Raw genomic sequence first — 71,817 nt, forward strand, 5'->3', positions numbered from 1 at the left:
TTAACTGAATTTTTTTGCATATACTGCTACCTTTTTGCAGGTGCTGCATAGTGAGAACCTGTATCAAGACGCCAACCTGCTGGACTTGGAGAAACTGAAGAAATTGTTTAGCCACTGTGTGGCACCCATCATGAGGGATGTGGCATTAATAAAGCCAGTTAAGGTGACCTTATCTATGTCCTTTTGCAAGCATGCTACACACATGAGAGCCATCCCACGAAGCACCATTTCTGCAAAGCTTGTTATCTCACAACAGGCATGCTGAATGAGGCAATGACAGCCAGATGAGGAGGCCTTAAGGCAGGCATTAGCGTAACGTGTTGAGCAGTGATGTAGGAACCTTGCAGCCATGCAAGGTATTATCGGTATCATGATGGTAACTCCATTAGACACTGTCCTGTGCTCTGTGAGCCAGACTCGGCTCTTGCACATTCTGGGACTCACCCTTGGCTCTGGGACATTCTGGAAGCCTCACCCGGCTTGCGCATATTACGCAAGGAGGTCTCGTGTTGTGCGAGCCTTGGGTGGCTTGCGCACTTTATGTGAGGATGTGTCGCGTTTGCGAGCCTTGCTCGGCTTAGGCAAATTATCTGAGGATGCCTTGCGTTCTGAGACCTCGCTCAATCGTCGCATTTTGCGTGGCAATAAACACGCAAAGATAGCTACGCAGAATCCACGCTCAATATTTTCAATAGGGTAATGGAACTTAACCCTCATAAGTTCAAGCTTTTATGTGTCCACCACCGCCGTAATCCTCTTTTTCGTTCCTACGTAATCTCTGATGTGTCCATAGAACCAGTTCAGTCCTACAAGTATTTAGGCATAACGTTTTTCACTGATCTTGCCTGGAGTTTGCATGTCAATAACACAATATCATTTGCCAATAGAACGCTAGGATTCCTAAAACGTCATCTTCATCACGCTTGTCAACATGTTAAGTTACTAGCCTATAAATCTTTCGTTAGGTCAAAGTTGGAATTCTTATCAGCAATGTGAATCCTCATCAACCTTATCTCATTAATTCTCTTGAGTCCGTCCAAAATCGCGTGGCCAAGTTTATTCATGCATCCTAAGCTTTTAACATTAGCGTTTCTGCCTTAAAAACGCCATCCGTTTACCGTCCTTATCACTCCTTTGTCGTACTTCCAGCTTATCTTTATTTCATCAAACCTTCAAAAGCCCCATGCTCCCCGCTCCTTAAATTCTTCCTCCCCCAGCACGCATATCAATCCGCACCAGTCATCATTTTTATGTGGACCAACCACTCTCGCGCACTGGCACCATCGCCAATTACTTTTTTCCCCGAACAGCCGCAGACTGGAACGGCCTTCCAAGCGACATTGCCACAATCACCTGCTCATCCAACTTCAATGAAAATGTAACAAATTATGTACAGTTTAAAGAACGTTTTCTTTATTAGTCACCACCCCATATGTTATACCCCAAGCATGGGCTTTTAAGGAAATGAAATGAAATGAAATTGAGCAGCATTGATTTCAAGCTACAACGAGTAACAGAGAGCCGCACATTGCTTTGAGTAGAGGCTGCGGGCCATGCGCATCGAGCTATGCAAGGTACCTATCTGGGTTGACGACGGTTCCTTCCCCCACAGATGAAAATCTGTTCGCGCGAGTTAGTCGTCATCATAGAAACCACCACTGCATGCTGCAAAACACACCAGAAAAAAAAATTAATTCTATCAAGGTATACACGTGCTCAAAAAGATTGCAAGCCCAGTTTTTTTTCTTTCATTTCAGAAACTGATTGGGGATTATAAAGTTGAGAGTTTTAAAAAAGGCAATTTACCTTTTCAGTCTCCACGATATCTATCGTGGTTTCAGGCTCGTTACGATAAGGATCCGCTGATGGTGGTGGTGAAAACACTTTTTAGGAAGGGACAGGAGGTATGTTTTGATCAGCCCGTACGGGACCGAGTTAAGTTTTTCGTAAACGTCGGATGATGGCCAGTTTGGGTTGGTCGGATGCTCGTCGCAAGCGAGGATAAGGATGGTATGTTGGTCGATGGTCCTATACACGGCGGTTAGCAGTACGAAAAGCGTTTCGCATCTTCGTGCACTCCTCCGGTGACACGTTGCCGGTTGGGGCAGCAACTCCAACTTCTTGACAATAAACACTGATTTATTAAAGTCAGGACCAAAATACAAGCAGTAAGAGAAAAAGGCGGTTTAAAAGAAAGGCTGTTTAAAACCGCCAGTGATTAAGAATCGGTGCGCTCCTCCCAACTCTTTGTTTGCGGTTGGTTTTAAATTCTTCAATAATTGGGTGGAGATTCACTAAATCTGCTCTGCGCAATGGCACTATACATACAAGTAGGCGAAGCCCAGGGCTCGCCAGAGTCCGACTCAGAGGACCCGGCACTTCCGGCAACATGCAGGCTGCGCAGTTCCGCATATACATCTCGCTACACCTGCAACCTGTCTAGGCATCCCCGCATCGGCTTTACTGTCCCTGCTGCAAGTCAACAAAATCTCATAGCTTAGTGGACAGTCGGGTGGTTTGAGAGCTCGCCGACCCTAATCACCCCCCCCCCCCTACCTGAGAATTCATTTCTCCTCAACGGAAAAAGGTCGCCGGCCCTTTGCGACCCTAACAAGGTCGTTCGCAGTGTCACTCCCCATTTCCCACGGCCTTGGACACCCTACGAGGCGCGCGATGCGCTGTCATTATTCTTGACCCCTCTAGACTTCCCAGGGACATGGCAGTTAGCGGCGAAAGGGGCAAAGGAGCCGCCGGTGCCGTAGGCTTCTAGCTTAACGCCTCGCCGACGAGAATGTGGGAGGGACACGCCTGTCGCACACGCAACATGCCAAAGCGCGCAAAAGCACAAGGGACCCGGCCCTCAACAAAATAAAAAAAGCGCAAAAACACAAGGAACCCGGACCATGACTGGGAGCGGCACCAATTACTGAAAAAGGAGCGCTTCTGGGTCCAAGCAGCAATTGCAAAAAAAATTCCCAGGAAGAAACCTTCAGGTATGCAGATACAAGCGCAATCCTTAGCTTGCACATTTCAGTCAGAGGCACACAAGCAAATGGAATCCTCTGGTAAGCTCATTATAAAAACCACAGGTGCATGCAACAGCACTGCAATAAATACGGAATGACGAAAACATATGACGGCACAGTTTTCATGAAGTTGCATATACATAGCAACATGATCCCGACGAGGGCAAGACCGACATTATAACACGGTGCTTTTCGTCAGACGCGAATGATATGTCATCACAATATAAAACAGATCACACAAGACAAAATCAGCACATCAGCATGGCTCTGTCCATTCATTTTCAGACTCTTAGCTGTAAACTGTTCTCGTTCCCCCACTCTCACCCACCGCCCCATCGCGTGTTCTAGCCTCACTGTATTTTTACGCTTATCGCGATCTGGCAGTGGCAGAGTGGGTTAAGGCGGTGGCCATTAGGCGTTTGTCGCTATCAGCCAGGATCGAACACGCCGTCTGGTCGCGTAAATTTGAACTCTCCGTGTTGCGGCGAGCGCAGTTCTCTCATTCGTCCTGCTTTCCGGTTGTGTCGCCCCTCTTCTGCCTCGGTGAAGGCGCCGACCGTGTGCGCATATGGGTCGCAAGCCTCCGCCAAAGGCTCTCAGCTCTCGTTCCCAGAGGGCCCCTTGGAATGTGACATGGCCAGCTGAACGGTCCCTGATCAGCGACATCTAGGATCGCGGTCCACCAGCTGGGAGTACCCGTAAGGAGATCGTGGTTCGCCCCTATCAGCGCCAGTGTAACTTACCCTCTCTGAGCGCACCGGGCGAATTCGCCATCGCCACTGCTCAGGTTATGCTCATTTACCACTAAGCTTATCGCGGCGTTGCACGAGTCTGGAGTTTCCAGCTCAAAACGCCCTCGCTTACCATGCTGTGATGCTGGCTTCTGTAATTCCGCTGTGAGTGCTGAGCATGCTGCATTAAAGTACGCGCCGCTTTCACCAAACTCTACCTGGCAATCCGACGCATCACTTTGCAACAAAAGATCGCACTGGGCATCTCGGCCAGACGAGAATTTCATGTCGTTGCACTGATCAGTGAAATTAGAATCTCTAATAACATGGTGGCATGCCTCGCAGCAGTGGACCTGCACAGTCTGATTATAGGTCGAATTTTTAGCACTCAAATCCGTGGAGCTCTCCTCCACCATGGGAATTAAAGACTGCTGGTATGTGTGAACATTATTGGCTGACTGCACAACTTGCGGCTCCTCGACGCTAACGATAGCTGGACTGTTTGCAGGAACCTGTGATGCCTCTTGTCAGTTCTCAATAGGAACCGAATGAATTCTGCAGCTTTTATCCTCTTAATTTGCCACCTCGATCAGCATTTGACCAGCGTCCTTCGCGCTATTAACGTATGGCTTTGTCTGTGCCGGCTCCGGCAGTACACACGCAGCTCTCCTTGAGTGTTACTCCACCTCAGTTCTCTTCCTCTCCTGCCGCAGGTTCGGCTATCGATATCTGGGGATTCAAGTCTCGGATATACGCGTCACTTCTCTCATTTTGTCTGGCCCGCTTGGCCTCCGCCATTGCGCTCGCTACTGGCTATGCCGATACCCATAGCCATATCCACTCCGCCAAGTGAATGTAGCCACATGCCTTGTTTTTTTCTAACCTTGCGGCACATCATGGCACCTGCTGTGCAGCAGCGGTAGATTGCGTCCATAGACGCAGATGTCTGGTCGGCATCCAGGCCTCGCCGCAGGCCCATTGCGCAGACGAAGTCGCCAACCACAGGTGCCGCCGAAGTCGCAGCGCTTCGGATCGCCGGTCTAGTTCCGATCACTCCTCGCCGCTGTCCTGGATTCTTGGCTCCGAGGCCTCTGACAAAGATATCGCCTCAGTTGGACCTTGGACACCGGGGCTTCTCACCAAAATGCTACCCCGTCAATCTTCGGGAAGTACTGCCTCCAACCGCTTTGCAGAAAGCTGCTCAGATGATCCTGGTCACGTCACCAGTTAAGTTTTTCTTAAACGTCGGATGGCCAGTTTGGGCTGGTCGGATGCTCGTCCCGAGTGACGAATAACGACGGCACGTTGGATACACGGCAGTTAGCAGTCAGAAGAGCACTTCGAGTCTTCTTCCACTCGTCCGGCGACACGTTGCCGGTTGGGGCAGCAACCCCAACATCTTCGCAAACAAAACTGATTTATTAAAGACGGGACCAAAATAAAGCAGTAAGAGAAAGAGACGGTTTAAAAGAAAGGCCATTTAAAAGCCGACGAGATTGAGACACGGCGTGCTCCTCTCAGCTCTTTTTTTTGCAGCTAGTTTTAAACATTTCATTAATTGGGCGGAATTTTGCTAAATCTGCTCTCGCCTAATTTCGACCGATAACAGCGGTATGGCACGATACATAAAAGTCGGATGAGCCCAGGGCTCGGCAGAGCCCGACTCAGCGGACCCGGCACTTCCTGGAACATGCATGGTGCCCGGTTTTTCGCATGCATCTCGCTACACCTGCAACACGTCGAGGCGCGCTGGCATCGGATTTACTGCCACTCCTGCTAATAAACAGAAACCCACTGCTAGCTGGACAGTCGGGTGGTTTGAGAAGTCGCCAACGCTAATAACTCCCCCACTTGAGAGCTCCTCCTTCCTCAACAGAAAAAGGGAGACGGCCTTTTGCGACAGTGCCAAGGTCGTACGCGGTCCCACTCCCCATTTCCCATAGCCTTGGACAGGGTCCAAGCGCGCGCGCGCTGCCATCATAACTAACCCCTCTAGACTTCCCATGGACGCGGCAGCTACCGGCCAAAGATGGAAAAGAGCGACCGACGCCGTAGGCCTCTAGCTTAAAAGACCGATCCTTACAAGCACCAGGTGGAGAACCATAGTTTGGGACGCAGTGGCGGTGGCCGCCACCCGGGCACGCCCGACTAAGGCTTGTTGGGCCTGTAAGTCGTCGCAGCCGAGCAGGTTCACCTCCCAGTCCCCGGGTTGGGTTGGGGATTGGAGGGAATAGCGCGGTTGGAGGGGCAGGTCCACGGCAAGTGATACGTGTCCGAAGAAACTGCTCTACAGTGCGGGCAGCTGCCGTTAAAGCAGGGGTCAAAATTTTGTAGTGCTGCCGGGCACAGCAATGCATTGGTGCGAAGGCGGAGAAGGAGCCGCTCATCCGCCTTCTTGAGGCCTTTACATCGGCGAAGGTAAAGGCTATGACTATCTTGACTGTGGCATCATTGAAGGTATAGACCGTATTAAAATCGGGTTCCTGATCGGGTCGGGTGGAGAAAACAGCTCTGTAAGAGAGCCCGCGGGCGGCTGTATCTGCTGCCTAGTTTCCTGCCAGCTACGCTTTCGTCGTCATCAACCACGACGAAACCTTCCCGGTTTCCATGCAAAACCTCCTACCTAAAATTCAAGGTGACATAATATTCGTAGGCAAGCTTTTGTGATATGTTGACAATAATAATTAGGCTTTTTACTGTAGAACAGATTATTCTCTAAACATTACACTCGTTCATATGTGATACATATAACTATGCACTTAACCCATGAGGTACCGTCTCTGTCAAAGGTAACCAGGCTGCATGGTTTCCTTCTAGCTTGTATAGTGGAGCCCCTGTGACTTTCCTAAGGATGAAAAGGTGTTGGAAGGTAAAAAGACCCCATGTCCTTACCTTTAACGACCATTTCAGCTTGAGAGAAGGTGTAAGGGCTCCGCTGTACGAACTAGAAGCAAACAATGCAGCCTGGTTACATTTGGCTCACCTTGCAAGAAATGTTTCTGCGTGCTTAAATATGCTCTAAATTTTTCCAACGACCATGGCAGAATGAAACCGACCTTCCTGCTCATATATTGGCAAACTAAAAAAGCAATTGCCCTCTAATACGTCCTACACATAGATTACACCGCTGCAGGGTCGCATGCGTAATTTGTCTCGTTCTGTTGTCATGTGTGCATAGTCAGTAGAGCTAAACAAACCTTTATACACTCGTCTGGTCACTCCAGTACCAAAGACTCAGATGTAACAAACGGCGACCTAGTGGTTTCTTCACGCCGACTTAAAGCCCACGCTTGTTCTCGGCGCTACCGTTGGTGTATATTTTGATTTTCTTTCCGCTGTTGTAACGTGCGCCTTTATGAGGGGCTATAAGGAAAGAAACCGCAGCTTTGGCGCAAGCACCGATAGTTTAATGCACGCGGCACATTATAGAGGTTTTGCACCATCACGCGCCTCCTCGAGACAGCGACACTGTAATGCGGCTACGCTTAACAGGCGCCTGGATTGGACGCGGAGCCCGCCACGCGCCCTATCTAGGCGGCCATGCTGCGGTTTTCCTGTGGCGCTTTTTCTAAGAACAAAGAGGGGCAAGAAAGTCTGGTTAGGTCCAGTTTTAAATACTTCAGCACACCTGGCGACTGGACGTGAACAAATGCTTAAAATTGAATGATTCCATCCCACGCTCAAAGCGTGGTAAGGCTCCGGCTGTGGTCGAATTGTCTGTGTGACCGGGATACGGATAAGTTTGTTTCTGCTGGATACCGCTGTCATGACGACGATACGACGGCCTAGTTCGCTTCCCTCCGGCCGTTATGGGAGGATGGTTCCTAGCCTTGGCCAAACCCCGCTGAAAGAGCTTCAAAGCGTTTGGCGGCGAAGTGTGTTGGCGGGGGCACTCAGCCATTACGCCGTGATTGCAGAATCGGCAGTCCGGATATACTTCTGCTCTTTGGAAGTGGCACGTCCGATTTTTCGCACAGGTCCTTCGTATATTCGTCAAGTAAATAACGTACCTGTGCTTATGTTCTCTGGGAGGTTTGAATGCGAAAGGGTTTCTGCATTCCCAGTGGCAGTTTTCGCAACAACCCAGACAGATTTCCAAGCAGAAAAAACGCCGGTAATGTCCCCAAACAGTAATCAATGCATCTCGCGTAAAGCCTTCTCCTCACAAGGACATCAAGAGGGCATTTGAAAATATCGTCCACACAACCATCCTTAACGGCCTTATTCCTATCAATTGTGCACCAGCATCTATAAGCACACCATCTCCTTCCTCTTCAATCGCACCGCCACAATCGGCATGGGCACCATGCGATCACAGCCCTTCTACATTCCTAATATGGACACTGCGAAAAGATCTGTCCTCTCCACGCTCCTTTTGAATATCGCTATGGCCCCATTGGCGCACGGACTAGCTGCTGAAGAGGACATCGGCTATACCTTGTATGCAGGTGATATTACCTTAAGGTCTACTCGTGGCTCCCTCGCGGTTAAGGAAATGCTCTTCAATAAGCCATTCTAACCGTCGAGGATTTCGTCACTGAAGCGGGCCCCGGAGAAAAAAACCGAAGTCATTTGAATCCATTCATCGTATTCTTACAACATCAGTGTATCAGTGTTGAAAGCTGAATCCGACTTACTGCCCTTATCGCTTCGTCGCCGCATTTCCAACCTTTGCTTGTTCCATAAATTTTTCCATAATTCACTTGGCCACGCACCCTACATCGTCCCTCCAGCCCGCATATCTCATCGCACTCGTCATCCTTTTCAAGTTTCCAGACCTCGTGCCCGTACTACCACCTTTGCCGCATCATTTTTTTCCCGTACTGCAGCAGACTGGAACGACCTACCCAACGAAATCGCTGCCATCATGTGCTCATCCAACTTTCCTAATAATGTTACCAGTCATGTTTCTTTGTGTTAACACTTGCTCACCAAAATATATGTACCCACCTCTTATGTAATACCCCTCGTGGGTCTTTAAGGTAATAAACTGAAATGAAATGAATACATGGAACCCGCAGCAACTCACCTGGCATTATCTACCTTCGAATCCATGACCGGATTACAGTGGAACGCCCGCTTATCCGAGTCCTCGGCCCCTGTGTTCAACGCGACGGCAAACCCATCCACATTCTTCAGACCCTCCACACCTCGGCTGTTAACATCACCCGCTTGATCCGCGGCAAAGCGGGGCACTGAAGGGCACGCACGAAAAGGGCACACTCCGACTCGTCAGAGGTCTGGCTATCAGCCGCATTGAGTGCATCCTTCCCGACCTCCACCTCACTAGGACTAAGCAATACAAGGCTGAAGTCTTAATTCGTACTCCTTTTCAAAACCGCTCTTGGATTCCCCATGTGCGCGTTAACATCTCGGTTAGTGACTAACACCTTCAATGAAATCGGAGATGTGGTCCTCTCTTGCCCAGACACGCGGTTACTACCTCCGCGTGACGGGCTCGTGGTCATTAAATAATCTCCTGTCAATCGTTCAACGCACCTAATTGTTCGGATGGCTGCCAAGTAACATTTGGTGCGGGTTCCTGGTGCGGGTTCAGCTGCGGGTTCCTGGTGCGCGTTTTCCAGCTGTGCTTTAGCCTGTCAGACCCAAACCGGCCTCGCTGTTTCCCCCCATCACGTCCCCTCCTTCCACCACCCGACAGGACGAGCTCGAAGTGACGCCTTGACCGACCCGACATACCGAGCCTCCCGATGTGAAATGCTGCTCATATGTCAAACCACCGTCCCACTGCGCATGCCGTTTGGCGCGTTCAAGGGCCTAGGTCGTCAGCTCCTGGCTAACAGTGGCTAGGAAGCTATGTGGACCAAGACACAATTGCTCAACATTCATCGCGGTGGACAGCCCAACACCACCTTGTGATCTCTGTTTCACCGTCATTGATTGGTTGGCCTTAAATAAAATGGCACATACCCATACGCAGGAGTGGCCAAGACACAGGCGGTGAACTGCTGGAAAGAGGAGCATTTTTAGAGGAAAAGGAGTAGTAATAGGGTATAGGCTGCCAAATTGGACGACGCAATGATAGGGGTCCTGTTAGCTGGGAGATCGAAGACGGGACGATGGCTTTATGTTCAGATTCCATTACAACACATGGAATGGTTCAATTTTTCACTGACTGAGAGAGAGAAAAAATAAAATAAGAAAATAAATGCTTGAAAAAAAATTAAAATAAATAGTAAAAAATAAAATCAATAAAACTAAAATCAGCAGTGGAGTCGCTGTGTTTCTGGAAGAAAATTTTGAACAGCACAGCGCGCACTCTTGTTGCTTCGTCCAAGCGAACAAGCGCCAAACGGAAAAACAGCCGCAGTGGACACAGCCAGACCCAGTTGGTGAAACGGAATTTCTAATAGGCGCCTCCTCAAAGAAGAAAAGCAGCGGCATAACAGCAGGTAGTGATCCACTGTCTCAGGCTAGGTACAAGGCACAGTAGAGAAACCGTCAGACCAGATGTGTGAAGGTAGAAATTTAGCAGAGGAACTCGGCATCACAAATTCGTGAAAATGACCTCCAGTCTGCGCGAGCGCCAATATTGCCTACTTCAAGAATGCAGAAGATGCTGATATTCGGGAGATGATGCGAGCGCCTTGGCTGAAAATTCCTGAAATAATTTGTAACTGCGAAACCTCACCGCAGCTGTATATGCGCAGGTTGGCAGGACAGCAATTACTGGTATGCACCGAGAAGCCCTTGTTAGGGAATCGGCAACTTCATTTAACTGGATGCCCATATGCCCCGGTACCCAGAGCAACCGTACTGAATTTAGATGGAGCGGGATCAGCTGCTAAAATTGGCGTAATACCCGAAACTCAGTGGGTGATGATAATGTAGAGCAAATAGATAGAGAGTCCGTCATAACCATGACTTGGGAAACGGTAAGATCTACTTTACGTAAGGCTAGAATTACTTCCAATATTTCGGCCAGATAAATTCGAGTGAAGTCAGGAAGACGGAGAGAAAAGGACCATCAAAATGTAGGGGAAAAAATGCCCACACCAGTCTTATCATGATCCTGCGAGGCATCGGTAGCAAAAAGAATATGGAACAGAAAGGTCCTGAGGTGGTCCAGCAACAAACCATGAAGGGGAGGGAAGGCTGAAGCTTTGCATTCGATGGGAAAATTTCATAAAGTGCAATCTTGACTGAAGGAGAGATGTTATACATTGGATGAATACCTGTGAAATGAACGTTTGAGGGATAAAGGAGAGACTGCACGAAACACATCTGCGGAGTATGCAAACGAGACCACGTGGCATTTAAAAAGACTGCAGGTAGACAAAGAAATATTGCGCTTGAGGTGTGAAAAGGAGAGTCACACAAGTTTAAAAAGGTTTGGACTGTTAAAAGGCAAAACCTAGTTACTAAAGATGGAATTCGCGCCTCTAGATGCAGGGCAACATTAGCTACATATTTTGGAAGTGCGAAACAGAGGCGCAACGCCTGACGCTCCAAGAGCACAAGAGGGCGAAGTTCATAGGCAGGAGCTCCTCAGAATGACACACAGCCGGACCCCTAAATTAGGCGGACATACAATTTACAGATCAGCAGGAGTGTGTGCCTTCTCATGCCTGACCTAGCGCTGCAAAGCCTACGCAGGATGTTAATGGCCCGAACTCCTTTTGCAGAAGCTTGCTCAATGTGTGCCCACCAGTAGAGAGTAGAGTCGTATATCACTCCAAGATACTTTACAGTTTGAATTTGAGGAACTATATGGTTTTTATAAGCAACGCAGATATTTACGGGATGACAAACAAGGATCATTTGATCACATTGAGGGAGAGATGAATACTTCCTAGCCAGTTGCCAAGAACATTGAGGTAATTCCGAAAGGTTTCATAAAGAGAGTGAACATCACTTGCAGAAGCAAAAAATGCGATGCCATCAGTGTACACGTAAGTTGTCACATTATTGATGCATGGAATTGAGCTTCGAAAGATGTTAAACAGAACACGAGAAAGAACTGAGCCTTGCGGTACACCTCTTGTCTGTCGAAATTCCCTACAAGAAACACCATTTCGGGAGCAATAAAATTCTCTCTTTAACAAGAAAGCATAGGTCCAGGCTACGAAATAGTTTGGCAAATTAAGGTCCTGTAATGTGTGTAACAGCGTCGAGTACCCGGCGCTGTCGTAGGCTTTACTCATATCCAGAGTGACCAGTGCGGCAAACTGTTTAGTGCTCCGAGCTAATTTAATACGGCTCTCAAGGTCAGTATGAGCACACCAAATCGAACAGCCCGGCCTGAAACCAATTTGACAAGGATTGAAGAGATCATTTGCAGAAATAAAATACAACGAAGCAGGACACGTTCCACCAATTTCATTGAATTAAATGTTAATGAAATCGGGCGTATGTTGTCTGAAGTGAAACCCTCCTCTTGTTTTTTAAGTAGCGGAACTATTTCCAGAACACGCCACTCATGGGGTATCCAAGGACCCTTAACGGAATGGTTAACCAGAGCCAATAGGTCTTCAGGAGTTCATACTGAAATCTGCGCAAAAAACGAAGACACAGAACGAGAAGGTACGACACGGGCGCAGACCATCAACTGAATTTTTATTCACATGAAGAGGCCTATATAAGTATCTTCTGCCCACAGTGAGACAAGCACAAAAATACAACAACCGCGAAAATCAACCCAAAACACAATCACTCACTATCCCTTCGCGTGCACCGTGATGCAACCGTCAATTACTCTTCCAAAAAACTGCGCACAAACAAGAGCACGACAACCTTAACGGTCGCGCTGATATCACGCCAAAGACCCATATCGCCTGCTCGCCTTAAGAAAACTGGCCAAAAAGGCTATCTCCCTATCAAGCAAGGCCACAGATGGTGATGCCACACAGGAATCTGAGTCTTTCTTGGTTAGGTAAGCCTCCACCATCTCCCTGCATACCTGATCGCTATGTTTGAACAAGACGCTGGTCCTGTTCAAATGAATGTAGGATTTTTCGCAACCCTTGCAATGCACGGCGAGATTGGAGGAAGCCGCGCCCTTCAACGACCTGCGATGCTCCGCCATCCGCTCGTTCACACAACGACCCGTCTGGCCGATGTACTTTTTTCCGCACGAGAACGGCACTTCGTAAAGAACACCAGTGTTACACTCTGTGCACCTAGAGTCTGAGGGCAGTCGTGCTGGAACCCGTTGTTCGGTAGCGCACAGGAAGAAAACTAGGTTCACAGACTGTAACACTGGAGTTGTTTACGAAGTGCCGCTTTCGTGCGGAAAAAAGTACATCGGCCAGACGGGTCGTTGTGTGAACGAGCGGATGGCGGAGCATCGCAGGTCGTTGAAGGGCGCGGCTTCCTACAATCTCGCCGTGCATTGCAAGGGTTGCGAAAAATGCTTCCCTCATTTGAACAGGACCAGCGTCTTGTTCAAACATAGCGATCAGGTATGCAGGGAGATGGTGGAGGCTTACCTAATCAAGAAAGACTCAGATTCCTGTGTGGCATCACCATCTGTGGTCTTGCTTGATAGCGAGATAGCCTTTTTGGCCAGTTTTCTTAAGGCGAGCAGGCGATATGGGTCTTTGGCGTGATATCAGCGCGACCGTTAAGGTTGTCGTGGTTTTGTTTGTGCGCAGTTTTTTGGAAGAGTAATTGACGGTTGCATCACGGTGCACGCGAAGGGATAGTGGGTGATTGTGTTTTGGGTAAATTTTAGCGGTTGCTGTATTTTTGTACTTGTCTCACTGTGGGCAGAAGATAATTATATAGGCCTCTTCATGTGAATAAAAATTCAGTTGATGGTCTGCGCCCGTGTCGTGCCTTCTCGTTCTGTGTCTTCGTTTTTTGCGCAGATTTCAGTATGAACTCCTGAAGACCTATTGGCTCTAGGAGCCGCTGGGGTTAGGCGCAGAACAATTTTCGGAAGCTCAGACATAGTGACCACAATGCAATCACTTGAGATGCATGTTAATGTAGCTAGAGAACAAAGTGCAGATGTAAATCATCGTTCTAGGCCGCACGTAATTCCCTCTAAGGCCTTAGCGATATCAGCAGAGGACTGAACGAGGGATTCAATGGTGACAGCCGGTGGAATCCCTTTCGTTCTCCTCAAAAAATTAAACAAAGCCCGTTGTTTCCTTACTGAGAAAGAAAATCATAATGACGTAATATACTCCAACTTCGCGCGGAAGACTCTGCGCTTAAATATTGCTGGGACGTACTTATAACCCAACCAATTTTTGAGCATTGATTTATAACAAATTTCTTCCAGGCTGCTTTCCGCCGTCTATAGGCACGCGTGCACTAAGCATTCCAAAAATTATTGGTGACTGCATCCTTGGTTCCTGTGACAATGAATTCAGACTTTTGGCTTGCGCGTTCCAAAACTGAGCTTAGATGTGTAGGTTTTTTATTCGGAACATGTCGCGGGGTTTCGGTCTAAATTAATTGTGAGCTGAATTGAGGGTGTCTTTAAAACGACTGTAGTTTATGAAGGAGCGCTATTGTCGTTCAGAAAGAGTTAATTTACCCGCAAGCTTCAAACTAATCGGTAGATGATCACTGTTTGCGGCGCAGTCCACAGGCGCCCAAGATGTGACAGAGACTCCTGGGGAGGAAAAAGTTAAATCTAACGCAGAGCGCATTGACCACGTACAAGTGTAGAGATCCCTCAATTGTTGCAGACTCTGTTCTCACAAACCGAATAAAATAGTTTAGAGCCGAAGCAATCTGTTTGAAAACCCACGTCACGTGGTGAAAATTGAAATCCCCAACTAATAAATTATGAGATCGGCTACTAGACGTGAGTGAGTCAAGAGGCCGAGTGTCATGCACACCTGAAGGGAAATATGCATTAGGTACAGTAAAGGGCTGTTGACCTAGGATATTAAGATCAACCGCAAGTATTGATTGTCCGAATACTGAAAAGAAAAGGAGGCCCTGCGACAAAACGTTGAAGAAATCAGCACTAACAACCGCTCCCCTCCTCGTGAGGACTGGTCAAGTTGGAACGAGCGGTAATGTTTGACACGATAGTAAAAATCTGTAGTAAGCCATGTCTCCTGTAATGCAATCAAATCCGGTAGAAGTTGGTTGCATAGACATTTCAAATGTATTGAAGCTGAGAATATAGATCGGCAATTCCATTGGAGTGCACTTATCGACCCTATCTTAGCGGGAGTGCCGCAACAGAACTGCCGCTTCTAAAATATTCGTCCTGGAATTTTGACTAGCGTGATTTTTCTTTCACTTGGACTCAATACTCAAAGAAGACCGACTTCGTTTTCGGGCGCGGATATCAAATCCTATCTCAACACATTCATCAGAGGATGGATCCATAACGCTGTTAGCTAGGGATATTTCAGAAGACGTTTGTCGCTCGTGCTGACTTTGGCCCTGCGGAGTGCTATTGATGACCACAGATAGTGGAGGAGCATCCCAAACCACACAGGGCAACAGCGGAGCGGTGGGTAGCTGCGGCAGATTGGTAGTCTGCGCAGCTATGACCTGGGAATTGCAAGTGGATACGACTTCCATAATGCGTTCTATTGCATTTGACATTGCTTTTTGAACTCCCGCTGTGATTGCCTGTGGCCAAGAGGCGTCCATTACGGATGGACATTTGGAAGACACACTAGAATAACCATGAAGCTGCCTGTTTGACTGTCGCAAAGGCTTCTCGTCGCGTGCATCGGCGTTTATCTATTACCTCTAGAACTTCAACATTTTGAGTTCGTGCAGGACAGTCAAGTTAGCTGAGTGGGAACCACCACACAGATGTTTTCCTTGCTGTTCAGGACATTTCTCTCTAGCATGACTTTCGCCGCATGCACAGCAACGTAAGCCCGATTTGCAGGCTTTGCTGCTGTGGCCAAACCCCTAGCAGTTCTCACACTGAAGGGCACGAGAGTTAAATGCATCTACTCTAAACACCAGCGGCCACACTTTGATCTCTGACGTGCACACTATACCTGCAAATGTGGCTGTGACGGACTCTGTAGGAATGTGTTTACCCCCACTACCAGTATGCTGCAACGATGGACAGCAAGGACGCGTGCAGACGAGAGGTTCTCAAGCGTTTCTGAAGAGCTCAATCGAGAGTCGAAACCTCGATCTAAGCACTTGGAGCACGAGAGATGAGGTGGAATGAATGCGCTCACCGGGTGCTTTTCGAAAGAGGTACAGTCTTTGTCAAAAGTTTAGAGCCCAGGGGGTTTGCTTCTAAGCCTCGCAGTGGGACTCCTGTAACATTGGTGGTAGTCCTACCCATTGGAGGAGGCAGGACCAGAAATATTATTACCTTCAGCAAATTTGGAGCGCTGGAGATGCATTACGAACCAGACAGTGTGCTTCAGAAGCAAACCCCCTGGGCTCCAAACTTTTGACAAAGGCTGTACACTTCAAAACGTTTGGCGACTCAATCCTTGACCGGAGACCTGCACAATATCCTACCCCTGCAGAACTGCCGCACATCTGAGATCCGCATGTAGTGAGGCGATGTAGTCTGAAGGGCCACCTGTACCACTTCCGGGTTGTTCAAAAGGGTCGCGCCTCCATCAGAAGGAACTAAAACCACAGGAATGCTGGTTACTCCACTGCGAAAAAAGGACATATATTAGGAGCTGGTCCTGATGAAGAGAGGCCGACCAAGAGGAAAACCTCTGGCCGGGAGAAAAAGTAGACATTAAGCCTTCGTCCTGCGCCCAATAACTCTTTAACTGGAGCAGGCACACAGAAAAAAAGTGGGCAAGCTAACACAACACCGCCAGGTACTTAGCTACTACCCCGCAGCAGGACAAACAACGCGGCCAGGCCACTATTCTCCGTCACCGTGATCTCAAGCTCATCATTTCACGCGCATTTTGATCATTGTCTTCCTTTTACGATCGCGGCGCTTGCACTAGGCCAGCGGCCATTAATCTCTTTTCCATCGTTCATCAACTCTCATTTTTCGGCTTGCCGCTGCACAACAATATTAAGGTGAAAGCCTTTTATGGCTAATGAGTGGCATGGACAGGATGTGTCACACTTTCACCAACCCATGGCCAATCCACAATCCAATCTATAGTAATCCAACAAGCAAATCTATAATCCAATCCAACAAGCCAATCCATATTCCACAATCAATATACACAGTAGCATAACCTTTTGGTATTCAGTTACAACAGCACAACATGCAATCAAAAAAGCAACAATTCTCCGCGCTTCTCTCAACACTATCAACATGACCACATCAAGCCTGGGTCCTATGTCACTATAGCTGTCATCACATAAGTAGCGGCATCTTGGACAGTTGGAGGTTACAAAAAAAAAACACTTCCCCGTCGCTGTCATTCCTATTCCAATTAGAACGCACACAGATCATATTTTAGGCTTTGTTAAGCAACCTCCGATGCAGCACTACTAGGCGCCGCTTGAGACGTGACTGCATGAAGAGCTCGCCAACGAAAGCGCCACATGACAGCGCGCAGCCCAGGAGGTACACTGCACAGTACAAGACAAGGGGCTCCTTCTGACTCCCGTCGTGGCTCGCACGCGCGTTTCCCGCTGGTCGTCGGTGACGGACGGCGAGCCCTGCTTCCGCAACGGCCAGAACGAGGCGACGATGCTGGTACCTGCGGAAAAATGCGTCCGCGAATCCACATTGACATGGCGGCAGCAGAACGAGGTAGTTTGACAGGCTTTCATACCAAACTGAAATGTTTTGCACGAATACACCGGCTTTTTTCTTCTACAAATTTTCGCCCCTGTTTGCTAAGAATGAATAACGTCTACAGCAATCACGCAATCTAGAAACACAATATGTTTTCTTTGAGCTGCAGGCAAGTCTTGTTTCTTTACAATGCACAAAATCTATACCTCTGGCGTAAGCCAAGAAGGAAAAATGATCGCCTAGTTGAGACAACAATCCACCAGTTTGGGCGACCTTTTAAAGGCTTCGAAAAACAACTGTTCAGTCGTTTCAATTGCGCCCGCAAAGTTACGAAAAACTCAGCTACGGTGATAGCATCAAACATTCTTGACAGTTGTCGAAAAACAATCTCCACGGCTCTCGGCCACGCTGATTTCTGAAAGATGCTTCGAAATAAGTCGCAAAAGTCACAAGGACATTCCCGAACAAACTAAAAGCCCTTGCGCGTGGCTTTGATCATAGTCAAATCTGGTCGCTTCTCGCATAAAAAACAAAGTGTAAAAGCAGCCTGCCCGTCGGATTTTAGCAAAACAAACAATAAAACCCTTCGTCGCCATACTCCCCTCTCTAACAAGCATCGACACGAAGCTTTGCAATGAAAGGAAAAGTGGACACAAATAAACTTTGTAAATACGAGAGCAAAACAAACGTTAAACGACCCTAAAATGGCTTTTGATGCACGACATCTAGCACTTCTTGTGGCCAGCGTCACAGGGATGCTTTCACTTCATTAAAATAACTTCGTAGTCTAGTCGATAGCCTGCGAATGATGTTATATAGGCCGAATTGGCGGCTTGAAAGTTTCACGCTCAGACAACAGCGGTGAACAGGTATCGACACCAAACCTAGCCAGTCCCCTGGCTTGCATTCTCCGTGGAATCGACGCAGACTGTAGCTTCGGGCATTGGTGTGCTGTGCTGGGGCAGGTGGTTACCTCCAGGTTTTCCTCGTCGGCGACGACCGGCAACATTGCATGGAGCGTTGTCGTGCCCTTTCCTTCTCACTAAAGCAAGCGATTGCTCCCAGAGGCTCTCCGACACCTGGATCATGTTTTAGATGGTGCAATTCTTCCGCTTGATCTCCGACGGCTTGGCTTTCTGGCGGCGACACGCGGTAGGGGCTACGGCGCAGAGTTCGACAGTGTTCGTCAGCTACATTGCGATGTTTGTTAATTGGCGCTTGTGGGACCATTGTCCAAGACGGAAAACTTTCGCTGTAACTTTGATTAAGACTTCGTTCTTGGTATTGTCTGTTACGGCGCAGGGCCGGGATGGTGCCAAAGGCGGGCCAGTTCTCTTGGTTGGGCGAATCTCCGGCAGATTCCCCGGACATGGCGAAGGCATCTTGTAAGTCAGATAGCTGCTCTAATAAACCGATATTCGTGCCTGAGGACATGTCGGTATTCTTCACCTTTTTGTCAACACCGCCTCAGATTGTACATTTCACAAACAGGCGATGTCTCTAGCGATGGCCAGTCTGATCTAAGACCAATTGCGTATTTCCATCAAAGAATCCCTCCGTTTTCTCTGCAATCACGGTACCTGCCAGAAAAGTGATATTTCACCAGCCTGGAACATTCACTTCTTATTAAGCACACTCAATATGACCCAATGCTTTGTTCTTGTCTTCGAAGTAAGGGATTCATCCGTCGAAAACGTGACAGACTTTGATTGAATGCCGATGGCTGCTTGGTGCACAGTCCAAACCTATATGCCAAAGACGCCGTCTCGGGAACAGTGCTAGAGGAATATATTGTTACATTGCATAGTTGCTAGGCGAAGACGACGTTGATTTGGACGTTCGGCAGTGGACGACGACGAGGACGTGGCAATTTGGGCTGGAGTGATTTAGCTCGGCGTGCCTTCTTACTGTGGCCTGTCCCGTTTGCTGCTGGGCTAACCCCCCGTAATATTTGATGGAGGTCGTGCTGGGTATCACACCGGGACCCTGGCCTGGGCCTCCGCAGCGGTCGTCAGCTTCGAGCCATCACTATGCTGTCCAACCCACCTCCGGCCGCAGCATCACCACCAGCGCCGACCATTGCCGAGGCTCAGCCTCGCGACCCGGGCGCCTTTTGTGGCACCGATGACGTCGATGTCGAGGATTGGCTCGCCATGTATGAGCGAGTCAGCAAGCACAACCGCTGGGACGCGACGCTCATGCTTGCTAACGTTATTTTCTACCTGGCGGGCATGCCGCGCGTCTGGTTTGAGACGCATGAAGAAGACCTCACCTCTTGGGACAACTGCAAAGAAAAGCTCCGAGACTTATTTGGCAAACCAATTGGACGCAAGCCGGGTGCTAAAAAAGACCTTGCTTCTCGAGCACAGTCGTCTATGGAGTCATACCTCTCGTACATCCAGGAAGTCCTCGCTCTGTGCCGAAAAGTAGACAGCGCCATGCCAGAGACCGACAAGGTGGGCCACATCGTGAAGGGGATTGCTGATGATGGATTCAACCTTCTTCTGGGTAAAGATTGTGAAACGGTCGACTCCGTCCTCCAGGTATGCCGGCAATTCGAGCAGGCAAAACAACGCCGTATTGCTTCTCGTTTTGATCACCTTCCGAACACGGCGGCGACATCCTCCTGCGAGGACCTGCCAACACTGCGACAACCGTCCCATCCTGCCAATTTAACTAGAATTGTACGCAGAGAACTGGAAGCTATGACTCCCGTCACCTTCGCCCCTCAACCGGTCGACTCTACGATTGCATCTTGAAAAATTTAGCGCGACACACAAGGACCGAAAGAGTAGACGACACGAGCGCTGACTAACAACTGGAAGTTTATTCGAAAACACGTAGAATTATAAAGGAAGAAAGTGCGATAAAATCGTTGGTCAAAAACCAAAAGAAGAAAACTAAACACAACAGTCACCGCCAGCTCCTGCTATCAAGACGCAAAGCACTTGTCCAGATAAGCTACCTCTTTTTCCCGTATAGTAACGGACGGTTTGGCCACGCACGTGTTATGAGCCTTGGCGATACTATATGCCTCGTAAATTTCCCTACACAACACGTTGTCATTCTTGTACTCAATCGTAGTGTTGTCAAGGATCGGCGAGCACTTGCTGGTCCCGAGATCCTTGCACTCACGGCAGTGCAAAACAAGGTTCGAAGACACCGGTTTCCTGCAGTCCAGTGAATTCTTGTGCTCCTGCAGCCGCACATTGATGCACCTGCCCGTTTGGCCGTAATACACCTTCCCGCAGGCCAATGGCACCTTGTACACAACCCCCTTTTCGCAGGCGGTGAAATCGCTGGCATGACTGGCAGTACACTCCCGCGGGGATTTTCGAGGCAGTGTCTTGTCTAGCCTGTTCCGAACTGCCGCGCACACTCTCCCGACCTTGTTATCAGCTGAAAAGACCAGCTGCACATCATGCTTAGCTGCGATCTTCCGTAGTCGATGAGACAGCCCGTGTATGTATGGCATACATGCAACCTTCTGGCGTGGTCGGTCCGCTGGTTCCTGAACCGAGGGGAAAGCCTCGCGCTTCAGTTTTAGCAATAGTCGCTCCGTAAGCCGGGCAAGATGCTTTTGAGGGTAACCAGCTTCTTGTAGTCTGGCCACTTGCCTCAAAAAACCTTCCTCAAGTCTGTGGGGACACGACTGCCTCAGGGCTGTGGTCATGCCGGACATGGCTATGCCGTCCTTGACAAGTCTTGAATGCTGGGACTGGAAGTTTAGAAGGGGCTTCCCCGCCTTTGGAGCATACACCCAGCAAACATGCTGATTGGTTAACTTCAACTCCAGGTCCAAAAACCGGATACAACCCTCTCTTGGCACTTCAAAAGTGAAGTTGAGGCCCTGACCTCTATCCTTGAAGATCTTGAGAATATCAGGCGTCGTTCGGATGCTACTGGCCCCTTTGATGAAGACAAGGTAGTCGTCTACATACCTGAAAATTCGACTTGTGACGTCCTTCAAATCAGCTTCCAGATTCCTGTCTACCTTCGATAGAAAAATATCACTGAGAATTGGAGCAACCCGAGAGCCGATACACACTCCCGAACGTTGAACGTACACCTTGTTTTCCCACATGATGAAGGTCGATTCTAGGTAGACTGAAAGTAGCTCGAGGAAACTCTCCACCGTCATGCTGCAGGCGTTTCTGAAGGCGATCTCATCATTGTCTTCGACGATGCATTCCTGGACGCACTTCATTAAGGTAGCATGGGGAAGGGAATAGAAAAGATCCTCAACGTCAACGCTAAGTACATTACAATTTCCAGGGTTCTGCTGCGACAGGTACTGCACCACCGACATAGAATTTGGGACAAGGAAAGGATCGTTAATCCTGAGGGGTCTCAAATTTTTCAGGAGGAAACTCGACACTTCGTGCTGCCAAGTTGCTCGTTCAGACACCACGGACCGAAAAGGAATATCCGGCTTATGCGTCTTCGCAGTGAAGAACAGGTCAAGATGGATCTGCGTTGCCTTTTTTACCTTCTCGCACAAACCATCAAGCTTCTTGCCTTTTAACCAGGCAATGATTTTTCGCTTGGAAACGGCTGGCTTCAGACCCACTTCTTTGAAGTTTTTTAGCAGAGCCGATTTCGCTTTTTCCTGATACACCTCATCAGGGACGATGACGAAGAACCCTTCCTTGTCGGACACCAAAGGCCTCAACTTCACTTTTGAAGTGCCAAGAGAGGGTTGTATCCGGTTTTTGGACCTGGAGTTGAAGTTAACCAATCAGCATGTTTGCTGGGTGTATGCTCCAAAGGCGGGGAAGCCCCTTCTAAACTTCCAGTCCCAGCATTCAAGACTTGTCAAGGACGGCATAGCCATGTCCGGCATGACCACAGCCCTGAGGCAGTCGTGTCCCCACAGACTTGAGGAAGGTTTTTTGAGGCAAGTGGCCAGACTACAAGAAGCTGGTTACCCTCAAAAGCATCTTGCCCGGCTTACGGAGCGACTATTGCTAAAACTGAAGCGCGAGGCTTTCCCCTCGGTTCAGGAACCAGCGGACCGACCACGCCAGAAGGTTGCATGTATGCCATACATACACGGGCTGTCTCATCGACTACGGAAGATCGCAGCTAAGCATGATGTGCAGCTGGTCTTTTCAGCTGATAACAAGGTCGGGAGAGTGTGCGCGGCAGTTCGGAACAGGCTAGACAAGACACTGCCTCGAAAATCCCCGCGGGAGTATACTGCCAGTCATGCCAGCGATTTCACCGCCTGCGAAAAGGGGGTTGTGTACAAGGTGCCATTGGCCTGCGGGAAGGTGTATTACGGCCAAACGGGCAGGTGCATCAATGTGCGGCTGCAGGAGCACAAGAATTCACTGGACTGCAGGAAACCGGTGTCTTCGAACCTTGTTTTGCACTGCCGTGAGTGCAAGGATCTCGGGACCAGCAAGTGCTCGCCGATCCTTGACAACACTACGATTGAGTACAAGAATGACAACGTGTTGTGTAGGGAAATTTACGAGGCATATAGTATCGCCAAGGCTCATAACACGTGCGTGGCCAAACCGTCCGTTACTATACGGGAAAAAGAGGTAGCTTATCTGGACAAGTGCTTTGCGTCTTGATAGCAGGAGCTGGCGGTGACTGTTGTGTTTAGTTTTCTTCTTTTGGTTTTTGACCAACGATTTTATCGCACTTTCTTCCTTTATAATTCTACGTGTTTTCGAATAAACTTCCAGTTGTTAGTCAGCGCTCGTGTCGTCTACTCTTTCGGTCCTTGTGTGTCGCGCTAAATTTTTCAAGATGTATGTTAACCAACTCGCCCAGTCTGCAGTATTGTTAAATCTACGATTGCGCTGATCCAGGCCGTCGTTCGCCAGGATTTTGCGAACGTGGGCCTCAATTCTGGCCTGCCGTCTGCGTCGCCCTGTTTGCCAAACACCGCTCCACTGGTTGCTGCTGCTTCACCGACTCCGACCATACTCCCACGTTACCGCTACCGGAATCCTGCGGATTGGCGCACACCGGACGACCGCCCAATTTGGTTCACCTGTTCGCGTGTCGGCCACATTTCGCGTCACTGCCGCAGCCGTTGGTTTTCACCACCTCACCATCGTTCCACTTACCATCGTTCTACTTACGACCTAGTTCCAATTATGATCGCCGCCGGCTTCGCACCACGCCAGACGTCTTCCCGTGCTTAGTCTCCACACGCTTTCGACACTTCGACCCCGCGAAGGTCCAGCCGCTCGCCTTCCCCTCAGAACCGCCGCTCTCGTTCTCCGCAATATCGACGCCCGTCCACTCCACCCTTACCTGGCTCTCACTCGGAAAACTAACCAATGCAGCTCCCAGAGGTGATGCTGCATTGATGACCCGGCCCGAAAATCTTCTCTTGACCCCCGCTCCTCGCCGCAGCCTTCTCGATATCTGCGTGGACGGTGCACCAGTTAACGCTCTTATTGACATTGGCGCCCAAATTTCTCTCCTGAGCTCCTCGTTTCGCCGTCGTCTGAAAAAGGTTGTGACACCTGTTGTTTCCTCAGCCGTTCGCGTTGCCGACGGAAGTGCTGCTGCCGTTGTTCGACTGTGCACTGAGCGTGTTTCCATTGCTGGTCGTACAACCCCTGTCGCGTTCATTGTTTTCATTTCATTTCATTTCAATTCATTTTATTACCTTAAAGGCCCCTTAAAAGGGGTGTTACGTAAGGGGTGGCAAGAGTAAAAGCACAAATTTACAATGACAGGAAAGTTTCTACGTTATCAGTGAAAAGACTTGGGCAAGTGATGATGGCAACGTTGTTCGGAACGCCGTTCCAGTCTGCGGCTGCACGAGGAAAGAAGGAATTAGAAAAAGTGACGGTGCGTGATCGTGGACGGGCAACTTGTAGGCGATGGCTGGTGCGGTGAGATATGCGTGCGGGTGGAAGAATATAAGGTGCGATGTGCATAGGGCTGTGGAAGAATTTGTGAAATAAAGACATGCTGGCAATGCGACGGCGGAGCGATAATTGTGATAGTCCGGATGCTGTTTTTAAGCACGAAACACTGATGTCATAAGAGTAGGATGAATGAATGAAACGAGCAGCGCGATTCTGAACAGATTCGAGGGCATTGATGAGATATGCTTGATGAGGATTCCAGATGGGCGACGCAAACTCTAATTTGGACCTGACTAATGACTTGTAAGCTAATAACTTGACATGATGGGGAGCATGATGAAGATGGTGCTTTAGGAAACCTAATGTCTTGTTTGCTGACGATATTATATTAGTAACATGCAGGCTCCAAGAAAGATCGCTAGAAATAGTTATGCCTAGATACTTGTATGATTGAACTAGTTGTACGGGAACTTCAGATATTACGTAAGAGAAGGTTAAAGGATTACTGCGACGGCTAATGGACAAAAGATTACACTTACGTGGGTTAAGTTCCATTAGACATTTATTACACCACTCCTGAACGGCATTAAGATCATTTTGAAGAGAAGATTGGTCAGCGGTGGTAAGAATAGCACGATAAAGTACACAGTCGTCAGCGAACATGCGTATGTTAGATGTTACATTTAAAGGCAGATAATTAATGTATATAAAAAACAGTAGTGGGCCAAGCACAGATCCCTGTGGGACGCCCGACGTTACTGAGAGTGAGTTAGAGTTCTTATTGTTAACGGAGACAAACTGCGAACGATTAGTCAAAAATTCTTCGATCCACTTCAAAATATGGGGGTGCAAATTTAATCGAGAAAGTTTTATCAGCAGGCGTTTATGGGGTACTTTATCAAATGCTTTGGCAGAATCTAGAAAAATGATATCAGTCTGTAGATTAGAATCAAGGTTAGCATGCAGGTCATGAATTAATGTGGCAAGTTTGGTCTCTCAGGAGTAACCCCGGCGAAATCCGTGCTGAGCAGAATGGAAGAAGTTATTCGAATCAAGGAATGCCATGATGTGGGTATAGATGACGTGTTCCATGATTTTGCAGGGACTACTAGTTAGAGAGATGGGGCGGTAATTAAGCGGAGAGTTCTTGTTACCTGATTTGTAGACTGCAACGACCTTCCCATTTTTCCAGTCTATGGGCAGTTGACCTGTGAAGAGTGACTGAGCGAATAACAAGCACAACAGAGATGAACATATATCTTTGGTATTAATCAGTATTTTAGCGTTGATATTGTCAGTTCCAGCAGAGGATGATATTTTAATATTTTATATTAGTGACAAAATTCCTGCAGAAGAAAATATAAGAGGAGGCATAGTATCTTGAATAATTGGGGGGTTTGGAGGAAATGTCGGCTCTGTTTCATTAGTAAACACGGATGAAAAGGCTGTGTTGAACATGTTGGCGCATTCAGTTTCAGAGACATTTGCACCCGACGCATCAGTGAGGGAAACAGTGCGTGTGCGCTGGGGGTTAATGACTTGCCAGAACCTACGGGGGTTAGTTGACAACATTGTAGGCAGATCGGAGTTAAAAAAAGTGCGTTTGGCTTTTCGAATAGTTGATAAATAAGTTTTTTCGGTTGCATAATATTTGTTCCAAGCGTTCTGACTAGGAAGCAACTTGGCTGATCGGAAAAGACGCTTCTTTTTATTTTCAAGACGTTTGAGTGTGTTTGTGAACCATGGGTTTTCAGGGTTATTTCGTATATTTATGTTTGGAATAAACCTGTCGACCAAATCTTTGATTTTCCTCTTAAACAAGGACCAGTTATCATCATGGATGGATCTTTGATAAAAGCTGGATTGAAATACTGGTAAAAATGCGCGAAGTTCATTATTTATTGCTCTGTAGTTTCCTTTATCGTACAGTCGGATAGTTCGTTTAGAAGTTACGCGTAAGGACGGTTTAATCGTGAAGCCGGCATGTATGACGTGGTGATCGCTGACGTCTGGTAGATACGTGACGGAATGAACGCATTCAGGATTATCCGTTAATATTAGGTCCAGGATATTAGCGCAGTCTTCAGTTACACGGGTTGGTTCGGATATAGTTTGAACGAGGTTAAAATTAAGGCAGACGTCTAGAAATTAATTAGCATCCTTATTACCTGTAGCGGTTAGGTTATGCCAGTCAATGCTCGGAAAATTGAAATCTCCGAATAGGAGAGTGCAGGTGTTAGGGTGCTTAGCTTTAATTTGATTTAATGCGTTATTAAGTTTTCGAGGGAAGTCTGCGTAGCTAGGAGGCCTGTAGCAAACGCCAATCACAACTGATTTAGGTGAAGCATGGCATAAAACCCATAATATTTCTATATCTGATGAAAGGTGGACAGCTGAGCATGATAGATCCCGAGCAGTTGCAATCAGTACCCCCCCTCCCCTTCGGTCTGGGCGATCTTTGCGAAAAACACTGAAATTAGGCAAGTCAGCAAGGACTTCACTATCAGGAATGTCACTGTTTAGCCACGTTTCCGTCAAGACTAGTATGTTGCTAGCAGATGAAGTGACAATATGGGAAATAATGTCGCGCTTTGAAATGAAATTCCGCACGTTAGTAAAGATTGCTGACAATGAAAGTGCTTCTTGCTGTGCATGCTTCGAACGATCTGTCGATAGGTGCTGAGATGGTTGCTATTTCACTTTTCTATTTCTTTTCTAATAGTGAAATAGTGCTATTTCACTATTTCACTGTTTGTGATGATTCATCGAATATGTAGCGTTTGGGACCAATATGTAATGTTTTGAAGCGCAAAGAGAACTTATCGGATACTGATCTGGCAAAGGTTACAAGATGTTTGCGGGCGTTACGAACGGGAAGGGAGAAGTCTTCGCCAATACTGTAGTTAGTGCCTTTAAGTTTAGTTCCTAAAGAAAGGTTTGGTTTGGTTTATGGGGTTTAACGTCCCAAAGCGACTAAGGCTATGAGAGACGCCGTAGTGGAGGGCTCCGGAAATTTCGACCACCTGGGGTTCTTTAACGTGCACTGACATCGCACAGTACACGGGCCTCGAATTTCTCCTCCAAAGAAATTCAGCCGCCGCGACCGGGATCGAACCCGCGTCTTTCGGGCCAGCAGCCGAGCACCATAGCCACTGAGCCACCGCGGCGGCCCTAAAGAAAGGATGCTTTCTTTAGTTTTCAATGAGGTGAATTTAACGATGATTGGCCTGGTGCGATCAGTTGAGTGGCGCCCGAGGCGGTGAGCACGCTCGATTAGATTGGGTTCGATGGCAAAATCTAGTTGAGTGGGGCAATGACGAATGACTGTTTCTTCCGAGTCTGCATACGTTTCAGTGGGGTTAGTGCCAGGAATATTGTAAAATATGAGATTGTTACGGCGAGAGCGATTTTCTGCATCGTCCATACGTGCTTCAAGTTTGTCGATCTTGCAGGTAAGTTTGGTGTTTAAAGTTTTCAGCGCGTCTATCTCAGAATGAATAGTGGAAAGTGTGGCGTATTGTGATTCCAGGGTGTCCATGCGCTTGTTTAAGTCGGTCAAGGTTGTTTGGGTAGTTTTAGTTGATCTTAAATGTCCTGTAGATCGGAAATTAATGTAGCTTGCCCGGTAGTTAGTTTCTGGAGCTCGGAAAGTATGCAATCGTAATGGTCGGGGCCTGGGTTAGATTCGACATCGCCTGACAATAGTAAAAGAAAACGGAGAACACGTGAACGCTCGGCAACAATACTACAGCAGCACTGAGGGCTCGGCAGCTGCATTAAAAAGTAGTTACTGGTTTTTTTAGCAAATAGGGACAACTTGTTACTAACCTCCATTGCGAAAAGCAGAGGACTAGTAGTCTGCGTTGACACACAGCTACCGAGCCCACAGAGCGGCGGCGATGACAGTATGGGCTTTATATGCCTGATAAAATTATCAGATGTTGATGTTCCTGGCGACGGGGCTGGCCACTGTTGGTCCGGGATGACGTACTCTGGCGGCGATGAGGCAGTTGATGGGGTAGCAATGGTGATGGGGCAGGCGGATGAAAATAGTCTTCTTCATGATACTTCACGGCGGCCGTAGACACTGATGAACAGGAGGCAGACGGTAGAGCGGCGAAAAGCAGTTTCAGGGCGAGGGTAAGCACCTGCATTGCGAAAAGCAGAGGATTAGTAGTCTGCGTTGACACACAGCTGCCGAGCCCACAGAGCGGCGGCGATGACATCATGGGCTTTATATGCCTGATAAAATTATCAGAAGTTGATGTTCCTGGCGACGGGGCTGGCCACTGTTGGTCCGGGATGACGTACTCTGGCGGCGATGAGGCAGTTGATGGGGTAGCAATGGTGATGGGGCAGGCGGATGAAAATAGTCTTCTTCATGATACTTCACGGCGGCCGTAGACACTGATGAACAGGAGGCAGACGGTAGAGCGGCGAAAAGCAGTTTCAGGGCGAGGGTAAGCACCTGCATTGCGAAAAGCAGAGGATTAGTAGTCTGCGTTGACACACAGCTACCGAGCCCACCGAGCCCGAACATTTCCCCCACGATGCGATCCTCGGTATCGACTTTTTAACGACGCACGCGGCTCTAATTGATTTCGCCACTGGCCTTCTTTGTTTGGACTTGCCGCTCTGCTCCGAAAGCGCCGACACAAAGCCGCCTCGCTTACGTGCCGCTCAATTTACTCGCTTGCCGCGTGACGCTGCAGTCTATGTCCCTATGTCCCCGTTTCGCGCCTTTCCTGATGGTGTCTACGTCACGTACCCAATCAAGGACGTTGTCCTCCAGCGTAACGTCATCCTTCCACAGACAGTCCTGACCGTCATCGGCAACCGCACCTACCTTCCGATTTTGAACTTCAGTCTCTCTCCCCAAGTTTTGCCCTGTGGCATCGCACTCGCTGAACTGGTTCCATTGGCCGAATGTACAGTTTCTGCTCTAACAGCTGAGCCTAACGTTGGTCTCCATGCCCTTTCCCGATCGGCCGCTTCACGCCCGGACCCTACTTTTGCAATGATCGCGGCGGATTTGCCACCTGACCACGCCAACGCTCTCTGCGCCTTTTAGCTTCCTACAGTGATGTCTTCGACTTCGGGAATCATCCTCTTGGCCAAATTTCTGTCGTGACCCATCGCATCAATACGGGCGATGCCAGCCCTATCCACAGAAGGCCCTATCGTGTCTCTCTTCCTGAGCGCCATGTCATCCAAACAGAGGTGGACAAGATGCTGGCAAACGACAATATCGAGCCTTCTAGCAGCCCTTGGGCATCCCCTGTGGTGTTGGTCAAAAAGAAAGATGGCAGCTGGCGCTTCTCTGCCGACTATCGTCATCTTAATGAAGTAACGAAGAAAGACCTCTATCCTCTTCCGAGAATTGATGACGCCCTCGACTGTCTACATGGTGCCAGCTACTTTTCTTCTATTGATCTCCGTTCAGGCTACTGGCAAATCGCTGTTGACAAAAGGAATCGTGAGAAGACTGCCTTTATCACCCCGGATCGCCTGTACCAATTCAAAGCTATGCTTTTCGACCTCTGCAACGCTCCTGCGACATTCGAGCGCATGATGGACTCACTTCTGCGTGGCATCAAATGGACAACGTGCTTGTGCTACCTAGATGACGTTGTCGTTTTCTCCTCAACGTTCGAAAGCCACATACGCCGTCTTGCTACTGTCCTTGCGGTCTTCTATCGCGCTGGTCTCGAACTGAACTCCAAGAAGTGCACCTTTGGCCAGCGCCAAATTAAGGTCCTCGGCCACTTGGTTGATGCGTCTGGTGTAAAGCCCGACCCTGATAAAGTTCGTGCCGTTCGTGAGTTCCCCAGTCCCCGTTCCTCGAGCGATGTGCGCAGTTTCCTCGGGCTCTGCTCGTATTTTCGCCGGTTTATCCCCAACTTCGCCGACACGGCCCGTCCCCTTACCACCCTCCTGAAGAAGGATGTCCCTTTCTCCTGGGGCCTTGACCAAGCCTGCTCCTTCACGGCACTTGTTGCGGCCCTCACTGCTCCTCCTGTGCTGGCCCATTTCGACCCATCTGCGCCTACGGAACTTCGCACAGACGCCAGTGGCCATGGTATTGGCGCCAATTCTTGCGCAGCGCCAATACCAGCACTTCCGTGTGATTGCTTACGCCAGCCGCCTGCTCTCTCCTTCCGAACGTAACTACTCCATTAGTGAGCGGGAGTGCCTTGCTCTTGTTTGGGCGTTAACGAAATTCCGCCCTTATTTGTTTGGAAGGCCCTTCTGCGTAGTTACGGATCACCATGCTTTGTGTTGGCTGTCTTCTCTTAAAGACCCTACAGTCCGTCTGGGTCGCCGGGCCTTGCGTTTGCAAGAATACACATTTAATGTTGTCTACAAGTCCGGCCAGCTGCACCAAGACGCTGACTGTCTGTCCCGCCATCCTCTCGATACTCCTGATTCCCACACCCGTGATACCGACGACTGTGTACTGTCCGTATCAGACTTTCTAAACATTGGCGACGAGCAGCGCCGTGATCCATCTCTGCGCCTCATAGTCGACCGCCTCCGCAGCTACCCTTCTGATCCTGCTCTACGAATGTTCGTGCTGCATCATGATACTTTCTACCGACGCAATATGCACCCAGATGGCGCCCACCTCTTGCTTGTCGTCCCGACCCATCTCCGCTCCACAGTACTTGACCAACTTCATGATGCTCCTACTGCAGGGCACCTAGGCGTGTCACGCACATACGACAGCGTGCGCAGGTGGTTCTTCTGGCCTGGTCTTTACCGCTCTGTCCGCGGTTATATTGCTGCTTGCGATCAATGCCAGCGCCGGAAAACGCCCCCACTTCCACCCAGTGGCCAGCTTCAGCCCATCGACATCGCGACTGACCCATTTTTCTGTGTTGGTCTCGACCTGCTTGGTCCTTTTCCCCCATCAACTTCCGGGAACAAGTGGATTGCCGTTGCGACCGATTACACTACCCAGTACGCTATCACGCGCGCTGTCCCTACCAGCTGTGCCTTCGATGTCGCTGACTTTCTTCTCCATGACGTCGTCCTCATTCATGGCGCTCCTCGTCAACTGCTTACGGATCGCGGCCCCTGCTTTCTTTCTAATGTGGTCCACGACCTTCTGCGCTCATGCTCTACCCGCCACAAGTACACGACAGTCTACCATCCTCAGACCAACAGCCTTACTGAGCGTCTTAACCGCACCCTGACGGACATGCTGTCCATGTATGTCTCAGACCACCATTGTGACTGGGATGTCAGTTTACCTTTCGTGACGTTCGCCTACAATTCCACACGCCATGATACCACCGCCTACTCCCCCTTCTACCTGCTCTTTGGCCGCGACCCGTTGCTACCCTTCGACAGCCTCCTGCCTCACGACCCTTCTACCAGCAGTTACGCTTGTGACGCCATTGCCCGAGCTGACGCCACCCGACAAATCGCTCGAGATCGCCTCGACGCTTCACAACTCGCTCAAAAACGACGGTACGACCTTCATCACCGTGACGCCCATTACCCTTCCGACTGCCTCGTACTCGTCTGGCTCCCTGCGCGCCGTGTGGGCCTGTGTGAGAAGTTGCTGCCTCGTTACGTGGGTCCTTACCGCGTCTTGCGGCAACTGAGCAATGTGACCTACGAGATCGCGCCCCTGCAACCCCACACTCCTCGTGCGGCGCCCTCCACACAGCTCGTACACGTCGCCCGTCTTAAGCCCTACCATTCAAACCCACTACCTTAGGACGCCCAGGGACCGTGCTTCCTTCCGCCCGGCGGAGGAGGGGCGGGGGGGGGGATAGTGTTACGGTGCATAGTTGCTAGGCGAAGACGACGTTGTTTTGGACGTTCGGCAGTGGACGACGACGAGGAGGTGGCAATTTGGGCTGGAGTGATTTAGCTCGGCGTGCCTTCTTACTGTGGCCTGTCCCGTTTGCTGCTGGGCGAACCCCCCGTAATAATATGAAGCTCGCAGGGTACATATATTCTCCGTCTGTGTATTGTCCTGACGGTGAAACAAGATGGCCTCCAGCAGCCGCTAAATTTCAGGGCCGTGAGAAGTGGCTGTAAATATCTTGAGCTGTGCCGAAAACTCTCCAATGATCAAAGAGTAGTCCGCTCCTGAGACCGCTCACGCCGTTAACGTGCTACCACTGACAGCCACTTCAATGAAGGCGGTTCGCATACTCGCATTGCAGGCTGTAGGGTCCGCTCGCGGGCCAACTCAAATTCCGTGCCGCTCACCGCGGGTAACCTCGAACCTTTCCATCCGAGTGGTGGGGTGGGGGGAACCAGGCTACGCGACGGAGCCTTCTTAAGGCGCGACCTCCAAGGCTCTCTCTCTTTTTGGACACCGGCTCTCCCGACACCTGCCCTGCCCGAGGACCACCTGACCCCCGCTGCCCAACGACGCCCGATCCCCCTGCAATGTGGGAATAAACCTTTTGTTACGAAGACCTGCCTCGAGTCACTGCCTGTGCGTCCCCGCGCAGAGGAATCGCCCACAAACAATTGCGCCCAGCGTACGGCTTTAATTAACACCTGTGTGGACTATTTCTCTGCCGATTTTGGGACGTGCAGCCAGACTCGTGGCAGGCCCTCTTTGTTTGGAGCCACGCCGGACCGCTGGGGTTAAGGAGCAGGTCAGGCGGAATGTTCGCGGGGTAGCGACTGGTACAGTGTTGTAAATTTGTTAGGAGTTTTGAGTTGTTTATGTAGTTTTTTTCTGGCGTTTTCTGTTGTATATTTCATGCGTTTGTAGATAGATTGTTGTGTATATGAATGTTTTTGTCCGCTCGGTTGCCATGAGCCGTTAACCGGTGCGCCCGGACAGTTGACGCGGGCTTTCCTGGCAAAAGTAGCGCGCAGGGTAGAGCCTCGGCTTTTCCCCGTCAATTTGCGCGAACTATGCCTCCCAAAAGGCACGTTTCAGCCACGGCTTTGGATGGCGGGGCAACCGGTAGTGAGGCGAGGAACGCGGCAGAGATTCCCGACGCGGCAGCCGTAATAGGGCAGGTGACTGAGATGTTTGCCGCATTAGCCCGCCAGCTCGGTTCGGTGGCTGGCGCCAACCAGGCCGCAGCATCGGTAGCATCGGCGACAGCATCGCGCCCGTGGATAAATATGGAGGTCCCCTCCTTTTGCGAGTACACGGACGCGAAATCACTCCACGAGTTTTTACAACAACTCGAAGACTACCAGACGGCTCTGGGCGCCCCGAATGACGTGATGCTAGGGCAGGTCCTGCCTGTAGCACTCGTCGAGAGCGCGGCGCGGTGGAGGCGCTGGCAGCCGACCTTCCAGTAGATGGCGGACTTCAAAGACCGTTTCCGAGCCAAGTTCTTGCCGCCTGACTATGAGCGCCGGATGCTGGAGGAGCTCGCGTTGCGTACCCAACACCCAGAGGAAAGCCTCTTCGAGTACGTACGCGCAAAGCAGGAGCTGTACAAGAGGGCATATTCGACGGCAACCGACCGAGATCATGTTGCGCGTGTGATCAGGCAGTGCCATTCACGCTTCAAGCCGTATCTGCGGGGCCGCAGTTTTACAAACCTCGAGGCCTTAGCACAGGAGGCCAAGACCGTGCAGGCGGATTTACTTGCCGAACTGCTCTATCCGCCCCCCCCCCCCCCCCCCCCCCGGCCAGCCGCAGCGCTAGAACCGGGATGCGCATGGTATGGAGGCCGAGAATACGCGACGAGGGCTCGGCGCGCCTAGCTAATGGCCGTGGAAAGGCAGGCGGAACCCCCTGTTGTCCCTCGCGCGCTTGACCCGTACGCGTTCGAGCAGCGGCGTCGTGCCGGCCTCACAGGCCGCGCGCCGAGCGAGCGGCAGGAATGCGCGGAGAAAGGGGAGAGTCATCCCCAACTGCTTCGTGGTACGAGGGGTCCCCAGTCCACGCGGCGGGCGAACGACCGGCTTTGCTGGAATTGCAACCAGCTAGGCCACATGGCACTCGATTGCCAAGCTAGGCGTATGCAGGGAAACGCCAGACGCTGGCGGTGATGTCTGGTGGCACCGGCCTTTCACCGCCAGTGGGAGAATGTCATGGTTGTCAAGGCGCTAGTCAGGAAAAGAACTCGCGCGCCGGCGACGGAGACGCCTTTGTCCCGCTCGCCTGTAGAGCTCAGGGAGTTGTTCCGCGTTCAAGCCCATTTTTGCTAGTGCAGTTAGCGGGTTGATGCTGCTCCGCACTCGTAGACACGGGCTCAACGCTGTCACTGGTCGGTGACGAGGTGTACGAGGCCTGCCGGATAGCTAACATTCGTGTCAGACCGGCCGAAACCCCGTTTAGTTTAGCAGCTGGGCAGAAAAAGCAAAGGGAGCAGTACGTCTCACGATGCGCTTTGATGGCAGAAAGCGGAGACATCACTTCGTCTATCTGCCTGGCTTGTTGATACCAGTAATTCTGGGGAGAGATTTTCTCTCGAGCGAAGGCATTGTGCTCGACATGGGGGAGAATGGCTATCGTTAAAGCCCGCTCGCCCCCCTCATTCCCTTCGAAAGCGCACCCTTGCCCGGCTGTCGTGCACAAAAGGCGGGCGTCCACGCCTGTGCGACAGAAAGGCAGGGGAGCTCCCTCGAGATGCAGAAAGACGGTGGCCCGTTAGAAGCAGATATTGCGTCTTTCTCAGGACCCAGTAGTGAGCGCCGAAGGTTCGCGGCAACTTTACTCCCATTTTCGGATTGCTTCACGGAGAAACCCGGCAGAACCGACCTGCTACAGCACGAGATTCAGACGGGTGATACGCGCCCGAGGCCCGAGGTGTAACCCGAGGCCGTTAAGTGCACATAAGCGGCAGCTTCTCGACTGTGCCCTTGACGAGATGATTGCTACCGGTGCGGTGAGACCCTTAGAAAGTCCCTGGGCGTCACCAGTGGTTCTAGCACCGAAGAAAGATGGATCGGTCAGGCTGTGTTTTGATTATCGTAAGCTCAACTCACTGACGCCTACGGTAGCGTACCCTTTTCAGTCAATCGAGGCTGTGATGTACGCGTTAGGGAACGCGAGGTTCTTCAAAGTCCTAGATGCAAGCAGAGGATACCTGCAGATTGAGGTGGGCGGAGGTGATATTGAGAAAACCGCATTCACCTGCCACCGCGGGCTCTTCGAATTTACTATACTCCCGTTTGGAATGTCTAACGCCCCGAGCATGTTCATGCGACTGATGGACATCGTGCTGGGCGATGCAAGGTTCAACTAAGCCATGGGGTACCTCGACGACGTTGTGATATTCTCACAGCTGTTCGAGGAGCACCTCATTCACCTGAATTCCATTCTTGATAGAATGAGACGTGCCGGTCTAACCATCAATCCAAAGAAAGTGCTGTTGGTATCGAAGAGACTGAACCTCTTGGGCTTTGTCGTGGATGACGGCACACTGAGACTTAATGATGACAAACTGCAGGCAATTCTGAACTACCTCTGCCCAGTAGAGCAGAATGTTGGGCCAGTTGGTGCAGCGACATATTCACCCATGCTTGTGAAAAGTTTGCAGAGGTTTTTGGGGATGGTTGCCTTCTACAGGCAATTCATCTCGCGCTGTTCGAAGCTTGCAAGGCCGCTGAACCTGCTGTTGCGCAAAGGCTCGAAGTGGGTCTGGGAAAAGGAACAGAGTGACGCATTTGTTGCCTTGGCTCGCGTGAGAGCAAATGCCGGTAGTTGCACCTCCCCGACCTGAACAAGCAGTTAGTCTTGCAGACAGACGCTAGTGACTACGGTGTTGGAGCTGTTTTGTTGGAGCTGTGTCCTTGACTGAGTGACTGTGGCTTCGGTTTCTTTCTTTTGCCATGATTATGTTTTTATTTTTCTGATTTTTATTTTGTTGCCGGCGCTCAGTGCTTTCTTTGACTATTACGGTGATAATGACATTGCAGTGACTTGGGTTTTCTCTCTTTTTTATTACTATTATTTATTCCGCGGACTGCACGCTGTGCTTTGGCTATCTGCCTGCGTCTAACTTATTATGACGATACTTTTGTTTTCTTTTCTTATGAGTTTTTTTAATGCTCTGTTTTTCGCTTAATTTTTTTTCTTCTTTAGAACATTTAGTTATTTTTCATTTATTTTGAATTGGCGTTAAGCCTGGCAAAGCATTGCTGGTCCAGGCATCCTCTCTCTTTCTTTTATGTTTTTTACCTGTTTTTTTAGGGGACCAATAAAAGGAACACGAGGGAAAACTGCGCCCTGTCGCGTTTGCTAGTCGCACGCTCACATCAGCGGAGCGGAATTACTCCGTGACCGAAAAGGAATGCCTGGCGATCACGTTCGCATTGTAGAACTTCGACATGTACCTAAACGGAGTGGTCTTCACCGTGCAGACAGATCACCAGGCATTGTCTTGGTTAAAGAGGCTCAAGAACCCCGCAGGTAGAGTCGCGAGATGGGCGCTGACGTTGCAACGTTACGCGTACGCCATTGAGCACCGCTGGGGCAGCTTGAACAAAGTGGCCGATGCTTTATCGCGCGCACCATGGAAGGCTGGCGGAAACGCTTCGGAGGCGCAGCCCAGCTTTGAAGAAAGTGGCGTCACCGCTTTTAGAGAGGAGGACAGGGCGGACGGGAGTGTCGCGCCCGGTTTGGCGAAAGAAGAGACGGACAAAGGTCCCGCACGGTGCTGTGCGAGAAAGGAAGCACAGCAGCTCGTGGCGGCGACGGTTGGCCTGCCAAGGAGCGAGGCAGAAAGAAATCTGTCTTGGGGAGTAGCGGTCAGTAGAGAAGAGCTGATCGAGGGCCAGAAAGCAGACGGTCTTTGCCAGCGGGTGCTGAAGGAGCTTGCGAGCAGCACAGCTTGCACCAGGAACGCTGAGGGCAAGTACGACGCGAAACTGGTGGGCGATGATAGGTTGCTCCTCCGCTACATACCCCAACTTGACGAGGAAGAGGCGATAGCATCCCCTTTCCGAGTCTTGGTCCCGAGAAGGTTGCGGAAACGGTTCCTTCAGTACTTCCATGGCTCAGCGCTGGCAGGCCATGGCAGCGGCAGTAAGACTTACACAAGTTATGCCGTGTCGCGACCTGGCCAGGCATGAGAAAGGATGTGCTGGGATGCGCCCGTACCTGCCCGGTATGCCCGGTATGCCAGGTAGCCAAGCCTCGGGCGCGCAAGCCCGCTGGCATGATGAAGGCGGTAGTTAGCAACTACCAGTGGCAAGTGGTCGCGTGCGATATCATGGGACCCCTCCCTCGGTCAGCGCGCGGAAACAATTCATCCTTGTAATAACGGACCACTATTCCAAGTGGGTCGAGGTTTTATTTATTTATTTATTTGAACATACTGCAGGCCCTTTTCGGGCCCATGCAGGAGTGTTTACAATGCATCATTGATCAAACAGATTAAAAACAGATTTTCCCCCTTAGGAAGCTTGTGTCGGAACGAATTTGGGAAAAACTGTTGGAGACTTTCACTCGTTTCGGTTTCCCTTCCGACCTGATTACGGACAATGCTTCTTATTTCACAAGCAAAGTTTTTGTAGACTCTTGTTGGGCGATTCAAATTCGTCACAGGAGAACGAGTCCCTACCACGCTCAGAGCAACATAACCGAGCGGGTGAATCGAAATCTGAAGAGCATGCTGGTCGCGATGACCGAGCAGCACAGAGACTGGGACGCGCGGCTGTCCGAACTGGCGTTCGCTACAAGGACAACCGTGAACAGGTCATTGGGTATTACACCAGCTTACCTGAATTTTGGGAGAGAGATCGCTTTTCCGCTAGAGAATGCCCTACTGGACGCGGCGGGGCCCGCGCCCCCTCCGCTTTCGCAGTACGCGGCAAGGCTCCGGGAGCGCCTGGAGTCAGCGCAGCGCGTGGCTCGCGAAAACCTCAATGTCGCTCGCATGGAGTAGGCGGATCAGTACAACAAAGGCCGCCGTCACGTCGTTTTCAACACGGGCGACTTAGTACTGAAGAGAACGCACCCGCTTAGTAACACAGCACGCGGTTTCGCCGCGTCGCTAGCTCACAAGTGGACTGGGTCGTACGAAGTTACGGCACAGACTACGCAGCTCACCTACCAGCTGCGGTTGTTGACAAACGGCGAAACCGCCGGTCCGGTGCATTTCGCTGATTTCAAGGCTTTCCACCTTCGCAAAGTACGATGACTGCGAAGCGGTGGAAAATCAGCGCAATGCGGCGATCTCACCCCCGGGAGGACGAGCAGGTAGCGGTACGGTTCGCAACCGACGCTACAACCTGAGGGCCAGGTAGCACCCGTGTCTCTCAATTAATAATCACTCGCAATGCTCTCGCCCTTCAAGTATGCCTTCTAAGAAGCTCCAGCGGACCGACACCCGTGGCTCGGTCTCCAGAAGGGAAGGCAGACCACGTCCAACGGTGGCCGCCATCAAGGCGCGCCACCCAGCCGGAGGTAGGAGCCGCGCGAGTGGCGCCGGTTACACGGCTGCGGTGGCCCCCACCGCCAGCCTAGCCGCGCCGCCAACTACTGGAGAGCACCTTCCAGTGGTGCAGGCCAACGCAAGAGGGCCAGGGACGATCAAGCGCAGGGCAAGCCAAGCGGCCCAGGGTCCTGCGGCACGTGGCCACCTGGACCACGGTCGCCAACGGAGCGGCCGTCTCTTACTGCGCGCGGTTCATGTGGCGGGACCAGGCGCAGCACCTTTCCACGGCGACCTCCAGGAAGTGCCGCTGCCTTTCCGCAGCCTGACCCTGCAGGAAAGGGACCAGGAGCCACCGGCCGTGTACAACGACGAGGAGCGGGCCGGCCTGTGTTCCCTCTGCGGCACACTTGCTGTGCACCAGCTCCACCACGAGGCCGGTGCGCTGCATAGAGCGCGAAAGGAGGCGGCGGAGAAGTGCTTGGCGGCTGCAGCAGCTTCCCCCGCTGCGCCACTGCTGAGGGGCAGCCCGGAGGAGGCGGCCCTCCGAATCCTCCAGTCCAGCCGCCCAGACCTGCTGTCCCCGGCGGCCGAGGAGCTTTGCAGGGCGCTGCCGGCAGCGCCCCCAGTGGAGCCAGGCTCCTCGCTCCCACAGGCGGCTGGTGAGGAGCCCATCCATCCAGCGGTGAGCGGCCCCCCAGCTAGCTCCCCTCCCCCCTTCGACAAAACCATGGACGCCGACCCGTACCCAGAGGTCGTCGAGCGCCTACTGGCGGAAGCCGAGAGGGACGTTTGAGGGGGGGGGGGGGCGAGATGTAGGGTCCGCTCGCGGGCCAACTCAATCCCGCGCCGCTCACCACGGGTAGCCTCGAACCTTTCCTCCCTAGTGGTGGTGCGGGGGGAACCAAGCTACGCGAGGGAGCCTTCTTAAGGCGCGACCGCCAAGCCTCTCTCTTTTAGGACACCGGCTCTCCCGACACCTGCCCTGCCCGAGGACCATCTGACCCCCGCTGCGCAACGACGCCCGACCCCCCTGCAATGTGGGAATAAACCTTTTGTTACGAAGACCTGCCTCGAGTCACTGCCTGTGCGTCCCCGCGATGAGGAATCGCCCACAAGGCTCATCTTGGACTTCGGTCTCGTCTTCTTCGGGGGATATGATCGCGCCTGAGGTAGGTCGTTGTGATTACGCTGCAAGGTGGCCTCATTATGAACTCATGTCAGTTCGTGGTAGAGCTTGTCTTTGTCTGCGCCGCAGACGTACTAAATACGGCAGCGTCGTTGGGGGACCTTCGGCGTTTCGTTGTAACCTGTAACGTGTAACCTTTAGGTTGGAGCCCCGAAGATATGCAGCATGGCCTTGAGGCACTGCCCACGCACGACCTGCTCGATGACAACCGAAAATCCTTGCTCGCTCATTTGGTAGACAGAATGGAACAGTGTTTACGACTGCAGGCGTATTGCGGGAGACTCTAAAAAGATAAGAGTATTGATTGTCAGTGAAGTTTGCTCCTCGCAAAGGCCGAAGCTCCAAAAAATAAATATCTGCGTAAAACTCAAAGCCTGTAGAAATAGACAGGCATTATTTCTTCATTTTTAATTTCCCAAATCAGCAAGCATTTGACATTACTTTTGCTTTGTTTTGTTCGATCATTTCAGCATTTTGTTTCCTTTGAAAGGTCTCTAAAAAGAGAACCCTGTGACAAAGATCGAAATATGTTGCCGGCAGAACCCAGCAAAAAACGACGCGATCAGAAGAAGAAGTAAATAGGACGATGCTGGAAACATATAAAATACGGTAAAGAGGGCGGCTTTGTTTTAATGCCCAAAAGCCTGTTATCCACGAAAGCCCAAGAGGCTATTAACAATTTCAAGCCTGTGAAGTCTAAATCGTCAACGATAAAATGTCGCGCTCTTGAGCATTTTAAGAACATAAATCTCGGCAGTTTTCTTGAAGATGTGAACAGAAAGAGAGCGACATACACTTTCCTACAACGGCACACAGAACTGGATATCTCCGGCGGGGCTCCAGAGGCTCGCTTTCTACATTTGAACCGCGCGCTGTCTTCCAGTCATCTGGTGTCTACAGGTGCAGCGCAACTGCGCATGACCCAACAGTTGCTAGCGAGATGTGGCATGTATTCACTGGGGCGACTAATTAATTAGGGCGGCGAGAATAACGTGCGAGGGGATTCCGGCTGGGGATCGCTGCTGGGGCACGGTCACGCTATGGCCGGTTAGCGCGAGCTGTCGGTATGGACACGGAGTACAGGTCGGTATCTTACCGGGATGCAGACAGATGATGGAAGCGGCATCCCCGCAGAATGCATAGCTGCTTGGCGTGAGTGGTTGCTCTTCCAGCAGCCTGGTTTTTTGTGCTGCTTCACGCCCTTATCTCTGCCGCTTCGTTCTCACAGTGTCTCAGTGTGTCTTTGTTTCATCAAGCTCAAGTGTTAGCGCAGGTTTGTTGTAACTGCATTGCGCCCACGAGAGCCTTAACCGCATGCTCTGCGCCGCGTTTGCATTCCATGTTGACCCTCTGTAAACGCTTTGGCATGTTCTGGAATAAACCGGTGCCTTTTATGCTGAGTGTAGTTTTGTCACTGGTCGGGAGAGGCCCTGGCTAGCGAACCGCGTACACTGGAAGGCGAGGCCTTCATCCCTTAAGGACATTTCCATCGAGAGCGGCTCGTGGCAAAAAGCGGTAGACGAGTTCTTAAAACGTTCACTGAACCTCTTGGCGCCCGACGACACCTCGGGCGTCCAAACCTCGATGTGCGTTGTCGACTTCTTACCTAGAACTGGCACCTGTGCCATTTCTGCCATTTCCGAGGACATGGAGGACTCGTTGTATTCAGTAACCCAACACAGGTTTAACGAAACTTTGCGCGAGGAAGCTTTGCGAAACTGTGCTTCAGGTCATGCCTGGAGCTCTTATTTTGTGCTGCTCGTTTCGGCGACACATGAGGCGTGGTGAACTTCTTCCGAACCGCGACCCTGAGCGACGCAAGGTGAGAGAGCAAATAAGATGGCACGAGTGTGCAAACTCCTACCGAACAACCGCGTGGATGTTACCACATAAGCTGCCATTGCTGGTCGTTGAAGTATCCGCATGCATCGTAGAGAAGGCTGCTAGCGTCTGGTCGTATTGGAGAGCACGGGCCTCAAGGATCTTCTTTATTGTAGTCACATTATCTGTGGCTGCGGTCTTTGGCGGGTTTCGGACCACCTCGTCTAAAAGTTTTTCCTTGATGTCCCGCATGAGGAGCGCAGCTACTTCTCCTCAGTCATGTTAGAGTCTTCGGGACAGAATATACACGCCACAGCTCATCACCGTATGAAACGATGCTCTCATTTGCCTGTTAAATGCGCGTCTGGAACAACGAATTAATTTTTTCTCGGCAGACGATCTTCGTGAGTAATTTCAAGACCTCGTTTTTAAATGAGTTCCAAGACTGCAGGGAAGCATCGTGACACTCGTATCAGGTTCTAATTTGGCCACTTCGAACAAAGAATGCTTAGCGTAGTTTTCCTTGGTCCTCATATCGGTCGAAGTCCGTCACACGCTCTTACTGGCCCTTCCATTCTTGGCGCCTTCCTAGGCCTGTCCAGAGAACCCAAGATAATTACGTGGCTTTTGAAGAACCACAGACCCATGCCGGCGGCTTTGAGCAAAAACAAAGAAAATCCTTGAAAGAAAATGCTTCGCGGATATATTTTACTCGTGAATTTTCCTGAAAACAACATTTGGCTCATCGGATGCTCCTGATGAGATAAATCACCACACTTTTCTCGGTAAGCGCACACTGCTGTTTAGAATTCTTCAACCTTAAGCAGGGCCGCACTCTCTAAAGAGATATACCTAACCCTACCCCAGTCGCTGAACACTATTTATGTAAGCTCGCCAATAATGTGCTACAGAAATGTTCATATCTGTTGTAAGTATGATACCGAATCATTCCAAGAAGTGTGTTTCGAAATGGGAATGGTGAAGAAGGGTGCTAAAGCCTGAAAAAAGTTTTTTTTTAAATTTGGGCTCTGTAAATTTCGTATAGTAGACGGAACACGATGTCCCAGATTAGGTTTCTTAGTTTTACTGGCGCCGCATCGCTTTGAGACACGAATTTAAAGGAGGGAAGAAGGACTTCACAAAAATATGCGTATCGCTAACAGGACACTGAAAGTGAATGCTAAGCCAATACAACTGTGCCGGGATCTCAAGTTAGCCGGCTTTACCTGTAACAGCGCTCAGTCACCTCAGAAATTACACAAACAAATTCATGCAGCGGCTTCTATCACTCACCCCTGTAACTGCATCCCATCAAGTGAATTCTTCACCGTCGCTATTGCTTTTTCATTTTAACGCGCACTACTGTTTCTGCTGAAACGAACCATGCAGTTTGCAAAAGGTGCGGATACAGACCTCTGTAACACTGCGGGTGGTCTTGAGATACGTGAATAGGAAGCGTCGCTGCCTTCGTGTGGTGTGAAACATGACCTGAGACAAGCTGCCGTGCACAGCAACTTCATCAGCTCAATCTATGAAAGTATGAAGTCAATCATAAGCCTTCATAACTGAGACTGGACACCGATAGGGAGGACTTCACAGAAAGGAGTCGGCTGGAGAAATCATTCTTTTAGCACAGTAGTTTCCAAAGGTTCTCGCAAAAAAATCTACTGCCTGCGATTAGAGCGCAAAACGACTTCATGCTATAGTGCGAACCGTTTTTGGGAGCCCACTTTACCGTTCCTAAATCCTTAGCATAGTTTGACATAGCTCGACTTCTGTGCGGGAAGCCTAATGTCGCACGAAATGCATATATATATATATATATATATATATATATATATTGTCAAAATCAACTGTCGTGCAATTGTGAAAAGTTCTTAAAGGTGAGTCAACTGTTTTTTTATTCATTATTCCTGATTCGACGATGAAAGTGAGAAATTAATATGTAATTAACAAGATGCGACATCCCATGCGTTGAGCCTGGAGTGAGGCCCACGGCGAGACGAGAATCTGAAAGTTACAAAAAAACAAAGTGCGCATATTTGGCGAATATCTTCTCAACGTAGTTTCTTGTTTCGGTTATTATTTGTTCTTACTGCAGCTATACAAATATCTGCTAATTGTTAAAAGCTACAGAAAATATATTCTTAATGGAAAACAATGAATTTCACCGCCAAGAAAACTTTGCTTACCTATGTGGGTTGAGTGTGTGCATTGCAGTTGCTTGCAACATCGTCAAGTGGTGTTCACCCGGGACGAGGCCCCAGTGTGAAGCGACTGCCACTTCGTCGTCAGTGCAGACTGAGAGGGCCACATGCGTTCCTTCACTTGTTTTCTGGTAGCACTGGGAGATGTCAATCTGGAGAATGGGACGCTCTCCGCACAATTTTTCCCACTTTCGCATCATGGACAGAACCCTTAGAAAATCTAGCCGCATATAGTTTGAAAAGAAGTTACGCCATTCGTTGCTAAGACACGGACATACTATGCCACTTTTAATCTGCTGCTTCATTTCTGAAAAAGAGTTAATGCTTTTAAGTGTTGATGTTGTGCTGCGTACAGAGGTGATACTAGACTGGACATAATTTCCCAGCACCATCATGCCAAGGACCCAGACAGCAGGAGCTAGACCGCGAAAAGAGGGACTGCAATTCAATGACGTAGGTAGGCCACTTTTAAGAAACGTACAGGTGAAAAACAGAAAAAAGCCCAGATTGCTGGGATTTTGCAGATTGCTTAATAGAAGGCGCCAGCGAATGTTCAAATACAACGCAAGGCAGAACCCCACTGATATCAGGGAAACAGCGAAATAAAGGAGTGCAGTCCAAGAGTCCATGAAGGTGAACCTGTCAGCCCTACGAAGAGACGTGTAAAAACAAAGCGGAGCAGGAGCATAGTGTGCATATAAGAATAATTCCCCTATCTGCAGGGCATCGGCTCCGACAGAAACAACAGTGAAGTCAACGAGCTTGTTGCTTACTTCACGCCAGTCTGCGCCTTCAGTCGCATCAATGGTGTTGTTCAGCGTCCTGTAAGCGTCTACCAATGCCAAAGCTTCGGGCTTTGTCTTAATGTCTCCCTGCGCAGCACCGGTAATAGACGCGATTACTCTGTACTTCTGCCCTTTGGAGAATGTTCCCTCCGATTTCTTGCGGACAAAGACTTGTGACGGGAGGACCGTTTTTCGAATCTCACATAGCCGAAAGCGGTCCTCAGGAACGTTGACGTCCTCGTCACCCACACTGACCACTTGGCAGAGTCCGCGGGGAAATTCGCGCAGCGCTTCTCTATGCGACTCTGCCGAAACGATCACCAAGTTGCGTGCTTCGTTTACTACCAAGCTTTCAAACAGAGATTTGGTGGTCAGTGGCAGCTTACGCCATGAAGGGGGCAGAAATACTATTCTTTTCTCACGCCCGAATTCCAGTGAGTTGCTGCGATCGACAGCGCATTCCCTTCCGCGAGCGAAGCCTTGAAATTCACACTGTATCTGATAATCAGAAGTACTGACAAACTTCAGTGCAATGGGAGACTGCTTAGCGATTTGGCGAACCATACTCGTGTCTAGCAATGAGTGCAGCATTACTGGTCGTGCAGTATACGATTTTGACGCCGCCATTACGGTTAACAATGGGTCCTGCGTTTTCATCCCCTTCACAATAAAGGCACGCAAGAGGATATATGTTTGAAATATTAGGACAACCAGACAGTTTTTGCTTTTCAGATTCATTTCTGGCAAACCTTGTGACAGAATTTCGATGAACAGCAGACCATACTAATGGAAGGATTGCAGACCATTAATTTGAGGCTCAGTAGCTTTTGAGTTCGACCTAATAAGCTTAAGCTGCTTTCCACTCACCGCTTTCCGCAACTGTGGGACAAAACGTCGGCCTCTTCGTGGCAGCTTCAGTAGTGGCGTTTCTCTTTAATGTTTTTATTTCACGTCGGGTGCCGTCTGTGGGATATTTGCGGCAGCGTACATAATTTCGTTGCACGCTCTCTTTGGGCGGTCGATTGAAAGGGTGAGGTATATTGAATTCAGAAGCGAGCGCGGCTACGGCCGCTTATCTCTTTTTTCAGCCAGCGTACGCTTCGCCGGACGCGGTTGCTACGACGCAGGTTTTTTTGAGGCGAAAGATTTTAATGCCTCACTTAAAAAGAAAACCTGTGTCGAAGCTGCCGACCGAACCAAGGCCTTCAGCATTTGAAGTACAGACGCTATCACCTTGCCGCGAAACAACAAGGTTTCTGCATGCATAAAAGCTCATCTAGTGAATGCACGAGTTTCATAACAAATAAAAGAAATAAAAAAAGAAAAGCAGCAAAAATAGAAAAATCAGTAAAAAAAATTAAAAAAAATGGAAAAGAATACTGCCAGAGGAAAGGCTCTCTCCTTGCAATAGTTTAGACAGCCAAAGTGCCCTCTGAATTTTTCTTTTCTCTTTCCTCTTATCTTTGAACTCTATCTGTACGCGGCAGTGGTGGGGCCTCGGCTTGAGGCAGTCGGCAGGACCGTGCACTTTCCTTCTCATCTTCTCTTAGTCGCAGCAACAACAACAACAGCGTGCAACTCTTTCTTATCGAAACAAGGAAAAATTTCGCTAATGAAAGGTAGAATTTTGTTGTTCCATCCAAACTTGGCCTCTAAAATTTTATTTCGTTCTCCAGCTTTTCAAACTAGCTGCTCTTCTCAGACAAGCTCGTACAGCTGCCAATAAGATTTAGTGCACTTCAAATCGAGAGAAGTTCAGTTGTGCAGCTTCCTCTTCAGGAAAGAGCATACGTTTCTCTTGGGATCGTAATTAAGGCACTCCTCACACTTTACAAATGATGTTTCTGTAGACTCCTTGATCAGTTAATGAAGATTTTATCGCAATGAACTCCCCTTGCGGCCAGCCGCTCCTGACTCCCGTAACGTGCCACTATGTTTGGCCCGCTTTTTGCATGTTTCGCTCAGCAATCCATCTCTCATTTCAGCATTGACTATTTCAGAAGATTAGTATTTGTTGCAGCGCTCCCTGTAAGGTACATTCTGCATCAAATTAGCGAAGCAGTGAGCACGATATCAACGAGGAGCAACTTTGAATACGAACAGAGGGGATCGAAGCTGTGGGCTGTTCTCCAGCCAAACGTCTTGGAGGTTCACAAACACTCCTTCTAAATTTATATTATAACTGTGTCTCTGTGCTGCTAATCTTAGTTTCGAGTTATAAGCATTTGGTTTCAAATCCTAAGACTTCTTGAAGCTTTGTTTCAATCGCCTCTAGTCTTTCGTGCATGTTTGTTCGGCACTTCAAGATGTCATTCGCCATCTCTGCAAGGCAGCACGCTGACTCTTGTTCAGTATCCCAGCAGGCTACCAGGAAGAGCATCACAACATCAACAATTCAAACAAATTGTAAACAGGCTCCGGAGCACCTCTTGTTGACAAAGAAGCGGTTGCCTCGATCGTCTGCTCTGATTACTTGTAAAGTCATTAAATTTTAGACGATTAAAAGAAACGTTACAACTTTTGCGGGAGGGCGGGTGGGAGTGGCTAGAAATACCAACAATAAATTTATTTGTAGGTTTCAATGCAACTAACTCACGTTATGAGGTAAAAACGCCTGCATTTCTCGCGCAGCAAAAATATCTGAGGAGATAACCCTCTTTCTATCGATTAGAAACTATTATCGATTATCTATTATCGATTAGAAACTATTAGAAACTCTTTGAAAACCTCGCCATTGCCTAAAAGAAGGAGGGTGATGTAATGCGATGTTAAAATGGCAAACGTCACTCAGGAAAACACTTTGCTTACCTGTGAGGGTTTAGAGCATGTACTGCAGAAGCTTGCACAATCGTCAAGGGATTTTCACACGGGACGAGACCCCACTGCGCAGCGACGGCCACTTCGTGTCAATGCAGATTGAGAGGGCCACGTGCGTTCCATCGCTTGTTCCCTGGTAACACTGGAGCAAGTCAATCTTAAATAGGGCCGCCTTGCTACAGTGATTCTCTCTAACATGTATCATGACAAACTAGCTTAAAACGCCACGCAGGAAAAGATTCGTAAGTATGCTGCGCCACTCCTTGCTAACGCACGGACACACTCTACCCTTACTAACCTGCTGATTCACTTCGGAGAAAGAATTAATGTTTTTGAGGGTTCTTGTGGTGCTGTGGACAGCGATTACACTAGACTGAATGTAATTTGCCACCGCCATCATGTTAAGGACCCACGCCGCCGTGGCCAGACCGCGAAAACGTGGTCTCTCTGCCAGCGACGTGGGTAGGCCCTTCCCAAGAAAAGTGGAGGCGAAAAATAGGAAAAGGCGAGTACTGTCGGGGCGCTGCAGTTTGCTCGATAGAAGGCGCACCGGACATAAAAATACAATGCAAGCATTAACCCGGAAGCAATTAAGGAAACTGGGAAACAGAGCAGCGAATTCCAGGGGGTCGATGAAGGCGAGCTCGTCAGCATTGTGAACTGGCGTGTAAAAGCAACGCGGAGCAGTAGCATAGAGTGCATGCATAACAGTCTCCTGTGTGCAGGATAGCGGCTACGACGGGAACAACCAGGAAATCCACGCGCTTGCTGCTTACATCCTCCCAATGACCGCCTTCAATTGTATCAATTGTGTTGTTGAGTGTCTTGTAAGCGTCTATCAGGGCCAAAGCTTCTAGCTTTGTCTTAATGTCTACTTTGTAGGCACCAGCTGTGCACACCACTGCAGTGTACTTGTGCCCACTGGGGAATTTTTCCTCGGACGTTTGGTGGACGAACAATTCTGAAGCAGCAGTCGTTCTGCGAATCACGCATCGCCGAAAGCGGTCCTGAGGAGCGTTGATGTCATCGGCGCTGACACTTATCACTTGGGAGAATCCACTTGGAAATTCACGCAGAGCAACTTCGTGTCACTCCGCAAGAGCGAACAATAGATTGCCCGCCCGGGTTGCCACTGCGCTTTCAAGAGATCTCGCGGGACCTAAAAACTTGTCCCAAGAAAGGGAGAAAAATGCTACTCTTTTTTCGAGCCAGAATGCCCATACTTTTGTGCGGACAACCCCGCAGCTCTTTCCTTGTGCGTAGCCTAAGAATTCACGCCTTATTTGATAATCTGAGGCACTGACACATTTCAGTGCAATGGGAAACTGCTTGACGCTTTTGGGAAGGAGGCTCTTGTCGAACGATGAATACATAAATACTGTTCGAGCAGGAAGTGCTTTTGAAGCAGCCGTTATGTCCAGCATGATGCCCTGCGTTTCCACTTCCTTGACCAAATATCCGCACAGGAGTGCGAATATTTTAATTACGGTCAATCGCCACATTTTGCTGGTCACGTGCATTGTTCGTAAGAGTGTGGATAGGTGAACAATAAATGCCGTGTATATTTCACGAGCCACTAACGAACAGGCAAGATGAGGCCTGGCCGTTTTTCAAGTTCGACAGTTCACCCGAATGAATAGTTTCCACTCGCTGTCTTCAAAAACCGCGAACCATGACGGAAAGCCGCCCTCTTGATGGCTGTTTCGGAACTAGGACTTCACTGCAATTATTACACCAACAGGTCGCTTCTATGATACTCGCGTCACGGAGTTTGGTTGAAAGCGCCTTTCGAGGCACAGAACTCAAGGAGGTGTAATCTTCATTTCCAGAACCACATTTCCAGTATTTCCATCATAACACTTTGCGCTGGTGAAGTGCCGAATGCTGTGGTTCTCGCCGGTTTCTGTGTTCTGTGACGTTAGAAGTGGTTTATTATCCTTATCAGTATCTGGTAACAAGCATCAGGCAAACAGCGCTCTTGTCGTCATGTTCTTTTCTGCTCTGTTCCGTGGCAGTTTTTTTAAAGCTCGAGGGATGAAAAGTTCTGCTGGAAACTTCAGTTTTCTCCAAGAAGTTACATTATCTTGTCAGCATTCTCAAGGCGAACTTATTGTAGAGTGGATACCTTCCTGGAGAATTCTTCGTCCGTACAAGATACTAAGACTTCGCTGCACCCAACATCCGCGTTGCACTGAGAACTACCATAGATATGCACGGCTAGCAAGCCCTCGAGGACACTAAGGCATGCTAAGCGAAAAGTAGTGATAGCAAAAATGCGACTGCCTGGGAAGGCAGTTTTGCAACCGGGGACAAACCATTCATGGCCATATTTTTCATTTCTCCTGTTCCACGAATAACTGCTGCTATATTGCTGCTGTAACACGACGGCCCACCGCGCGTTATTCATGCGGGGAATTCTTTAAAAAAACATGTGATATATATCTACGCAGCATAGCAGAATGATCTGCCGCTCCAGCACTTACTAACCTCGCTATGCCCTGTGTAACCATTCCAAAAACGCAAACTGGTAGAGCAGAAATGCAAAACACCTTTCGGTCTTGACGCCACTTTTAACTGAGTGGTACGCTATAAATGTTTCCGAGCTTTCTACACCCCATTTCTTCTCCTTGCAAAGAGGTTTATTGGCCTTAAAAGCAACAGGCACTTTACAGCGTTTCTATACCCGCCGGTGTTCGTTCCAGAGCTAACCAGCAGCGCGCCCTCATCGATAGCACTGCCGGTACCGCGTCAAAACATCTTCGTCGCTACAGTTCATCCTTTACCGTGGCAGAATTTTTATTGTGAAACTTTGATTGAAAAGCGCTTTGAGTTTTTGTTGTTGTGGTATTCCATATCATTTCTTGGAAGTGGAGAAGCTACTGGTTCGGACAGCGGGAATTTATTAAAGTAGAGCAATTCAGGGGAATAGAGGCGATAAGGGCGTGCCGACTGTTTCCCTTTCCATAACTTTCAGATAAAAGACTTAGGGGAGGTAGCTTATTGGGGGGACAAAATAATTCGACACGTCACTACCCCTGCATCTGGGTAAGTTTCACTATTAAGGCATTTTGCGCACCATAACAGTCTGCGAAATACCGCAGCTCCTAGGACTCTTTTTCTCATTGCCAAGAAGAGAAGGCTCTCGGAGCGCCGTGAGTTTGTTTTACTTTTAGTTCTAAGACCTCTTACAGTCAGAACTCCGCTCAAACAGTCCAAAAAGCGAAACCACTTCTTCAGACACCTGGCGGAGTCTTCCTAACACGGGGAGCCCACGTTTGCGCTCCAGGGAGGATGACGTCAGTTATTGGTTGCTTCATTGGCTGAATCCAGAAGGAGGAGTTTTAAAAAAAGCCAAAAGGAAGAAGGGCAAGTGGAAACAACGAAAGAAGAGGTGGAAAAAAAAGGTCGCGATTGATATTGAAAGAACTTTAGTAATATTTTTACAAGATCGAAACCGACGGAACCGGCCCGCTGCCTCAATGCCCCTGCCACTATCTATGCCATCACGCCATGCCATCCAGGATCAAGTGGACCAAGTGCGCTACGATGCCATCCAGCCATCGAAGAGCCCCAGCAAAGCCCCACTCTCTGCAAAAAGGCGAATACCGGTCTTTTCACCTGCGTTGATTAACGCCGTCTGAAACGCGTTACACAGAAACACAACTGCCCCTACACTGGTTCGATTACACGTTATACATCTTCTGTGACACCATTTATTTCTCGTTCATGAATCTAAAGAGCGAGTATTGGAGAATCGAAGTCGGTGGAACGAATGGAACGAACTTGCTTACGGTGGAAGTGTCGCTTTGAGTTCAAAGCAATGCATTCGGACTCTATCCTTCCCGACAATGTTCCAACTTGGACTGAAGTTTAAATTTGCCTGATATTTTCATGATGTTGTTGCATTCTCTTCAACATTTTACTATCACCTGAACGGCTTCGAACAGTGTTGCAGGCAATAAATTCATCTCGGCAAACCTAAAGTCAGAGTGGGCCATCTCTCTTACGAGGTGATCGTATGTCGTTTGGTATCGTCACCAAGGATACAGTACACTCGGATTCACAGAAAAAAGCTGTTTACGAATGTTTTCACCTGCCTGCAAATAGCAAACATTTGCGACCAATTTTGGTAATGTGCGCTTATTACCGACGGTTTGGTAAGTACTTATTGCGCGTTATTGAAGTCTTGACGGAACTAAGTCATACATGTCATTATAAGGGGAAGCTCCCAAGCTTGAAGACTTCCAAGAACTTCACTGCACAGCCTATGAAATTTTCAACATATATCGATCAGTTCGACGAAGAGGAATAAAATGAGATCAACAGTGATGCTCACAGGATGGGTCTAAGCGCCCTACTCGTCGAAATAGAAGATATAGAAAGGGATACTGCCCACATAGCCAGCCACTGTCGAAAGCCGAGGCTATTTATCAGTGGCCGACAGGTTCTTCCAGGCAATCACATATAAAGACTTCACCCTGTGCCATCAGGGATTTCATACTCGGTTCGCCCCATTGACATGGCTGTCCTGTACAGACAGTTTCTTCGCCGGGGTTGATGTACAAGTACACAACGACGGAATCTTCGCATTGCGCGGCAATACTACATTTAAAATTGCAGTGGCCGTCTTTTATAAGAAGCTCCTTCTTTGCATGAAGCTACCTCGCTAGCTATAAAGCAAAAAAGAAAGAAAGTTGCGCTCACATTCATAAATTTACTTTTACACTCCAACCACCCTTTACAAGTCGAAAACAGCCTTCAGTTAAAACTTGAAGGGTCCACTAAAAATCATCCATCTGAATAAGAGGCATTCAGTACAAGCGCTTCTATTTAGCTTTGCATCCACCATGCGGTGGATAGTGCTTTGCACATTCGAATATAGCACGCTGACATCACTGCTGACGTAACAAGGAGAGAGAGTGACTGGGTGGTGGCGGAACATAACGTGATATGCCGCTAGACGTAGCGGCACTGGCTGCGGGCTATCGTGAAGCCGTGGCAGTGCGCGCGAACGCACGCAGATAATCGGTATCAAAGCTCAAAAATAAATTTTCACACTGTCAACGTGTTCTCAAAATGGTGCTGTTCACACGAGGACAAAAATTACAGCGGAGCCTCCAAACAAGTCAAGTGTTGTCGGAGAATTATGATCATGGCATCCAATTGCACATGTTCACACTGTAGAACAATGTAGTCAACACTGCAATGCATGCACACGTGAGCATGCCAGTGAGGACGTCGCAGTGCGCGGTCCGCATCTGAGAATCTCGTGCTAAATCGTAAACATAACACGACTCCCGAGTCATGAGCGCGTAATGCAACACGAAACCATGTGCCTCACAACAACCGTGATTAATCCTCGCTGAGGATACAGCGTAAGTCGGAACCCAAACTGGTGCCTACAAGCAGGGGAAGTGCATTTACTGATAGAAAAGTTGAGAAATTGTTCACTTAAATCGACATGCACGTTGCAGGCGACGCGATCTCTCATCTGCGACAAGCGCTGCGCTTGTAGAGACATATCGCTGTCCGGTGTAACATGCTCCAAACTGTGCACATTACACACCAAACACGCTCATTACGTGAGCTTTCCACACCGAAAAGGACTGCAAGATTACTTATATTTCTTAGACTTCCGCTAGGTGGCGCCGCCCTGGTTAGCTGGCTGCCTATCGAGCTCCGCTTTCACCTGCTCCTGGCCTGGTCCAGGGCCTAGCCCGCCGTGGATTTAATCTCCGTCGCTTCAGAAAGGCTTCCAAAGCATGTGGACACCCATTTTCATCACGGCCGCCCACGCCATCGCGCATATTACTGACGCATTCAACGCTGGAAGGGACGCTGTGAGCTCCGAATCGGCCGCCGTGGCGCAGACGGCAGCGTTCGGCGCCACCGCAGCGTCCACTACTAGCCAACTCCACGCTCTAAAGGACGCCATTATCAATTGGTGCTCATAACTTTTGCTGGTACCGTCTTCCCCCCCTTTGTATAATTTAAACGCGCTGCCTTCCGGTGCCATCCTCATAAACCTAAGCCTCCCAGCTGCACCCGTTGCCTTGCTCTGGACACAGCACCCACCAATGCCCCCAGCGCAGCGTTCCGGCCAAGTGCCGTCGTTGTCCTGCTCCTCTACCCGCCGACCCTTCAGCTCATGTATGCGCGCAGCCGTGGTGCATTCATTGCCAGGTAAACACCCACCCCTCACTCGACTCAACCTGCCGCTTCCTCCTCGTAAAGCAACGCGAATGTTCCAAAGCTGCATACCTCTGTCGCCTAGCTTTGCGCCGGGCGACGCAACGCACTCCCTCGTCCTCCTCTAATCATGAGCCTCCATCAGCTCCGATGACGTCACCACCAGGCTCCTACCCCGCCAAAGTAAAGGTTCCTCGGCGTCAGCGCCGATCTCTTCCACTACACCACAGGCTCCATCCTCGACTTACGAGAGCCGCCCCTTCGATCTCCGGCTCGCAAAGCTGGAACGCCAGCAGCGAGAGCAGGAGCGCAAATCCCACCATCTACAACAGCAGATCCATGCCTTGACTGAAACCCTCCACAGAACTACCTACTTGTGGTGTTCGCGGGTCCCGGCAAGTAAGAAGCGATAAGAACACTGCGTAGCACTTTATTGGGCAACAGCTGAGATGCGTTCTCCCGAGGCGCTCATGCAGGTGCTCACTTTTCTAGAGCCACGCCTGACATCATTTGGCGCGTCATCACGCGTCTCACTCGGTCCACACGAAACGCCGGCACGCGTCTCATGCGGCTCGCACAGAACGCCGGCCCGCGTCTCGCTCGCCTCGCACAGAACGCCGGCCCGCGTCTCTCGGCTCGCACAGAACGCCGGCACGCGTCACTTCCTCCACCGCAATTTGGAGAGTCACGATGGCTGGTATCGGTCAGGCGGCTTCCTGACTCGCTGAGGGTACCGCCTCGTAGGGCTGTTTCCGCTGACCACGGGTGCAAGGCTAGCTGCAGAGACAGCGGTTGATGAGGGTGGCGGACAATCTGGAAGTTCTGGATGACCGATGTCGGTCTCCTCCCCCACCGCAAATGGGGACGGCGTGTTCGCAGCTGAGGCTCGTAGAAAATGGTCCTTGTGTCGCCTCCACATGCAGGATCCGATGGGTGTCTGCACCTTCGCCTCGTACGACACTGGCCCGGTGCGCTGCACGATAGTTGCTTTGAGCCATCTTGGTCCGCTCCAGAAATTGCGCACCCAAACCTGTTCAGCTTGTGCAAACGGCAGATTTCGTCCCAGTCCAAGCCCAAAGTTTCGAGCCACTCGCGTCCTAGAAGAGCTGGTCCGCCGCAGTCTACAACGTACAACGGAAGGTCACCGACTTGATCCTTGTACCTTACGGCTGCTTTCAAAACGCCGCAGGGCTGGATAACTTCTCCTGTGTACGTTTTCAGTCGCAGTTCCGTCGGGTCGAGTCTTAAAGGCGGTCTAAGTCTCTCGAACTGCTGTCTTTATATTACAGACACCGTAGCGCCTGTGTCTAACTCCATGCGCAAAGGTACACCTTGAATTTCGACATCGACGGTAATGGGACGCCGGGCTTTTTCAGACAGCGTCTGGATGTTTCCCGAGTCGTTACTTTTAAGAGTGCGTATCCACTTCCATGAACCCGTTGGATACTGCTTGGGACCACGGCAGGCACGCTGAATGTGGCCTTTCTTGCCGCAGTTTGTGCACTTATCTGCGATATGCGGACAGGCGCGGGAAAAATGCTTGTCAGAGCCGCAGCGATAACACTCGAAAGAATGCTTTCTTTTGGCTGCGTATTCAGCGCTCATTTTGTGGAAGTCGTCGACAGCTTCTCTAGCATGCGCTTCCTCAACATTTTTCTTAGCTTCTTCCAAAGCGAGTGCGCGTTCAACGGCTTTTTGGAACGTCAGCGTTTTGTCTTCTGCAAATAAGTATCGCTGAATGTCGGTGCGGAATAAACCGCACACAAACCTGTCACGAAGCGATTCGTCCAAAAAGGTACCGAATTCACAGGTCTGAGCTAGTTTTCTGATCTCGGCTACGTACTGTGCGATGCTTTCATGCTGCAGCTGACATCTTCTGTGAAATTTTGCTCGCTCTCCGATCACAGACACTCTCGGGGTGAAGTGATTGCGAAGCAACTCAGTTAGCTCCTTGAACGTCTTTTCTGACGGCTTATCTGGTGCGGTCAGAGATTTCAAAAGGCTGTATGACTTCGGCCCAATGACGCTTAGCAAAGCATGCACCTTGAGGTCTTCTGGAACTTTGTTCACCGCGAAAAAGGAAATTAGGCGTTCTTCGTAAGATAGCCAGTCACTCACAGTTTCGTCGAAGGCTTCTACTTCACCAATCTGACTGGAGGCTGCCATCTCAGACGTCTTGACGCCTTTTGTCGTAGGTGCGGTTGAATCCAGCGTTGCTCTTCGGGCTGTTGCCTCGGTACTCCGTTGCCCAGCTTCAGCGCTTCTTTTCTGCGTCTTGCCTTGCTTCCACCATCCTCGTCGCCAGTTGTGGTGTTCGCGGGTCCCGGCAAGTAAGAAGCGATAAGAACACTGCGTAGTACTTTATTGGGCAACAGCTGAGATGCGTTCTCCCCGGCGAACGCGTGCCGGCGTTCTGTGCGAGCCGAGAGAGACGCGGGCCGGCGTTCTGTGCGAGGCGAGCGAGACGCGGGCCGGCGTTCTGTGCGAGCCGCATGAGACGCGTGCCGGCGTTTCGTGTGGACCGAGTGAGACGCGTGATGACGCGCCAAATGATGTCAGGCGTGGCTCTACAAAAGCGAGCACCTGCATGAGCGCCTCGGGAGAACGCATCTCAGCTGTTTCCCAATAAAGTACTACGCAGTGTTCTTAGCGCTTCTTACTTGCCGGGACCCGCGAACACTACACTCCTCTCTTACCTCCCAGCTTGCCAAGCTAAATGAGCACCTTGCCACGTTCACTACTCCCTCCTCCACTGCCTAAATCGCCCCTTTGGCTGATCTTGTAGAAACCACAACACAGGCACACCACACTTGCTTGGTTCAGCTAGAGACTTCGGTTCTCCAGATTCTTACCAGTCCTCAAGCACAATCGCAACAATTCAATTCATTCACTTCTATGCTCCCCTAAGTGCATGAGTCACCGCCCTCGGCCAAAAAGAAGGAACGCGTACCCTCACGAGCTTCTACCTCTGCACTATCATAATGGTGTTTGCCAAGGACCTCGAGACTGTGCAGGAGAACTGCCGACATCAGTGCCATAATAAGACCCCCCTTCATCAGTATCTACTCGCCCGCCCCTCCCTGCCCAATTTTCTTCTTCTCCAGGAGACTCGGACGGCCCGAACTGTGCGAGGCTACCGTGCCTAATTTGCCACTACGGTCACACCGCTTGTGTCTATTTATGAACGCAGCGAAGTGCTCGTCGAGCCATTTTACATCTCTTCCACCCTTCTTAAATATTTTGTTGTTGCGGTCTATTACCATCCTTCTCCCCGCATCTGACTCGCCCTTTTGTCTTTCTACAACCCCCCTGCCACTTCCTCTTAGTTCTCAGTCCTATGCAAGTTTCTTCACTCTCTTCCTTCTACCTCCAATCTGGTCTTTGGTGGTGACTTTAATGCCCCGCGCACATTCTGGGGATACCCCCAAACCCTCAAATCCGACCTCCTCCTCCATTGTCTGGCCCAGGAACGCCACCTCACCTTTCTTAATACTTCTGGTTCCCCTACTCGAGCGAGCACTGCCTCATAGCGTCCCAGGACACCCGACCTCACTTTTTCTCGGTGTTCACTTTCGTTTCACTGCCAGGTTACAGACGAAACTCTGCTCAGTGACCACTTTCTCATCCATATTACCACCTCACTTTAGCACACCCCTCGATGTCATCCGGTTATTCACATTGGCTGGCACGGCTCACGCACTAATCTCGCTTCCGAATCCTTTCAATCCTACGACGACGAGATGTCGCCCATCTCTGCAGCGCTCACGTCCAGTAGCCGTCGCGTTCGCTCTCGTCACCCCATCCCAGACCCAGATTCCCTCTTTCTCCGTTTATGGCGTCGTCGTAAAATTCTTCAACGCTCCTTTCGCTCTCTACCCCACAATGCCCAACTTCCCTCCCGCATCACTGCTCTGCGGGCCGAGATCGTCGCCCAACGCGCCTCCATCCAGCACTCTCATTGGAATGCTTTTTGTGATGGCCTTCACTCTGCATTGCACTCGCGATCCGCATGGTCTCTTTTTAAATCCCTCCTGTACGCTAATCCTGCCCTTCGTCCCACTCTAGCTAAAGCCCTCCCAGGGGACTCCCTCCGATGTTTTCGATCAGCTCGCCTCTCTCTACCTCCCGCCCAAACTGACATCTTCCTACCCGGTATACTCTGACGAACCTAACCCCGATAGTGACCACTCCTTCACTCCCCGGGAGCTCGAATCGACTCTGGCGGCCAATGCTACACACTCGGCTCCCGGTGAGGATGCCATTACATACACCACACTTCATAACCTTCCTGATTGCGCCAAAGAATTCCACCTTCAGACCTACAATGAGGCCTGGGACAGCGGCTGCCTGCCGAGCTCCTGGACCTCCTCCATCATTTCTATGATTCCAAAGCCGGGCGAACCTCCCTCTCTCTATTACCTCCCGCCCAATCTCCCTGACGTCCTGCGTTGGTAACACCGTTGAGCGAATGGCCCTGACTCGACTCTCTAATTTTCTCGAGGCGAGGGAGTTCTTCCCTTATTCTCTGATTGCCTTCCGACGCCGCGTCTGTGCACAGGACATGTTTCTGATTCTCCAGCAAACCTCCCTGTCACCTATACCCACTCAAATTCATGCACTTTTGACCGTCGATGTTCACAAGGCCTTCGACGGTGTTTGCCACGAACACGTCCTTTCTCAGCTCGCCTCCTTGAACTGTGGCCCCCGCATGTACTCCTATATCCTCTCATTCGTCTCTAAACGTGTGGCTCGCTTTCGAGTAGACACCCATCTGTCCGACCCCGACCACCTCACCCAAAAGTAAATACACAAGCAAAACCAAATACACGCCTGGATGAGGCGTTCAGATAGGAAGTTAGTATCGCCCCTATCCGCCCTGGAGAGCACACATGTGAATTAGTTCTTTTGCACTTACTGATCTCGGCAACGAGTCGTTATTTGCCGATGTGTTCTTGCTCACCATTTCACGGCACCATGCGTACTATAAGTCGCAATTTTTAGCGAGTTTAAATATAAAAAACGTATGGTAGAAATTAATCATCTTCGCAGTTCCCTTTGCGCAGCTTTCATTTTTTGCAATGCTAACTTAAGCCCGTTTCACCGAGGTTTTTAATGACCACGAGAAAATGCAGCAGCCCTGCGTAGTATGTAATCCATATAACTGGTTTCATACTTGGCTAACGCACTGCTGGAGCGATTTATTTCGAAAATATAAACGCAAGAGACCGGTGCTGCCCACATATCGTCTCATTTTTATAGAATTGATTTTTGCTTAAAATTGATAATTCGATTAAGAATAAAGTCATATTTACTGCACGTGATTGCAGTAAAAAAATGTACAGGAATATCATGCAAGAAATGTGAAATATAAGTTTAAGCTTTCCTAAACTTTTGTCGTTTTACTTGCAATCCACAATTAAGGTGTCGGCCATCAATCTTTATGCTCAACACTGACGCCTGTATTTACTCAAGAGGACCACGAGCGGTTTGTGAATTTACCCGAGTTTGGCAATGGGTCATGGAATGCAACTTCAGCAGGACGTTTTGTTATGCTGATGATTCCTTAGTAATTGCTAACCATTGTGGCTTAAATCCACTTGTGGTAGACATTATGTAGGTGTTCGAAAAGAGCACGCATGGGTTAGCTTTCACCTTCGAGCGACGAAAGCAAATAGTTTTCGTATTTATGCATTTGAGGTTTAGCTTTTTATCGTATCATGGCCGCTGTGAAGCTGTTACTGCATTTTTGATAGCACCATGTAGAGTTATGGGCACTGTATTTGTCTGTCGATACTGAAATAAATTATGTTATTTGACTTGGTAGCTTTCTCCTAGAGCAAAAAATGGTACTGAATTTTAACAGCGCACATTATGCACACAGTGCAGAATTCTGGACTCTTTTCCGCATTGAAGAGTGCTTTGTCACTTGATTGATTTTAAGCATTGGAGCAGAGCTTTCATGTGGAGGTTGACATGTTGCACGTATCGGGTTTCACTGATACAGCATCTTACCTTATTTGTGAAAGGCTTGTGAAGTCAGTAAATACTGGAAGGCTGATAGCTATGAAACGCAAACACAAAAAAATAACAGTGGCAGTTATTAGTTATGTTCACCATAGAATACTAAAGAAAAAGCAGGTGGGGTGATACGATGTTGACACATCCTTAGTTTCTCCGGCAAAAGTTGAAATGTGGCTGTGGCGGTTGAGTAGAATCTAAAGCTGTTGAAAGGTCATCATTAGCCATTATTTCCAAAATTTCATGTAAAATGTCATGAGAGGCCACCTGTACTTTGTTCGAGATAACCATGGTTGCAGTTCTGGAATGTCGTTGGCTCGAAGTTCCAGAAGCTGTCTTAGATGACTTTCTGCGTCATCATGACCACGCACTGCCAGTCCTTGGCACTCTAAATACTGTAATGAAGATAATAACACTATCAGTGCTTTCAGTCAGTCTTTCATTTTCTTTTGCTTCCCAATTACATCAGCAGATGCTACGTTCAAACGCGCTTTGGTAGCTGCGGTTACGCTAATGGCCGCACGATGCAGCTTCGAGGCCTCATGTCTCTAAAATCTTATAATAGCTTGCTTCCAGTTAGAAAAACTCCTCTTCACAAACGTCAGTTGAGAGTCTTTATCCCTGCAGGTATTTGGCAGAAAGATTCTATTACAGTCCTTGATTTCGTGACGGCAGAAATAAAATAGGATTTCCTCATTTGCGCCTCTTACTGCTGGTCGCAGTATTTCATGATAAGGCGTTTAAATGCGGGCAGCAGCCATTTATACTTTTAATCGGAACAATTCATATTCACAGTCTATACTGAATGCAATCATCGCACACATTGAACCACGCAGGAATAATATTTTGTGATTTTTGGCAAAGCACGTGTATTGTCAAGATGTTGCAGATCAAAAATGTTTTCCGTAAGGACGGTTCATATATTTATTTCACCCAAAATAAGCGCTCATTGGGTGTGCTCCAAAAGAAAACCACTTGGGAAGCAAAGCCTGCTGAAAACATTCGTAGCATTAGTCACGAGCTTTTAACGCGAATCTTCTCTACGCTGGAAATTTTAAGCAGCGCGGAAAAACGAGGAGGATTCAAAAGAAAATAGGCGCAACAGAATCAGCTGCAGAGCCAGTGCTGTAGTCTCAGTGTGTGTTCGTCGTCTTCATTTTATCGCGCTGCTGGGGCTATTCATTACGAGTAATAGACTTGCCAGTACTGATCTAAAGGAACTTTACTATGTATTCTTTCTCGAGCTTACAGTCTAGAGGGAACATAACGCAGGTTTATCTCACCTTTGACCGTTCAGCTCGAGCACAGGAGTAGATAAAAAATGTGATTGCTTTTACGATTCCTGCGCATGATGTGCGCTTCACAAGCGTTCATCAATTGTATATTAGCCTATTGCCGTGACTGTGTAAAAAACATCAGAAAATTCGGTGAACCTGAACTTTGTTACAACTTGAAGGAACAACGGAAGTGGGCGATGGTCCTAAACATCCTGTATAACGTCACTGAATAATCACAGCAACGAACAAAACCCCTTTTTACCGTTAGATTGTATCAGAGAAGTAAGAGGCTTTGAAATTGTTGAGCTTTTAACTTGTTCTTGTTGGAGTTTGGACAAAAAACGTGGCCATTTTACATTTTGTAAAACAGGAATTGTGTTTAAGGAACCTCAATCCAGCCCATCCCTAAGACTGACCCATTAAATAACCCCTAACCTTGAGCTGCCTCCCCTGGTGTCCCTCCAAGAGTCAACGAACAAATCGGTTTTGCCATAGTGCCTTCACTGTTGAGTGCTAGAGCAATGGAGAGTTTTTGAATAGGCAGCCCTAATTCTTGGGGCGACAAGGAAATAGCCGGCTCCAGTGATAAAGACACCAGCACAAGAGACATTTAGAATGCAGGATTCCCGTAAGCAGATGCATAAGGCTTAAGTTCCTGGACTGCGGCACCATTGCGGCTAAAAAGAAAAATCGTAAAACTAAAAATGAACAATTTATTATGTTTTTGTTTCATACCTCTGGGGACTTCTCTTCAGAACTAGATACGCATAAAACAACCGAAAGAAACATAACATGCAGTGGATGCTTTTGACGTAGTCTCTTTCTTGGACAGCGTCATCTCGGGCGCAACGCGTAGGGTAACTCTCGCAATTGTAATTATTTTCACTTTTGTTTCCGCACGCATGAAGAAAATTTACTGCATAAATAAGAAAGCAGTGTGTTAACGGAATGCTGATTTTTCTCACATTTCACACGAAAAACCGCTGACCTGTTTGAACCTCGTGCGCGTTCTGACAGGGAACGACGCGAACTCACTAAGCGTACCAGCTCTGTAAGCAACCAAGTAATCTGTAACAATTGCTCCTTTTGAATTTTGCTGTGCCGAAACCACAAAAACGCTTACCCCTTTTCACCCTACCCACCCCTCTCCTGAACAATGAGCAGCCCATGCCCGACACCAGAAGGACAAAAGCTTGGCTTCTTTTCTTTCTTCCCTCCCCTCTGCAGCACTTTGAAGAGGAGTTTTCCCGGAGTATAGTAGCTAAAGCAGTTCCGGCTTAAACAGAGCATAGGCATATGAGTCAGCTGTGGACACATAATCCGCTGTGCACTTGGCCAGTTTATTTTGTGAAACGGCATAGTTGGAATAACACCTACAGCGAAGGCGTTCCCCATTTTCATCCGGCATTAAGTGGAAAAAAGCCCGTTGGCAAGAAGTTGTACGGGGGCTTTCGAACACTGAAATTTCAAGGAATGGCCAACGCCGTGGCCCATTTAGCGCCCGGAAGGGGGGAGTGGGGGGGGGGGGGGGGGGGCTGACGCGACCAATTTAAACGGGAATTTTTGAGCGGCCCAAAAGTGGTTGGTCGCTCAGTACGGGAGCGCAATGTTCACTGGCTCATCGGGACCCGCAACGTGCTGCAGTTCTCGCCGGAGACGCTTTTTCTGGCTGTCTCCCTGGCGGATCGCTACTTACAGGTAAGCAAAGCTTCTATCATTACATTTGAATAGTGTTCACAAGAAGCTCCCGAAAGAAGAGTGGAGCATTAGAAAATAGAGCGCTGACTTTCAGCTTTACTTAGTCTGGTACATGTACGAACAAATTCGTATTTGATGCAAGTGAAAGATGGCCTAGAGTTACGTTTCAGCTTAAATCGACGTGAAACTTGCGACATATAGGAACCATCTTTACTAACTATTATGCTAGGAAAAGCTTGAAACTTCACTGTGGATTCTTTATCCTTCCATTCGTTAAGGCAGCACAATTGTTTTTGGATTTTCTGAATTACCGAAGTAAAGTATTATACGTCAAATTTCCCATGTAACTCGATCTCTCAAGTATTGCAAGTTCGTGTGTCTTATAACAAGGCATCTGCAGCTTTTATTGTTTTTCCTTTTTCTTTCGCAAAGCACCAAGTCGTGATATAAGTTGGTTCATCGTTTGTGGCTGTGTGATATCATGTCGCCATTGCTAGTTGGTTGCTGGAACTATTCATGCTGCAGCTTCAGACCGTGGCTCGTACTGAAGACATGCTCTGGTAGGTGTGTCGTCTTAAATATGTACAGTCTTTGTCAAAAGTTTGGAGCCCAGGGGGTTCACTTCCAAGCTTTATATTGGGACTCCAGGAGCATTCATGGAAGTCCTACCTATTGCAATAGGCAGTACCAGAAATGTTCTTATGTCCAAGAAATTTGGAGCGCTAGAGATCCATTAAGAACGACGCAGTGTGGTTCAAAACAAAAGCCCCTGGGCTCCAAACTTTTGACAAAGGCTGTACTTGTAAAGGTACACTCAAAAGGGAACACTTTATTCGAACACAAGCTCTCGTTAACTCCATATCGTCTACCCTTCGTTAGCGTGATGTGTTGTGGTGAATGACGGATAACAAAGGGCTTCTGACGCCATGGCACTAATTATCCTGATGCGCTTTGTAACTAAGCCAAGAGCATATCAATCAGTTCTTAGGCTTGTTTTGCTGCAGTTTTATTTGACTAAGAGTGCCGGAAGAATGTGTATGTGTGTACAAAGCTCTGCTGGGAGCTATGAGTGAAGACTGTCTCTTGACTGTTCCGTGCTCCGCTCTCTGCTGCTTTTCCCTATTCAGATGCGCTCCGTAGATAAGCGCCAGATGGAGCTGCTGTGGGCTGCAGCACTGTGTGTTGCGGTGCAGCACAAGGAGCCCGAGTGCCACCTTCCCTACCGTTCCTACCTCGCATCGACTCTAGGCACGGGAGAAACCACGGAGAGGGAACTGTGCAACATGGAAGAGGACATTCTTCAGACCATCGATTGGTCCCTGAACTTGCCGTTGCCCCTGGACTTCCTGAGTCGCAACTGCAAGGCTGCCAAGGTATGTGCACTTCGTGCTTTCGGTTATATTCCTGGCTTATTGTGGTCTGCGGAGGGTGTTCCACAATGACTGCTTTTCATAGCAGAAAATATAGAAGCTTTCAGAGTATTGGAGTGGTGTGCTCATTAATTTGTGGATGGCAATAAGCCTGTCATGTTGCTCGCCATCAAGGACGTGCCTTCGCCGCGCAATAAGTTAGATAGGTGCTGGATACAGGCGAGCTTTCAGAACAGACTCTAAGGTGCCACAACATTGTCACCATTGTACTATCGCTGTTTGGAGATTCTAAGCGGAGCGGTGAGGTTGTAATGTTTCCTATAGAGCACAGACCGATGCGCAGATGACCCACAGACGCATGCATGCGGCACGTTTTATGGCGATTAGCTGACGAAATATCGAAACTTAATTTATTAAACTATATTATGGTTCAGTAAAGTGAAGTCCTTAACATCGCGGTTTGCCTTCGTCCGAGAGCAAGTCATTACTTATTAGATGCACGCTTTCATTTAAAGGGACAACTATCCAGATTTTGTTCTCAGTAAAACCAACTACACATTTATTTCTGAGCATGTTGTTGCTGTTCAGCAGCCTAAATGGCTGCTTAAAACAGTGTAAGACTTTTCGCGCCACTCACTTCACTTCTGATCAGTTTGAAACGATTTTCGGTGTAGAAAACTAATGGGGCTGCGGTGGCGAACGATGTCGTTTACCTGCTAGGCTGTGGTAAGCTAACCATACTGGCCAACAGCAATTTTCTCCTATAATAATTAACCTTCACGACGTCGAAGTATGCTCGAGCATGGTTTAAAATTCCAGGTACTCTCGGTAATTCCTCTTGGAGTGCCATGTGAGCAATCGGCAGCCATGTGTCAAAATTGAAATTCTTTTTTCTTAAATATGACTGCATACTAAAAGGCACGGTTCTTTCTCTTCCTTGAGAAAGGCACCTGAACAACTCTGCAAGTCCGAAAGGCTGGGAAAGGATTGGTATATTTTGAGGCATTGCCAAAATAACAACTACTAGGGGTAATAGTTTTGTTAGACCAACCTACGTGTAGAGGTGGTAAATTTTTTTTAAAGAAACAGTTGCTGGCAAAGATTTATTGTCCATGCACCATACAAGCAACAATTTTTTTTCTGAATAATCTAATGCTGTTGAGTGCTGCGCCTGAGCGGTTTCCTGATGGAATATTTGTTGATTTATTTCTCACTGGTTTCAGGGGACGAGAAATAGCCATTGATAAGGTCCTGTCTGCTCCGCAGACCCGTGTAGTGAAGTTGCTGCCTTTTAAACTGACTGGCTGCCCCACGTTTCCTGCCCTTCACTGGCAAGCAAAGCGGAACATCTGACGGCCCTGTACATCCTGGAGGTGTGCCTGGACGACTACACCATGGCCTGGATAAAGCCCTCCAAGAAGGCCGCATCGGCTCTGTACTGCGCCATGCACTTTCAAGGCAGGAAAAACCTCTGGTATGCCACTGAGACCTTACTGTCTTTCCTTCTGTAGAGGGTACAACAGGAAAAGCGTGCAGTAATCAAATTCCAGAACAGTATATTAAGTTGCATCTACATTAAGGCCGACAATGTCTTAGTTAAACTTTAGACCAGAATCATCGTTGGTCCGAGTTCACAACATGCAAAATTCTATCTGTTAGTTATTCGCAAGAAGGTTTTCTCGAACAAAGACAAATCTCGTTCACCAAACCATTAGCCACAACAGGTGTTAGCACAATGAGAAATGCCCGTGTCCCCGCTATGCTAATTGGTTTAAAAAATGTGAGATCTTACCTTCTTTAAGCGCATTTATAGTTTTTAAGTACAACTTTTTCAAACTGTTTTTTATATACTATTCAAGAGTTGTGTTACTTTCATGTTGCCGTGCAGTGACCAGGGCATTTTTAGCGCTCTGATAAGATTCGTTCTGTTTATATTCTAAGGTTATCGCACAATGAATTTGCGGCACAAGTGCGCGGTAATATTACAGCTTCTTATCAAATAGGTAAATCAAAGTGGCATTATATCTTATGTGTGCAATGTTATCTTCTCTCCAATTCTGCCACAGGTACTATTGTAAGGCACATAGGCGTTTCTGGAAAGCCATAATTTGTTCCTGAAATAAAATCAATTCTATCATATGTGACTAATGAGCGCACTGCTGTTAATTTCCAGTTGGGACTACAAGATGCACTCCTCCAGTGGCCACGATATAGGTTCCCTGCGGCCTATAGTGACGTGGATGCAAGAGTTCCTGCTGGCCGCATGCGAAAGCGAAAAGTGGGTGGGTATCGTTTTCCGCCTTTTCTGTGCCCAATTCTAGTGATACCTCTTCTGTTGCCACATATTCTGCATCTCACTTGCGGCTAGTTTAAACGTGCGGCCTTTTTCATTCTCTGGGAAGTGTGACACATAGCAGGTAAGCACAGTGAGCGATAGCGATGACTAAAGGAGTCTCATACCCAGCAATTGCGGCCGAAATCACATTTCAGTTCAAAAGATTTTATGAACACAATCACTGCATATATTTTTAGATTTCACTTTGACAATCAGTACATCCGCAGTTCTTCCTTCGGCAGGCTTTCATTCTTTTGTTTTGTGCTCGTAACGTTTTCGCTATTGCCAAAATCGTTCCCCCAATGGTTTTCTATGGCAATTTTAAATGCTCTAGGCGAGCGACGGAAGAATCGGCCATTGCCTATACTTCGACAACAATGACTTACAATCTTCCAAATTAAAAACATTTTCACCAAGAAAGCCGGAAAGGTTGGTAATGCAAATGTTGCACTATCGTGTATTTTTGCCTCGTCTACTGATATTCTTTCTTTTCCTCTAGCTACTGTTCCTATTGTCGACCTTGGAAAAATATTGGCCCAACGATCTTGCAGCATTTGTTTGTCTCCTGCGGCAACAGACTGAACATTTCTGTTTGCTTTTGCAGACTCCATACGAGATCTACGAGAAGGACTGGTATCACACTCTCGGCTGATATCGAACACCCAACCCGACCAGCTTCTTCAGATTCCAAATAAGGCCTTCTGAAGTTGAAGCTACACATACCACTGCACATCATGGGAGACTACATATTTCTGCAATTGTTGCCATTCTCTGTTTTCTTCATACTTCGCATGCATCATTCGTAATAAATCTTTTATTAAAGTGACCACACCGTCTTGTGTACGTGTGAAGCAGCTTCCTTCGTGAAGTAGTGCTGACATTAAGGTCAGGCAGCTCCATTGTGAATGTGGAAGGTTGTGCATGCTGTGTTGATGATATTCGTGCTGTACACACGAGACCATTCCAGGTTTGATAAGTACGCGCAATTTTCTTGAACTCTGTTCTTGTTTCCGCCGATCTGTCGCAAATCTGAGGAGCAATGCTCCTCTGCTATTATATACCTTTAGTTAGCGTAGGATACATCTCTGCAGTGGATATCTGACGGCTCCACGCCACGTAGGAAACATGAATGTATGTCAGAAGGCAAGGTAATAGAAAAAGCATGAATTATGGGGTACTGCAAGATTTAAGCCGGAACAGTTTACCTGTGCTACACCCATGATTTAAATGATGCGTAGTTGAGTGGTCTCCACAGAACTGCCAGTGCTTTTCATCTGCACGAGGTGCTTCAGAAACATGCGGGTTCGTATTGCATTCGAATCGCCTTAGCGCCGCTAGGCCGTTCGAAAACTTATTTGTAAGGAAAAAACAGTACGTCTCAACATACAGAGAAATCTTGAAATTATGGCTGCTGAATTTTCGAGCGGTCACACTAGACCTCTGTTATACATGAGAATTAAATGCTGCTTAGCCGGGTGTGTTAGTGGTCACGTATAACATTGCGGGTTCTCTGAAATACCTTCCAAGGTGGGCACATGTCAACTTGGCGAATGACTGCTTTGTGTTGTCATGAGCACCTCAGCCAAATAATCGGCTGCTACACGAGGCACAGAGGCCACAATCACGAGCGGAAGTTCGCGAACCGTTCCGTCGCCTTTTTCATGCTTGCATCCTCCGCTGTCGCACGCACCTGCGTATACCAGTTGACAGTTGGTCATTGGTGAGATATTTTCAGAAGTTAGCAGCTACTATACCTGCGGGCAAACTCCATCTTATTTTTTTTTGTAATTTCCCTCGTCAATTCAGGAGCCCTAATGCACAGTAGCTGTTCTGAAGGGAAACTGAAAGACCGTTTATCGGCGATGCAACTCTGAAAGTAGGTTTATAGAAATTTATTCCATACATAACAAACAAGTGCTTTGTATGCACGCAAAGCACTATATCCGAAAAACAGGCGCCGATAAAGAGAGCTCCGCGGAACTCCATTTAGTATGAATGCCATTTGAAGGTGCCATTCGACTAAAATGGCATTCTCAACGTGACCGTATAGCAATGGAAGGTGCCACTTCTGGCAACGTCGGGGAGACTCTTGATGAGGTGAGGAAAATATATTGTCCCGTAGTGGTGATTGCAGTACGGCGAACAGGAAAACAGCCAGAACGTCTTCGAAACGAAACTCTTTATTCGGGCTGACTTGCGCCCGCAAAGAACTGAATCACTCGGCGGCGGCGTAGCAACAAGCGTGCTCGGCGGTCGTCGAACAGAATGACCGCCGCTGTCGGCCGGGCTCTTTTTAAAGCTTATAGCGAATATTCGAGATAAAGCTTAGGAAGTTACTAGAACCTTCTGGCGCAAACTAGAATCGACTCCGTCCGGATGCGATCAATCGAGATAAATCTAGGCGCGTCTTGCGTCACAAACGAAGCGATAAAGCGGCGCGTCGGTAGCCTTGAAGCATGTACAAACAAATACTACAAACGAACGTTACAAAGATTCGCGGCATTACTCCCCTCTCAAAGAAGCATCGACTCGATGATTTAGAACAAAAACGTCTATAAACAATCAAAAACGGATTGTGCAAAAATAAACACCGAATGTGGAAACACGGCGTCCTCTAGCGTGCATCATAGGGCTTTAGGCGTACAACATAAACTACTTCTGGTCGTAAGCGGCGTCGCTGGGATGCAGTCATTTGGTCAGGAACGACTTCGTAGTCCAATTCACCCAGCCGACGAAGAACCTTGTACGGGCCGAAATAGCGGCGCAAAAGCTTTTCACTCAATCCTCGGCGGCGAATGGGCGTCCAAATCCACACTCGGTCTCCTGGCTTGAACTCCGCGTTGCGTTTTCGTAGGTTGTAGCGTCTGGCGTCGGTCCGCTGCTGGCCTTCGATCCTTAATCGGGCAAGTCTTCGGGCTTCTGCACGTTGAAGGTAGGCGGCGACGTCGACGTTATCTTCCTCGGTAACGTTCAGCAGCATGGCGTCCAGCGTGGTCGTGGCCTTCCTGTCATGGACGAGTCTAAAAGGAGTCATCTGGGTGGTCCCCTGCACTGCGGTGTTGTAGGCGAAGACTACGTAAGGCAAGATGACGTCCCAGGTCTTGTGTTCGGCATCGACATACATGGCGAGCATACCGGCGGTGGTTTTGTTGAGGCGCTCGGTAAGTCCGTTGGTCTGCGGGTGGTATGCAGTTGTTCTCCGGTGGCTGGTTTGGCAGTAATCGAGAATGGCTTGCGTCAGTTCCGCCGTGAATGCTGTTCCTCTGTCAGTGATGAGCACATCGGGGCGCCATGTCGCAGAAGAATGTTCTCCACGAAAACTTTGGCGACTTCTGCTGCTGTTCCGTTCGGTAGGGCTTTTGCCACGGCGTAGCAGGTCAGGTAGTCGGTCGCTATAAAGATCCACTTATTTCCAGATGTTGATTTCGGGAAAGGGCCAAGCAAGTCCATGCCGATCTGCTGAAAGGGCCTTGAGATGGGTTCAATGGGGTTCAGAAATCCTGCTGGTGGGGTTAGAGGGGTCTTTCGTTGCTGACAATCTCGGCAAGTTTTTACATAATGTGCGACATCGGCAGACAGTCAGGGCCAGTAATACTTGTCTTGAATGCGGCGAAGGGTGCGAGAAAACCCGAGATGTCCAGCTGTCGGTTCGTCGTGTGAGGCCTGAAGAACTTCTCCACGCTGACTTAAAGGTACAACAAGGAGGTAGGTTGTCTTGTTCGCTGCAAAGTTCTGCTTCACGAGGACATCGTTCTGTAAACAGAACGAAGACAATCCTCGCTTGAAAAAGGCGGGAGGTGAAGAAACCTTGCCTTCCAAGTATTCGATGAGGCATTTTAGGTCGGCTTCCGAGCGTTGCTGTTGTGCAAAAGAGCTGGAGCTGATTGGTCCCAGGAAGGCGTCCTCATCGTCGTCCGGTGGCGGTTCATCTACAGGGGCTCATGACAGGCAGTCGGCGTCAGAGTGCTTGCGTCCGGACTTGTAAACGACGGTTACATCAAACTCTTGGAGCCGCAGGCTCCATCGAGCGAGGCGGCTGGAGAGGTCCTTCAAACTGGCGAGCCAACACTGTGCGTGGTGATCGCTGACCACCTGGAACGGTCGTCCGTACAGGTAGGGGCGGAATTTCGACGTATCCCAGATCATGGCAAGGCACTCCTTCTCAGTTGTCGAATAATTACCTTCGGCTTTGGACAGTGAACGGCTAGCGTACGCGATGACCTTCTCCACTCCGTCAATTTTCTGAACGAGGACAGCGCCTAGGCCCACACTACTTGCGTTGGTATGAATTTCAGTCTCGGCGTTTTCATCAAAGTGCGCGAGGATCGGTGGGGACTGTAAACGGCGCTGAAGTTCCTTGAAGGCGGCGCTTCCCATTTGAATGGCACATCTGTATTTGTCAGGTGGGTCAGGGGCTCGGCAAAGCGCGAAGAGTTTTTGACGAAACGTCGGTAATTCGCGCACAGTCAGAGGAATCTGCGCACAGCTCTCTTACCGGCCGGTGGGGGAAACATTGCAATAGCAGCTGTTTTCTGCGGGTCTGGGCTAACAATGTGGCCTAGAAACAGCAGCTCTTCATAGGCAAAGTGGCACTTCTCTTTCAAGGCTAGCCCGGACGATTTGAATGCGTCTAGTACCGTTCGAAGCCTTTTTAGGTGTTCCTCAAAGTTCGAAGCGAAGACAATGACGTCACCTAAATATACCAGACAAATCTGCCACTTCAGGCCTGCGAGCACTGTATCCATTACTCGATGAAATGTGGCTGGTGCGGAACAGAGACCAAATGGCATCACCTTGAACTCGAAGAGGCCATCTGGAGTGATGAATGCGGTCTTCTCGCGATCTCTTTGATCGACCTCAATTTGCCAGTAGCCGCTTTTGAGGTCCATCGATGAGAAATACTTGGCGTTGCAGAGCCGGTCCAGTGTGTCGTCGATGCTGAGAGAGGGGGTAGACGTCCTTCTTTGTAATGTTGTTCAAGTGCCGGTAATCAACGCAGAATCGAAGTGCACCGTCTTTCTTTCTCACTAGAACAACAGGCGCAGCCCAGGGGCTCTTGGAAGGATGAATAACGTCGTCGCGCAGCATTTCTTCCACTTGGTCCCTGATGGCTTGTCGTTCACGCGGCTACACTCGGTAGGGATTCTGGCGGAGAGGTCGGGCGTGATGGTCGGTTATAATGCGATGCTTGGTGATCGTCGTTTGTCGGGCCTTCGGCGATGACGAGAAGCGCTCGCTGTAGCTTCGAAGGAGATTGCGGATCTGGTCGTGTCTGTTCCGGGGCAGGGCTGGGTTTATGTCGAAAGTGGGCGAATTCTCTTGGTCAGGCAAATCTTCAACGGGTGGGTCGGAGAGCGCGAATAAGTCTCGTACGTCGGATATTTCGTCGAGGAATGCAATCGTCGTTAATCTGTTAACGTGCCGGTATTCTTCGCTGAAGTTAGTCAGCAGTACTTCGGCTTGTCCTTTGTGGAAATGTGCGATGCCTCTTGCGATGCCGATTCCTCGGTCGAGAAGCAACTCCATGTTCCCTTCGATAATGGCTTCAGTGTCACTCGCTTCCGTGA

The 71,817-nt window shown here is 49.2% G+C and overlaps 2 protein-coding genes and 1 pseudogene across 2 annotated transcripts; 2 read left to right on the forward strand and 1 right to left on the reverse strand.

Annotated features, from left to right (window-relative positions):
• Positions 1–19,417: 19,417 nt before the first annotated feature.
• LOC149326496 (uncharacterized) lies at positions 19,418–20,146 on the forward strand. The gene has a single exon (XM_089564593.1). It carries the CDS (start codon positions 19,418–19,420, stop codon positions 20,144–20,146), a length of 729 nt encoding a protein of 242 aa, XP_089420719.1.
• A 33,862-nt stretch (positions 20,147–54,008) lies between these two features.
• LOC149326497 (uncharacterized) lies at positions 54,009–55,932 on the reverse strand (annotated as a pseudogene).
• Positions 55,933–59,188: 3,256 nt separating this feature from the next.
• On the forward strand, positions 59,189–66,902 carry LOC149326498 (G2/mitotic-specific cyclin-B2-like). The gene is made up of 6 exons (XM_089564594.1): positions 59,189–59,192; positions 62,442–62,545; positions 63,673–63,922; positions 65,257–65,389; positions 66,089–66,197; positions 66,855–66,902. Exons 1-6 carry the CDS (start codon positions 59,189–59,191, stop codon positions 66,900–66,902), a joined length of 648 nt encoding a protein of 215 aa, XP_089420720.1.
• The last annotated feature ends 4,915 nt before the right edge of the window (positions 66,903–71,817 follow it).

Source organism: Amblyomma mixtum, chromosome 10 (assembly GCF_055824585.1).
Source record: "Amblyomma mixtum isolate Tamu chromosome 10, ASM5582458v1, whole genome shotgun sequence".
In the NCBI taxonomy this organism is placed as follows: Eukaryota; Metazoa; Arthropoda; class Arachnida; order Ixodida; family Ixodidae; genus Amblyomma; species Amblyomma mixtum.

Bases quoted from the DNA above. Each gene is read 5' to 3' on its own strand.
- LOC149326498 (XM_089564594.1), top strand. The intron at 62,546-63,672 runs GTAAGCAAAGCT...TTCCCTATTCAG, and splicing joins TGGCGGATCGCTACTTACAG to ATGCGCTCCGTAGATAAGCG. The intron at 65,390-66,088 runs GTATGCCACTGA...GTTAATTTCCAG, and splicing joins CAAGGCAGGAAAAACCTCTG to TTGGGACTACAAGATGCACT.
- LOC149326496 (XM_089564593.1), top strand. From the start codon at position 19,418: ATGCTGTCCAACCCACCTCCGGCCGCAGCATCACCACCAGCGCCGACC.